General features: G+C 36.9%; 5 protein-coding genes across 8 annotated transcripts in view; 2 read left to right on the plus strand and 3 right to left on the minus strand.

The window, feature by feature from the left end:
* The first annotated feature begins 31660 nt into the window (after nt 1-31660).
* On the plus strand, nt 31661-40988 carry LOC111798449 (auxin response factor 19-like). The gene is made up of 14 exons (XM_023681601.1): nt 31661-32367; nt 33061-33179; nt 33590-33688; nt 33780-33836; nt 35280-35435; nt 35524-35608; nt 35722-35812; nt 35894-36058; nt 36144-36266; nt 37058-37133; nt 37230-37368; nt 37468-39197; nt 39273-39463; nt 40336-40988. Exons 1-14 carry the CDS (start codon nt 32310-32312, stop codon nt 40469-40471), a joined length of 3225 nt encoding a protein of 1074 aa, XP_023537369.1. The 5' UTR covers nt 31661-32309; the 3' UTR covers nt 40472-40988.
* Nucleotides 40989-41453: 465 nt separating this feature from the next.
* On the minus strand, nt 41454-44302 carry LOC111798236 (cytochrome P450 CYP73A100-like). The gene is made up of 2 exons (XM_023681263.1): nt 43423-44302; nt 41454-42337 (listed from the first exon to the last, which is right to left on the minus strand). Exons 1-2 carry the CDS (start codon nt 44268-44270, stop codon nt 41602-41604), a joined length of 1584 nt encoding a protein of 527 aa, XP_023537031.1. The 5' UTR covers nt 44271-44302; the 3' UTR covers nt 41454-41601.
* Nucleotides 44303-47209: 2907 nt separating this feature from the next.
* On the minus strand, nt 47210-51538 carry LOC111798702. The gene is made up of 2 exons (XM_023682007.1): nt 50614-51538; nt 47210-47615 (listed from the first exon to the last, which is right to left on the minus strand). Exons 1-2 carry the CDS (start codon nt 51150-51152, stop codon nt 47453-47455), a joined length of 702 nt encoding a protein of 233 aa, XP_023537775.1. The 5' UTR covers nt 51153-51538; the 3' UTR covers nt 47210-47452.
* Nucleotides 51539-55842: 4304 nt separating this feature from the next.
* On the plus strand, nt 55843-59372 carry LOC111797986 (pentatricopeptide repeat-containing protein At3g42630). The gene is made up of 2 exons (XM_023680911.1): nt 55843-56076; nt 57932-59372. Exons 1-2 carry the CDS (start codon nt 55951-55953, stop codon nt 59087-59089), a joined length of 1284 nt encoding a protein of 427 aa, XP_023536679.1. The 5' UTR covers nt 55843-55950; the 3' UTR covers nt 59090-59372.
* Nucleotides 59373-60106: 734 nt separating this feature from the next.
* Nucleotides 60107-72089, minus strand: part of LOC111799101 (26S proteasome regulatory subunit RPN13) — a 12413-nt gene continuing 430 nt past the window's right edge. Inside the window, exons 2-15 of one of the 4 annotated variants that reach the window (XM_023682503.1) lie at nt 72073-72089; nt 66946-67015; nt 66475-66567; nt 65232-65291; nt 64525-64563; nt 63924-63998; nt 63763-63829; nt 63198-63279; nt 62241-62305; nt 62121-62147; nt 61002-61096; nt 60854-60931; nt 60702-60756; nt 60107-60442 (exon numbers count right to left, since the gene is read on the minus strand). The exon at nt 72073-72089 is cut by the window's right edge and continues 63 nt beyond it. In XM_023682503.1, the coding sequence (XP_023538271.1) occupies nt 60318-60442; nt 60702-60756; nt 60854-60931; nt 61002-61096; nt 62121-62147; nt 62241-62305; nt 63198-63279; nt 63763-63829; nt 63924-63998; nt 64525-64563; nt 65232-65291; nt 66475-66537 (831 nt within the window). In that variant the 5' untranslated portion in view covers nt 66538-66567; nt 66946-67015; nt 72073-72089 and the 3' untranslated portion in view covers nt 60107-60317. The other 3 variants (XM_023682502.1, XM_023682501.1, XM_023682504.1) reach the window with 3 other exon arrangements.

Below are 72089 nucleotides of genomic sequence, written 5' to 3' on the forward strand. Positions count from 1 at the left end.
TCGGAGACTAACGAGCAATATCCATACGATAATAGTTACGTACAGACTTGAGATTAGGGTCTAAGAATTAGGATTCGTTTGTTTTCATTGGTTAGCTAGGATTAAGATTCTTTTATTTTGATAATTCCTAGGTTAACTTTGAGATCCAACATCGGTTGGAGAGGAAAACGTAACATTTTATAAGCGTGTGAAAACCTCCCCCTAATGGACGGAAGCGTTTTAAAACCTTGGAGGAACCCCAAAAGGAAAAGTCCAAAGAGCTTAACGGAACGACACGTCTTAAAATCTTGGAGAAAACCCGAAAGGAAAAGTTCAAAGAAGACAGTATTTGCTCGGTAACTAATGGACCAAAACTTCAACTTTTAAAATTTTAGGGACTAAATTGTAACTTTTCGGCTAAATTTAAAATTTAACATAAACTTATTTTCTTAAAAATGCACAATTTTAGAAAATAAAAATAAATAAAAATCCCCCAACATTTCTCTAATAATTTTGTTTTTTTTAATAACAATTATTAATATTTCCAAAACTTGGCCCAAAATTCATTCACTAAACAATTAAGGCCCAAATCTGTTTACAAATTGGCTTAAAGGCCCATTTTCTGAAGTATAAATTGGGCTTAAAGGTCCAAATATGTTTACAAATTGGGCTTAAAGGCCCATTTTCTGAAGTATAATTTAATTTTCATTTATTAATTACCTAAATTATATTTTAAATATAGGCCTTAAAATTTATATTTTTGAGTTTATTTACAAGTCAATATTAATAATTATTCTTAAAATAAATGATTTTAATAAAATTTAAATATAAATAATTAGTTTAATAATCAAATTAAAAAGTTAATTATAAATGTCATATTTTAAAAATTAAATATAACTAATTTATTTCACTCCTCCCAATTCCTTTATAAACCATTCGAAAACGACTAATAAACAAAAATATTTTTTTTATCAATAAAAAAAATAGGGAAAGGAAACGTTACAACTACACACAAAATACGAACAATTGAAAAAAAAGGTCGAAAAACGAAACGAGGGACTTTCTCTTTATAGGATCTGCTGAGGTATTACTTATAAAACGCTATTATTCATAACAATAATGCAGCAAATAACTCGTACTATACCCTAAAAATTCACATTTTCAATTCCGTAACCAAACGAGTCGCAACCATTATTATATATTATGATATCAATGAAATAAAATAATTTTATTAAAATACTAATAAATGTAGTTTTTTTTTTTCTATTAATTATGTATTAATTTATTATCCTCTTGGTTTCTTTTATTTAGATATCGGAACACTTTCTAGATCCATTCTAATTGTTCGAGTTTTATTTTTTATTTTTAATTCAATCTAAACGAATTTAATAATGAACCCAACTCAACCTAATAATAACTTTGATATGAACCAAAAGACATCAATCATACAATATACTTCAATGAAGATGTGAAGAAAATATTGTTGAAATTATCGAAAGATATTTCAATTCATGTCACATTGAAAAAGAATGAAGTTTCATGTTATAAATTTTGGGTGGATTACAATTTAGAATAATTTAGATTGTATTTCATTAATGAATTTTAAGACTTTTTATTTAATTACATAATGGTTAATTATGGTCATTAAGTATGAATGTTACGAGAGTTTATGCTCAAAGCGGACAATATCATACCTTGTGGAGAGTCGTGTTCATCTAACATGGTATCAGAGCCATGCCCTAAACTTAGTCGTGCCAATAGATTGGTAAATTCTCAAATGTCGAACAAAGGACTCCAAAAGTAAAGGAGTCGAGCCTCTTCGGACGTGCTTTGTTCGAGGGGAGGTGTATCCTCAAATATCTCCAGGTTTTATTTTGAGGCTATATAAAGGTGTATGTTGTATTTGTAAGTAGACCGGGAAAATATAGTAAAAGAAGCATTTGTGCTTTTTCTTTCGCCAATGACTAAGTTTCTTTGCAATTCTATGTAGTTTAGGTTGTATGTAGAATCATTCAAGCTCGACATGATCAATCTTGATTGTGGAGTGATTCAAATCTCAATCAAGTGTTCTTGCATTGAGATATTTGATCAACAAGAATCATTCAAGCTTGACATGATCGATCTTGCTTGTGAAGTGATTCGAATCTCAAACAATGTTCTTNTTTTTTTTTTTTTTTTTTTTTTTTTTTTTTTTTTTTTTTTTTTTTTTTTTTTTTTTTTTTTGGTTTAGTTTAGTTGTTCAGATCATCTATTTATTTATTTATTTATTTTTAAATATTTAATTAAATTTTACAAATATATATTTAATTAAAATTTGCAATTACATACACATTTCTTTGTACAAATCAAATAAAAAAAATTAAAAATTTTAGCATTGGAATCTATAATTAAATATTAATAACAAAAAAGTAAGCTTAAATTATCATATGGAATTATTTTAATAATCGAGTATGGTAGCTAAAAAAAATGTGTGCTACAAGCTAATATTAATTATTCATTTTAGCGTATTAATTTTTAATTATGAAATTGAATCATCGTGTGACACTCGAGTAAAAAAAAGGTACATGAATAAATCGTGACCACTTTGACCCGTTACATACCGTTGTCAGTCTCACAGTTTTAAAGCGTGTCTGCTAGAGAGAAGTTTCCACCCTGTTACGATAAATGATTCGTTCCCCTCTCTAACTGATATGAGGTCTCACAATCTACCCCTTAGGGGCCTAACACCTTCGCTGACACACCGCTCACTATTTAGTTCGGACTCTTATAAGGAATGTTTCGTTCCCTTCTCCCACCGATATGAGGTCGACTCTAAATTGTTAGGACTTAGGAGCTGTCTATCTCTATTTACTTTTGTACTCCAAAATTTTAGAATTTATATAATAACCTAAGTCCACATCTAGCAAATATTATCCACTTTGACCCGTTACGTATGGTTGTCAGCTTCACAATTTTAAAACGTGTCTGTTAAGGAAAGATTTTCCACCCTTAGTAAAAAAAATCAAAGAAAACTAAACACAAAATTTATTANTTTTTTTTTTTTTTTTTTTTTTTTTTTTTTTTTTTTGTCAATTTAAATTTTAGATTTAGCGATAAGGTTGACTCTAAATTATTAGGACTTAAGAGCGGTCTATCTCTATTTAAAAAATAAAAATTAGTAAATCGAATATTACACAAAAGAGTGACTAGGGGTGTACATGGTCCGGGTTATGGTGTGACCTTTAGTCCTAAACTAAACAAAATACTAGCATTGAACTCAGGTGTGAGTGTTCTTAGAGAGGCCGAGGTACCACTCTAGCAAACCTATTAATACAAAAAAGATTCTCAATATAAATTATATATTTTTATTTAGCTCGGGTCAACCCGAAGGTTTTATCCACGAACCCGAAATCAAATCGATTCAGTTTGGGTTCAGAAAAATGAACTCAACCCTACCCAAAATGCTAATTCAACCCAACCCAACCCAACCCTTATAGTTCAGGTTGGATTGGTCCCGGTTGTCAAGTTGAATGTATACCCGTAAAAAGTGAAAGAATAAATTAAAATCTATAAATATAAATAGCTAATTAATTTTAAAATGTAAAAGAACAAAATAATAATTTAAAGGAATATGCTTGATGGCCACGTGTCAGATCTTCCACAAGTCCACGTCAAGCCTATTTGGGAACATAAATTTGTACCTAAACGTCATATTCACCCTGACTTGGATTCCCAATACCTTTGTGGGTCTCATGAATTTATGACAAGACATCCAATCAGCATTCACAAACCACCTGACCAATGAGGTTTCGCCACGTTTATTGGTTAAAAAACATTTAAAAGACAGCATGGCTCCCACTTGGAAGACAGTTGAAACATCTTGCTTTGTTCTTTGCTTCCACTTTTTTAAGTCTTATTTGAAAATTTGGTTTTTAAATTCCATGAATTACCCAAAACCTTAATAATCCCATTTGGGGTTGTTTTTAAATATATATTAACGAGACCATTTTGGGTGGCGTTGCCTTTTATTGAAGGTTCTCGCTGTGAGATCCTACATCGATTGGAGATGAAAACAAAACATTATTTATAAGGGTGTGAAAACCTCTCTCTACATGTTTTAAAAATCCTGATAGTAAGCCCGAAAGGAAAAGCTCAAAGAGGATAGAGTTTGGGCTGTTACAAATGGTATCGGAGCCAGACACTAGGTAGTGTGTTAGCGAGGATGCTGAGACTCGAAGGGGAGTGGACACAGGGCGAGGGGGGTGGATTGTGACATCCTACATCGATTGAAGAGGGAAACATAATATTTTTTTTAAGGGTGTGGAAACCTCTCATCTCTCTATCAAACACGTTTTAAGAACCTTGGGGGAAGCCCGAAATGAAGTTATATACTAGAACTATACTGTATCTTCATATCAAATATATAAAAGAAAGATTTAGAAATCTTATTTTAGATTGAGACATTTCGTAATCTAACTTGATCGAGGCTGTATTGAATGGTTGGATGTAATCTATAACAAGAATTGTAAGAGAACTTGTTCGTGTCTAAATTTACTTCGAAAGCTCCAAAAGGTCATTTCTCTCTCAGAATAGTTCGTAAAACAAGATGAGAAGGCTGGACGTAGCCTATCAAATTTGTAGGTGAAGACTAAACACTTTAGTAACCGTCCAAGCCCACTGTTATCTTCTTTGTATTTTACCTTTCAGGCTTCCCTTTAAGGGTTTTAAAACGCGTTGAAGAGGGTCTAGTCTACTCCAACTAGTGTCTTGCATTGTTCGGTGACTGGTTCTGATACCATTTATAACAGCTCAAGCCCACCACTAACAGATATTGTCCGCTTTGACTCTTTATGTATCGTCATCAGCCTCACAATTTTAAAACACATCTTTTGTAACAGCTCAAGTCCACCGCTAACAGGACAATATCTCCCCTCTCCTTAACAGACGCGTTTCAAAATTATAAGACTGACAGCGATACATAACGGGTCAAAATGAACATCTGTTAAAAGTCGGTGATAAATTGAGTAATGAAATCAGAAATATAATGCATCAAATTGATGCAATCATAAGAATTTGATTGACAATTATATTGTTTATTTAATTTGTGTCACAATTGGACTTTATTAATCAAAGATAATAAATGAGTGAAAATGACAAGACTTCAACCCGCTGGCAGCTCATAAATTTGGTTGTCCCACTTGCCCCAAACTCTATCCTCAAACAATAATTCATTACTTAATCATGTTTTCTAATATATATTTCTAATCTTTACGCAACATATTGACTCGACTATTGAGCTAAGTCGAGCGTAGAAGTATATATGGATTGAGCTAGAAAAATCTTTTGGATGAACTCTAAATATTAGATTGATCGGGTTGCTCACGATTTAAATAGAGTTAATAGCTGAATTTAACTCAACCCTCTATTCTCGGGTTGGACTAGATTAGGTTGTTAGGTTGTCGGGTTATTATTATTTTTAATTATTTAAAATAATCATACTTCGTTGTTGCCACCCGTCCTTGAGTTAAAATTCGAGTCAATAAGGAAGGATTTACACCGGTAAATATTTGAATTATAAAGTTTTGAATTCTATTTTGATATGGAACTTATTACACGATCGAGAGTCAAGAAGTATCATGGGTGAGTATAAAAATACTCAAGTAGCCCCCTACAATCCACCCGCCTTCAGGGCCTAGGATCCTCATTGACACTCGTTTCTTTCTTCAATTGACGTGGAACCCCCTATCAAATCTACCTCCCTTCGGGGCCTAGCATCTTCGTTGACACTCGTTCCTTTTTTCAATTCACGTGGAACCCCCTATCAAATCCACCTCCCTTCGGGGCCCAGCAGTCTCGTTGACACTCGTTCCTTTCTTCAATTGACGTAGAACTCCCCATCAAATCCACCTCCCTTTGGGGCCCAGCATCCTTACTGGCACACCACCTCGTGTCTACCCCACATTCGGGGAACGACCTCCTTACTGGCACACCACCTGGTGTCTGGCTCTTATACCATTTATAACCTCGTGTCTACCCCCCATTCGGGGAACGGCCTCCTCACTGGCACACTACCTGGTGTCTGGCTCTGATACCATTTATAACGGCCCAGGCCCATCGGTAGCAGATATTGTTCTCTTAGGACTTTCCCTTTCGAGCTTTCCCTCAAGATTTTTAAAACGCGTCTGATAGGGAGAGGTTTCCACACACTTATAAAGGGTGTTCTGTTCTCCTCCTCAACCGATGTGGGATCTCACAATAGTTTTCACTCTTAAGAAGCTGACGAGTAGATAATGTGACCATGTCATATGGGATGCAAGGAAATGTCAGGTCGATCAGGTGCTAAATCCAAATTTGAATCCTGATCCAAATCTTGAGCATGGATCGTTATTTTGAGAGATACCTCCCTCAGTAAAATATGGTTTAAGGACGAACCAAGATGGAAAGGAGGAGACATGAATAAACTGAAACCACATTTTCGAATGAGTAAAATATGGTTCAGAGACGAATCAAGGCGAAAGTTGGTGGACATGTGACACTCGAGTAAAGAATGGGTACATGAATGAACTGAAAACACTTCTAAATGAGAGCAATTCTACGGATAAAATGACTAAGAAAAGTTTAAAGAAAATGAAAGTTATTATCTATACTAACAAGGTGTGAACCGTGATTACGAATGAGAAAAATCTTGAGAATAAAATGACTAAAAAAGCCTTGAAGGAAATGAAAGTTACTACCTATACAAAAATGTACTCCTTCCTTTTCGATATTGGGTAAGCTCGTGAAAATGTGAGAGAACAAAACATGTTGGAAAGAGTCTTATTGGTCTGTCAAGATAGTCTTTACTCTCGAGTAGTAGGTAACGTGATCATATCGTAGGAGAATATTGGGGCCATTAGGTATCGAATCCAAATTTCGAATCCCGAACATAGGTCATTACATGTATATTATTTAGTACACATGTTCATCCCAATAAGACTAGCACAACCACTATATTTTGAATCAACTAAAGTGATATTAAGTATCTATGGTGACAGCTAAAATTAGCTAGAGTTGACTTATAATTTTATTCATATTTATTATAATAATAATTGAAATTATTTTAATTACTCAAAAGATATTAATGGGGTATTTTAAGCATATAATAATTACCATCACATGCCATAATACAAAACTATAAGCAAAATATTCTCATAAATCTTTTGTTTATCATCACGTAATCATCATTAGTATCCATAAATTAAAGTAATATCCTTATAATTTCAATCCATGGATAATGTTGAATGATAAATAACTCATTCAAAATTATTATTAAAAATTAAATAATTAATTATGAGATTTTAGAGCATAAACTACGTGTCGTATATTAAAATCTAAGTAGCTAAGACCCGCACCCACTTTTCGACCAAGTAAGATTTCTTAAAAAATGTTCATCAATTTGAAATCCGTCAAACACGTAGATTCACATCTCTTACAACCAACACAGTCTTCTGTTCTTGGAGTGGAGCTGATATGGAATCAACCCAAGGGAAAGTATGGAACGTATTACTTTGATGATCAAGATCAAGAGTAAAGAAAACTCATTTCTAAACTCGTGATTCGAATCACTCCACAAGAGGTTTGATTAATACCACTTGAATGATTTTAGCATGCCAGTTCTAAACACAAGAATTTGCAAAAAAAAAATCTTAGCGGTCAACAAACTTAAAAAATAGAAATTCTATTCTTTTTAATTTCAGAATGTGACGTCTCTGATCAAAGAAAAGAAGCTTATGTGACACATAACTTCCAAATTAAATTGGCTAGTAAAGGAGGAATACCCATAACCTCCATGTTAAAATGGCTAGTCAATGGTGGAATATGGTAACATATGTAACGTTAACCCCATATTAAAAATTAATTATTAACAAATATTTAAATTATAATTAAATAGTGCAATGAATTAAATGTGCTTATTAGTCATTCTTGGACTAGTTCTATAGCTGAGTTCATTAAATGCATTTAATGTATCTCTTTCTTGAAGCTCAACTTTGCACAACATATAAGGGAGGGCTCCAATGTCTTTTAGAATTTTCTTTGATGACCTCATCATAGCTTGAATATGAGTGTACAAGGTTTGTTGTAGCTTCATGGCTCTCGTCCTTATAATTAGACGTTGAAGTATGGAAATTCCTTGGTCGTGGTTCATATCAGAAGCTATTTATTTAGCTTTACATCTGCTCCAAAGTATCATTTCTAATATTTGGGGCAAGTTCGGACACGTTGAGTACATCCTATACATGTATCGTAAATCTTTACTAAATTTTCGATCGAGTAAATTTATAATCAATGTTGAACATGTTCTAAATTATTCGTACAAGGTGATTTTAGTTTAATAATTTAGATTATGATCAAGAATATCTTTGCAACTTGAAAAGGTGAATCGTGCANATTCACATCTCTTACAACCAACACAGTCTTCTGTTCTTGGAGTGGAGCTGATATGGAATCAACCCAAGGGAAAGTATGGAACGTATTACTTTGATGATCAAGATCAAGAGTAAAGAAAACTCATTTCTAAACTCGTGATTCGAATCACTCCACAAGAGGTTTGATTAATACCACTTGAATGATTTTAGCATGCCAGTTCTAAACACAAGAATTTGCAAAAAAAAAATCTTAGCGGTCAACAAACTTAAAAAATAGAAATTCTATTCTTTTTAATTTCAGAATGTGACGTCTCTGATCAAAGAAAAGAAGCTTATGTGACACATAACTTCCAAATTAAATTGGCTAGTAAAGGAGGAATACCCATAACCTCCATGTTAAAATGGCTAGTCAATGGTGGAATATGGTAACATATGTAACGTTAACCCCATATTAAAAATTAATTATTAACAAATATTTAAATTATAATTAAATAGTGCAATGAATTAAATGTGCTTATTAGTCATTCTTGGACTAGTTCTATAGCTGAGTTCATTAAATGCATTTAATGTATCTCTTTCTTGAAGCTCAACTTTGCACAACATATAAGGGAGGGCTCCAATGTCTTTTAGAATTTTCTTTGATGACCTCATCATAGCTTGAATATGAGTGTACAAGGTTTGTTGTAGCTTCATGGCTCTCGTCCTTATAATTAGACGTTGAAGTATGGAAATTCCTTGGTCGTGGTTCATATCAGAAGCTATTTATTTAGCTTTACATCTGCTCCAAAGTATCATTTCTAATATTTGGGGCAAGTTCGGACACGTTGAGTACATCCTATACATGTATCGTAAATCTTTACTAAATTTTCGATCGAGTAAATTTATAATCAATGTTGAACATGTTCTAAATTATTCGTACAAGGTGATTTTAGTTTAATAATTTAGATTATGATCAAGAATATCTTTGCAACTTGAAAAGGTGAATCGTGCAATGTGATTGATCATTATTCCTCAATTTGCAAAGGTGAAGGTGAAGAGTATCTTTGCAAATTGAAGAATAATGAAGTACAACCAAAATCCCACCTTTGGGATACTCTTTACCTTTCCAAAAGATAATGATTTGAGGTATATATATGGAAATCTCGGTGGGATTGACCTAATTAATTGAAATTGACACCCGATCAATGAAGTTGAGCTCCTCGAACATCTGACTGTCGTGACAAAATAGTGAAAGTGTCAATTTTATGAAGTATATGTATGTGTCTTGGTGGGTTTATCCACCTTATCGACAGTGACATTTAGTAAGTGAAGCCGAATTACTCTGACACACGACCATCATGATAAAAGATGGGTAATTTTCATACAAAAAAATTCTTAAGATTGTACATGTCAATTATTACGTGCATGAGGTCTCACTAATGATTTTTCACTTACATAAATAAGATAAATACAATCCATTAGGTATTTAATACCTGTTGGGACAGAGTGTTGCAGTGTACCAGTCGTGTAATACGGTGCTTCATTGACGATCGACAAAAACAAGCTACAACAAGGCAAGAGAGAGAACGAATAGATCACGAGAAACGATAGTGAAAGACAAAACGAGGGAGAATAGTAAGAGATTAGGTGCAAATCCTGTTGCAATCCGTTCTGAAAATAATGTTGTGAATGTTAGGATGGTGGCACGACTGATGGAGATACAATGATAAGCGATCGAGGATGAGATGGAGACTCACTACAACAACGAGAATTGAGCCAAGGATACCTCTTACCGTCACAACTAGAGTTTCTTATTTTTTTTCTAAACGTGACGTATATTAATATATATCAAAATACTAAAAAAAAAATATAGAAATTTAATTTATTAAAATTATAAAAGTATACATATTTTATAATACATAAAAGTAAAATAATCTGATCCAAAATAAATAAATAAATAAATAAACATAAATGTTCTAGTGGAAATAGAATCTCTCAAGCACCCAACTTTTTTAATTAATAAAATTTCGATTCATAATTATTAATTAATTTATTACAAAAATTAACGAAAATTATGCATTTGCACGTGGCTTCGCGTGTCCATTACGTGGCATAGCCCCACCCAATCCCTTTGTATTTAATTTTTTTTTTAATTTTTTAAAGTTAAAATACTATTTTAATTTATGTCCATTTAAATTTATTCTATTTTACTTCGGAGAAATCGATATGTTGCTGTTACCCGTACTCGTTTCTGAGTTGGGTTTAAAACATTACTTGTATATCGACCAAAAATCGATTCTACCACATATGGATTCGGCACCTAATGGCCCTAACATTCCCCTGCATCCCCTATGACATAGTTACGTTACATACTTCTCGCTTCTTAAAAGTGAAGACCATCCTCACAGACCAACACGAGTCTTTCTAGTATAATTTGTCTTCACTCACATGCATCTCAAGAAAACTCGTAAGAAGTCACCCAACATAAAATTGCTTCTATAATTGAGCTACTGAAAACAAAGGTGCACCTCGATGGTCTAGGTAGTGGCTTTCAAGTCATCCTATCCTCATGTTCGCTCTCATTCAGATATTGTTTCAGTTCATTCTTGTATCACTCTGTTACTAGGATGTCATAGCTACGTCATGTTATATGTTGTGTTATGATATGATTATGTCATGTTGTGAAACTATATTCTAATATCAATGATGTATGATGCGAGGTTTTTTCTTATACAAGTTATGTCATCGTACTCTATTATAGTATTCCTTATAGTAAAAGTTTCAAACTTTTAAATAGTGTCGGCTATCCGAGGACGTATGAAAAACGCTATCAAAGATCGACGATAACGTTTTTCGCTAGGTAACGTATCTCTTACTTATGGTAGAATTTTACATGACTCGAACTTATGATTGCTCCGCCTTTGGTCTCCTCTGAATTTATCTTCGAGAATGCTTTTATTGTCATTTCAATTAGCTTAGTTGATCGAGCTTAACTCTTTACTTAAGAAAATACCGTTCGCTCCTCTAAGCTTAACTCTATTTTTAAGGTCATGTTGTTATCTCTTTTAAGCTTAACTCCATATTAAAATTCGTATTTTTGCTATTAGGGCATTGACCTAATTAAGTCACATGTCATTACCTTAGTCAATTTGCATATCGTGCAAGGAGGGACATTGCAACTATTAGGACACTACCTCTAGTCCGTGCGCATATTATATAATGAGTGATCTTCCAACTATTAGATCCCTACCTTTGGTCAACTCCGATATTAATTCAAGTGACCTTACAACTATTAGGGCACTTCCCTAGTCAATTCACAAACCACGCAAGAAGTAACCTTAAAACTATTAGGGCACTGGCCTAGTTAATTTGTGTATCGTGCAATAAGTGACATTTGCAACTACTTGTGTACTACCCTTGTCAATTCACAATTTGTACTTCATGCTATAGTGTGTCTGCTGGAAAAGTTTTCACACGGTGTTTTGTTCTCCTCCTCAACCAATATGAGATTCTCACAATTCGGGGGCCAGGATCCTCGTTGGCACTCGTTCCTTTCTCTAATCAATGTGGGATCCCCACCAAATCCATCCCCCTTCGGGCCCAGCATCCTTACTGGCACACCACCTTGTGTCTACCCCACCTTCGGGAAACAGCCACCTCGGTGGCGCTGACACATTGCTCCATGTCTGGCTTTGATACCATTTGTAACGCCCCAGATCCACTGCTAGCAGATATTGTCCTCTTGGGCTTTTCTTACGGGCTTCCCCTCAAGGTTTTTAGAACGCGTCTATTAGGGAAAGTTTTATACACCCTTATAAAGGGTGTTTTGTTCTCCTCTACAACCAATGTGNAAAAAAAAAAAAAAAAAAAAAAAAAAAAAAAAAAAAAAAAAAGGACAAAGTGAACCAAGTGGACTCGTCCAATCGAATCAACTAAACTAGTTTGATCGAGCTGGTTGAATCGGTTTATATATAACCTCCTAATGCACATATCTACGTCTCGATCTCCAGGAATCTCACCCACAAGTGACAACTTTCTTTTTCGTTTCTATTTTATTTTCCCAATATTTAATGATTCTTTCACTAAAATCGCAGTACTCATCAAGATGAATCTAACCGAACAAAAATCAAGAAGAACCATTAACTATACAAGGAGAACTCGAGGAGAGCAGTTCTTCACATTTTTAGGTCTACGAGTTCAATCTTTGTTCACACTAGTTCTTATCCAATAATGACATCCATCCAAAATAAGTCAAATTATCTTAAACGTGTTACATAAATCATCCACGTTAGATACAATTTTAATTTCTTATAATATAAAGTTTTTTAAAAGGGAAAATTAATGTGCCCCTAGGTGTATAGAATAAGGTCCACAAAAGGCTTTCAATTAACACAAATCAAAGATAATGATGAAGCGTGTTCTAGGTGTCACATCAAGTTCATTGCATTAAGCTTTTGAAATTTGTCCCAAAAACTATATATTAAAACATAGCCCCTAACATTAAAGTCTTAATTATTTAATTTTATAGCCATTACCTATATCCATGTAATAAGTCAATAACCAAGCTTTGAAATTAAATAATAATAATAATAATAATAATAATAATAATGTAATGTCTCAGATCCACCGCTAGCAGATATTGTTCTCTTTGGACTTTCCCTTGAGGCACCGCTAGCAGATATTGTCTTTCCCTTGAGGCACCGCTCTTTGGACTTTCCATTGAGGCACCGCTAGCAGATATTGTCTTTCCCTTGAGGCACCGCTCTTTGGACTTTCCCTTGAGGCACCGCTAGCAGATATTGTCTTTCCCTTGAGGCACCGCTAGCAGATATTGTCCTCTTTGGCTTTCCCTTTCGGGCTTCCCCTTGAGGCTTTAAAAAGCCTCTTTGGACTTTCCCTTGAGGCACCGCTAGCAGATATTGTTCTCTTTGGGCTTCCCCTCAAGGCTTTAAAACGCGTCTGCTAGGGGAAGGTTTCCACACCCTTATAAATGGTGGTTTGTTCTCTTCCCCAACCAATGTGGGACATCACAATCCACCCCCCTTCGGGGCCCAACGTTCTCACTGGCACTCTTTCCTTCCTCCGATTGATGTGGGACCGCCTCCAAATCCACCCCCCTTTGGGGCCCAGCGTCCTTACTAGCACACCGCCTCGTGTCTACCCCTCTTCGGGGAAGAGCGAGAAGGCTAGCACATTGTCCGATGTCTGGCCCTGATACCATTTGTAACGACCCAAATCCACCGCTAGCAGATATTGTCCTCTTTGGACTTTCCCTTTGGGCTTCCCCTCAAGGCTTTAAAACGCGTCTACTTGGAGAAGGTTTCCACACCTTTATAAATGGTAGTTTGTTCTCCTCCCCAACCAACCCATGTGTGATATCACAAATAATAATAATAATAATTTATTACACCAGACCTAATGGTTTTCTATGCCCTAATAATTATTTATGAACCAAAGTATGACACGTGGGCTTAGAGTTTGTTTTAAACATTAATTTATATATTGACTGATACCGTGACACGTTATGATATATTATGTTGAGACTTTGGATGTCACGATTTGAATTTCGAGGCTTCGAGAAAACTAGATCGAGACTAACGAACTATACAATGAAGACATGTATGCTCGGACTTCTGAAAGTGTTCTGTCCTAGGTCATAGTCTAGCCAAACCGACTCTAGTGGTACAATTTTATTATGTTATGGCTACTTACACTCTATAGGAGATCACACGTTCAATCGCTTGGAGTTAATGTACGATAATCATGTATACTGTCACAAATTTTTCATCCTCCTTTTCCACATCATTATGTACAAAGGAGTAGTAAACAGTCCATACATGATTCGTGATACAGTTTTGTATACCTACATTGAGTGTGACTAAACAAAAGCTTAACCGATCATATAAGCTTTGAACATGCATATCAAAGTGATAGCTACGAGGATTACTAGCCTAAAATCCATGTGGTTACTTACATGATTGTCACGTATTGTCCCAAGTTCCATTACTCGCTAGAAAAATCAAGAAAAATTCTGAAAATTCTCTAGAAGAACCTAATTCCGACAAAATTAGGATTAACATTGAAATCAAGATGGAAAACTAACAAACCGAGGTCAAAATTATAATTCGAACGAGATAGCAATAATAATCAATTTTAGCTCAAATCGTTTGTAGAGGTCATTCGACACGTGCCATTTCTTTTTTCGAGGCAGGAAGCCACCCTTATGATGAGTCGTGTGTAGGGAAGTACTACACATCCAATTTGTCCAAGACTGGAGGCCGCCCTTATGATGATTAGAGATAGGTCTCTAAATCATGACTGCATGTGTTTGCATTTGCAACGCCCCACTGTGGGACCACTTACTGAGTATTCTTTGAAATACTCAAGCCGTATGCTACATCATTTTTCAGCGTATTTATTCGGAGGACGGCGGCATCACGAGTAGAGACTGTGGCACGGCATACAGTAGACTCATATTTAAATTCTTAGTCGTAAGTTAGAATAGTTTGTTTTGCATTTTATTGTTTTAAATTATTTTGTATTTATTTTTATTTTCTCTAAATTTCAGTATATCATATTTAAACATGTAAGACCATGGTTGTGTTTAAAGAGAAGAAGTCGTTTGAAGCATTTTTCGAAGTTTAAGTTATAAATGATGTTCATGTAAGAGTTACATTTCCGCATTAGAGATGAACATTTAGGGTCGTTACAAAATTATAGTTCGAACCGAATAGCAACAATAATCAATTTTAGATCAAATCGTTTGTACAAAATTATAGGTCCGTACTTAGTTTCCCTTTGTACCTACCTTTTCAGTTAATTCAATAGTTGTCCTTTCATTGTCCCGAACATTAGATTATCCATAAGGGGTTTCTACTCCTGTAATAGCAATGTTGGGTTTTCGGTTTAGTACATTCATCGATAATTCTTTGATTGTTCGAGACCCATATTCTATTAATAACTTTCGGAATCGAAAAACGCTTAACCTTTGAACTCAAATGGTTAGGTAAGTTTGGATAAAACCACATTTTAAAGTTGAATTAAAAAGCAAAAGAAACAAAAAGGGAAAGGAATGGTTTAGTAGTTTAGTGTTATATAGTAAAGGATGGTTGGTGGCTTAGGGAATTGGGATTCCGGTAAACCGGCCGGAATCTCGGCTGCTAACGTGCACGCTCTCATTTTATTATTATTTTATTTTATTTTTTATTTTTACTATTATTATATCACTCCTAAGTAATGTTCCATCATCGTGAAATTTAATATTTATTTTTTCAGAAATAAATAAAATTTTAATGGATAATTTATATTTTTTTAATATAATTTCAATATAATATAATGTTCGCTAAATTAATAAAAGTGCCCTTAAACTCGTTGTCGGTCTCAAAAATACCCATAAATTATATTAATTTTAGATGAAAATCGTTAATATTTTATTTCAAAAATATTTAAAAGTATCTGTACTGTTAGTATCACGTCTTAAAAATATTCACGAACTTTCAAAAGTAACATTACAAACGTTTTGGAGATAGTTTATGACGTGTCGAGAGACAGTTTTCGTTCATATATTAACGATGAGAACTTTTTGAACTTTTTTTTTATACGGTAAAATGATGTTAATGTTGCTTTTAAAATTTCATTGGTATTTTTTAAACATAGTATTGTCAGTGAGGGCAGTTTCGAACTTTTCAAAAAATTTGAAGGTATTAACGAAACTTTTTAAAACTTAAGGGTATTTTTGAAACAAAATACTTAAACGGAAAATATTTCCGTTCAAGATATTATTAAAACTTTCCGAGTATTCTTAAAACAAAGTACAAAATTTACCAATATTTTCATAAATTTAGTATAAATATTCAATATAATATCTAAAAATTCAAATTCAATATCCTCGTTTATTAAAAAATTAAATTTATACTCTAACCTACAAAAACGAGCCACTCAAAATGATTAAACAATAATAATGACGATATAATTTTTTTTTTTTAGAAATAATAATAACTACAGCAATAACGAAAAAATAAATGTAACGACCCAAATTCACCGCTAGCATATATTGTCCTCTTTGGGCTGCTCGAAACTTTCTCGTTCGGGCTTTCGCTCTCAAGACTTTAAAACGTGTTTGCTAGGGAAAAGTTTTCACTCTTATAAAGGGTGTTTCGTATCTCAATATAATGGACGATTTGACATTAATGTTAATATTAGGAAGTATATATATATACATATATATATATATATATATATAATATTTATTTTTAGCATAAGATTTTATTTAATATTCCAAAGATTCCTCATTTGGTTGATTGCTTGATCTAAGTATTAAAATAGTGATCATACCATATCTTTTCTTAAATGATGGAGAAGTGACTATATAATATAATATAAAATGTTAAATTAATAGAACATATGTTATTTTCTTATTAATTATTTAATTTAACTTTTTTTATTTAAATATATTTTAAACATTAAAACTAAAAGTAGACATGTTTTATAAATTTAAAGAGGTGAATATATTACTTTTAGCGATTAAATTACAAATTTACCCTCGGATTTGTACGTTTTATGTATGTATGTAGTTTCTTACTTTAAATTCTATGTTCGGTAGACTGCAAAAATTTAAAAATTGATTACCGAGTTCTAAAATCTTCAATTTTTGTATGCAACAATCCAAACTCACTACTAGTAGATATTGTTTGTTTTTGCCCGTTATGGATCACACCAGTTTCACGGTTTTAAAACACATATTAGGGAGAGGTTTCCACACCCTAAGGAATGATTCGTTCTCCTCTCCAGTCGATGTGAGAACTCATAATCCACTCCTCTTGTGGGCCAAGCGTTCTCGCTGACCATTGCTTGGTGTCTGGTTCTGATAATATTTGCAACAACCTAAGCCCACCGCTAGTAGATGACCCTTTACGTATCGCTGTCGGCCTCACGATTTTCAAATGCGTCTGTTAGGAAGAGGTTTTCATACACTTATAAGGAATGCTTCATTCCCCACTTCAACCGATAAGCGATCTCACAACATCGCTCTCATCCAAATGTAGTCTCCGTTCATTCATGAACCCTTCTTTTATTTGAGTGTCACAGATGTGCTTAATTATCTATGGTACCAACCTGTTGTTTCCTACTCACTATGTCACAATTATGTATGTGCCTCTTGATGTTATGATAATACTATGATGAGAATCTAAATGGTCACCAACTGATCTAATAACGCGTCGTTTATAGCTAGCTTAGATAGGTATCTAAATGGTCACCAACTGATCTAATAACGCGTCGTTTATAGCTAGCTTAGATAGGTATCTTAGCATGTTTGATAGAGAGCTAAATCAACGGCCCGTGAGTATTAAGTAACAAGAGCCCATGATTTTATTATTTTGAAGTAACATGGCCCTACGAATGGAACTACTTATTGAATATTTTTATGCTCACTCGTGTAACTCTTTCATTTCATATCGCACCTGAGTTTACATGTCTCAGAGTGAAGGTGTTACAAAGCAACGAGGGTAAAAAGGTCAAAGGTCAGATTTCCTACTCACACATATCGTTAACTCGTTAAAAAAATCGCATTGTTGCAATAATATTTTATCTAAGTGTCTTGTCAACAATTCACTCGTCTATAATTTAAATTTATGTGATTAAATTGATTTTTTTTTAATAGGACTGAATATACACCATGTTCAATCTAACGCTTAGAAATATTAATTTTTATAATAAAAGCAATATAAGAAAATACTTGATTGAAAAAAAAAAGATCAGATTTTGAGGAAAGCACCTAATGAGAATTGGTTGGGGAGAAGAACAAAACACCCTTTTACTAGCAGACGAGTTTTAAAACCTTGAGAGGAAGCTCGAAAAGGAAGACCTAAAGAGGATAATATCTACTAGCGGTGGGCCTGGACTGTTACAAATGGTATCAAAGCTAGACACCGGACAATGTGTCAGCGAGGAGGCTCTTCCCCGAAGGGGGTAGACACGAGGCGGTGTGCCAGTAAGGAAGCTGGGCCCCAAAGGGGGGTAGATTCAATAGGTGAGGAGGCTCTTCCCTGAAGGGAGTAGACACGAGGCGGTGTGCCAGTAAGGAAGCTGGGTCTCGAAGGGGGTGGATTCTGTAGGCAAGGAGACTCTTCCTGAAGAGGATAGACACGAGGCGGTGTGCTAGTAAGGAAGCTGGGCCCCGAAGGGGGATGGATTCGGTAGGCAAACCCTAAACCTGAATGGGGTAGACATGAGGTAGTGTGCCAGTAAGGAAGCTAGACCCCAAAGGGGGAGGAATTCGGTAGGCGAGTAGGCTCTTCCCCGAAGGGGGTAGACACGAGACGGTGTGCTAGTAAGGAAGCTGGGTCCCGAAGGGAGGTGAATTCAATAGGAGTCCCACATCTCTTGAAAAAAGGAATAAGTGTCAGCGAGGATGCTCGGCCCCGAAGGCCGTTACAAAAATCATTATATTCAAAACTTTAGATTCACTCATTATTATTATTATATGATATGATTTAGTGATGAATATTCATCACGCCTAATAAAAAGTTGAAATAAAAAAAAAAAAGAACACCAATCTCTTAGCCAAAAGTAATATATTTAGTTAGTGGAATCATATTTTGTTCTTTTAAATTTGTATGAACCAAAAGCACTTAGCCATCCCTTCTTAATCATATGAACTTTGACAAAATCATTTCTTTTTTTTTTTTTTTTTTTTTTTTTTTTTTCAAAAAGAGATTTTCAATATAAAGTCTTTGCCATGTTCTCTCAACTAAAAAAGCTATATTTTCTTTTTATTTTTTATATATAAATAAAATTAAAAGAGAACGTTTAAAAATATAGTTTTAAGTGTTCGACTCTCTAGTGTTTGGTTCGAGTCTTGAGATGCATTTATTGTATCGATGGTACTAGAGAATTATCTGATCTGGGTTCCATGGCCTTCTCGTCGTTTGTTTATGAGACTCTTGCCTTTACCAAGAAACGTGTGAAACATAGGTTGAGTATCTAAAAATACCCAGTAAGAGACCTCACTGTTCGGGTCGAGAAATGCAATGATATGGAACATGGTTCATGGTGAGACCTACTTTTTGTGATTATTTATTGGGCTCTACTCTCTTTTTCAGGTAGGGTTCGATGCATAGTACTTTTCTACACACGACTCACACACAAGATACAACCTACCAGGCAGCCTTGTATACGTAACCCTAGGCTTTACTACAGGCTAGAACATGCTCGTATTGTCGAATTAATGAAAGAAAAAGAACACGTATCACATCTTGGTGTACGGGTCTATGCAAAACATTCTAAAGAAATATTACAAGATACAACCAACATGAGGTCTTGTATTTTCAAATCATGGTACATGGTTACGATATACATTATACTTCCATTATTTTCATGACATAACTTTTCTATGAGACGTGCATACATGTACATGTCATATCTTTCGTTATTATCATACATGACTCGTAAACATACCATACCATAACATCAGAAAACGTCATGTAAATAGACTACTTGATATGTGTCATTCATGTAACATTTAATTCATCTAACCTAGTCGTGCGGTGTTCCAACCGTAAGTCCACTTATTTAGTTGACCTAAGCCAAAGTTACTGAATACTCTAAGTGTTAGTCTAATCTCGCTCTAGAAGTCCACTCCACCTTTGGAGTCCCATATCATCATATTTCGGTCCTCACTACAAAAGTTAATCTACCTAATTTCGTTAAGATATTTTAATACCATTCCAGCCCCACAACGCAGAGGAACGTCGAAGTCAATTAGGTGTCGAGTCTGAATTTCAAATTGTGGGCCTGAAACGTTATTAAAAAAATTCTCAATCCCCGACCCTGAATGGAGATCGTCACTTTCATGTATCTCATCTTCTCCAGAGAAGCGAAACTCGAACATCTAGAGTAGATGGTCCAACTAATAACGTTTTCTTTTTTCATTACTTCTACGATCATGTCTCGGGAGATGGGTCGAGTAAACTCCTCCAGACCTAGCAAACATAAATCCACTGTTTTAAAACTATATTTTCAATTATACACTAGCACGTATCATCAAAACTCTTCCTTATCCACGTAAAGATAAATTATACAAATTCAGATCGAAACAAGATTAAATACATGAACTCGAACAAAAAGTTAGGGGCTATAACTTTATACTATATGATATGATGATGCCTTTAATTAATTACACTATTTGCTTTCAAGTTGATCAAAGATCCTATCTTTCACAAGTCGGCTGTCCGTACACTTCCCATGTGAGTTTTGCCAGCGTGGACAGCCCTTGTGAAGGGCACTCAATACCCTCCACTACCCTCTCTTTTTTTAACCTTTTGACTATATTACCCTCCTACACCTCCTATTATTACGTTTTTGCCCCAACTTTTCCACGACCAATCTTATTTATTTCGCTTTCTAGATGACTTTTAAAAAAAATATATATTTACTTATAAAGTAAAATTACTTTTTCTTAAAATGCTCTTTAAAAAATTATTAATTAAGAATATTTTAAATAACTCGAGTAATATGATGGGACTTATTTCGTAAAAACATCATGGCATAGTCTTAGGCTCCGCTTTATGATCCAAGCAGAATTCGATGTGTAGTACTTTCCTACACATGGCCTATGCACGCACACATGGATTCACCAAACGGGTTTGTATACGTACCCATTGGGTTTGGCTCGTCAGGCGAACGCACACTCATGCTATCAAACACCACGTAGGGAAAGGATCCGAACAATATCATGAGGAACATAAATATCGTAAAGTACACATTCGTACTAATAATAACGGGAAAATATTCCGATGCATATGACACAAAAATGCATGAGGTCCCGAAAGCTTAAAATCATGACATAATGTTATGATGCAAATCAAACCTCCATCATACATGATTAGTACGCATGCGTACATACGATGTTGTGGTGTACACGCTAGTCGAAGGCCAAGTCTTAGGAGTACGTATGTAACGACCCAGATCCACCGCTACAGATATTGTTCTCTTTGGGCTTTCCCTTTCGGGCTTCCCCTCAAGGCCTTAAAACGGGTCTGCTAGGGGAAGGTTTCCACATCCAAGTTTGTTCTCCTCCCCANCCCCCCCCTTCGGGGCCCAGCGTCCTCGCTAGCACTCTTTCCTTCCTCCAATCGATGTGGAACCACCCCCAAATCCACCCCCCCTTTGGGGCCCAGCGTCCTTACTAGCACTCCGCCTCGTGTTTACCCCCCTTCGGGGAACAGCGAGAAGGCTGGCATACCGTCTCATGTCAACCCCCTTTCGGAGAAAAGCGAGAAGGCTGGCACATCGTCCAGTGTCTGGCTCTAATACCATTTGTAACGACCCAGATCCACCGCTAGCAGATATTGTCCTCTTTGGGCTTTCCCTTTCGGGCTTCCCCTCAAGGCTTTAAAACGCGTCTGCTAGGGGAAGGTTTCCACACCCTTATAAATGGTGGTTTGTTCTCCTCCCCAACCAATGTGGGACATCACAACGTATACGAGCTCGTTTGAGGATCCATGTATGCATTCGTAGTCGTGTGTAGAGATATACTACACACCTAATTCTGTCTAAACTGGAAGTAGAAATCAAGACCATGGTACGATGTTTTTGTGAAACGATAGATCATAAACATGATTGCATGTGATTGCATTTTCTGACCTCGGTGATGGGTCCATTGCTGAATATTTATTAAAATACTCCAGCCACGTGCTACTCTTATTTTTTAGGTAAGCACTTCTACACATATGACAACGTTGCAGTGACGGACCACAGGACCGAGGCTAGTTTTAATAATAAAATAATAAAATTAACACAAAAAAAACATGAATGAATAGAATTTAAAGCAATAATAGAAGAATCAAGACATTCACAATGGAGAGAGCACTAAATAATTGTGTATGGTTCATTGTTTGGTCATTTTCCCAAGAACAACATTGGGACTCATCAAAATACAAGCTATGAATTGGAGAATGGATTTTAAAATACATATATTGTCACATCATTAATTACTTATTTATTTATTTATTATTATTGTCTTATATATTCAATTATATATTTATTAGAGATGTCCGTCCATTTAATTGGTAGAGGACGAAGAAGGGAGCGGAGAGAAATTCCTCCTCCCCGTTAGTTAAACGGGGTTACAGATAAAGATTACTTTTCGGTTTCTGATCTTATCCCAACTCTTTCTTAATTATCGTCCTACCTAATTTTAATAAATAAATAATATATTTTTAAAAAATATCGAAAACTATGTTGTAATATTGAAATTTTAATTTTAAAAAATTATATAAACATAATATTATATTTTTCTTTATATATTTTAGTAGAAATTATCGGTTTAAAATTATTTAAAAGGTGAAAATCTCATAAAGAAAAAAAATTCATCTCGAGAAATCTCCACTCTGATTCATAAGTAGAAATTTTAGTGGAAATGAGAAATGAAATAAGGTTCCCCATGTCCCTCCCGACCATGTGGTTCATTCATTTAATATCAAATTTAATTGACGGATAAATTTTAAACCCTCAAAATTATATATATATAGGAAGAAAGAGTTTGAGGTCGGGTCGGACGACATACATCTTGGCTGGTTTCATCACCACTAGAGATTACCGGAGTGGGTGAACCCTCATAGATATCAGGCGCCCAAGAGGTCGGTATTTGTTTGGTTCTTTCTCCTGAACCTGATTTTACGAGGTAAATAGGCTTTAAACAAATAGACTCATCATGAGTCTCTCTCTTTATACCTCGTTCATCAGGTTAGAAGTCAGTAGGGTTACGTCGAATTAATCTCGAGTCTTTTATATATATATATATATATATATAATGAAATTACATATGATAAGAATGGGATTTTTTTAAAAAAATATTTGATAAAAATTTTAAAAAATGTATTTTATTTTATTTTATTTATTTATTTTTTTTTTGCCTTCTTTATGAGATAAGAAATATGAGGTCCCGCTCAACATAGGTGGGATATGTTTATTTGTGGATGTGGCTTCCTATCAACTTTAAAAAACAATGGGATTTGAAATAAAATAATTTCAATTTTTAATGGCGTTTTAGTTTACGAAAATCTCGACCGACAACCATAACCAATAACTCTTCTCGAACATAACTTACTGTGGACTGATCCAATGCTTATAACATTTATCATACCGTGTTCTAGAAAGAAAAGTGAGAATCACTTGTATTTTCGTCTTTCTGTGACGACCAACTTTTTCTCGTAAAATAAGACAATTATAATGTCAATTTATTAATCGAACGTCACATACAAAATAAAAGAAATTATTCAAAAACGCTAATACAAAATGGCTAATAGCTTAACATTATCGGATATCGGAGATAGAGGCTAAAATTTACAGTTTCAAAATAACAGCTGTAATGTTACGGAAGAATTTATTCTATAATTATTCCGGAAAGTTTTGAGATTAAAAGAAAATAAATGTCACGACTCAATCCCACCGCTAGCAGATATTGTTTTCTTTGGGCTTTTCCTCGAGACCTTAATACGCGTCTACTGGAGAAAGGTTTCCACACTCGTATAAATGGTGTTTCATTCTATCCCACTTCACCCATTTTCAGGGCTCAGCGTCCTCGCTGGCATTCATCCTTTCTCCTATCGATGTGGGACCCCCGCTAAATCCACTTCCTTTGGGGCCAGCGTCCTTACTGGCACATCGCCTTATGTCTACCGCCTTCGAGAAACAACCTCCTCGCTGGCACATCGTCTTAGCTCTAATACCAACTGTAATGGCCAAAGCCTACCACTAGCGGATATTGTTCTCTTTCAGCTTCTCCTCAAGGCTTTAAAACACGTATGTAACTAAAATAGAACAAACCCGATACCCGAAACATCTCATACCAAAATTTGACGTAAACCGATTAAAAAAAATAAAAAAGGNATATATATATATATATATATATATATATATATATATATATATATATATATATATGCACCGACATAATCAAAATTGGCGCCGAATGCATAATATTTATGGGTAAAATCATCCCAAGTTGTCTCTTCTTTTAACATTATTTTAAAGACAGCAAGGATCTAATTTATTAAATACAATGATTTATTGATTGATTGATGTATATTCAATTTATTGCTTAATTTAATGGGTAAATAAAATGGCCCATATTTTAAATTAAATACTTTAATATATATATATATATTATATCTTAACCTTCAAATAAGTGAAAATTCTATTTAAATTCCCAAGAATTTTTATATTCCTTTTATTATTATTTTTTGTTCTTACTTTAAATATTAATTTTCCATAATAATAATTTGAATCTCAACATCAATTGATGATGTTTAATAGATTTTTATTATGAATTATCTTATAAATAACTATTAATTGGTTTCAAAGTATTTAAATTTCTATGTTTTTTTATTTGATAATGGTATAAAATCGATTTTAGAGGCTCAGGAAGAAAGGTTATTTACAGTAACTTATCATGAATCTTCGGTAATAGTTCATGAGTCCTCATCTCATGGAAAACCCTTTTCGCTCTACTTAGCCGTATTTCACAGTAGGGGTTAATCATTGTGGATTAAGCAAGCAGGAGAGAAAACCTAGAGCACGGGACAAAGATAATGTTGAAGTCGGAAGAGTCGCCACAGTGGGCGAAGAAGCCAATTTTGGCGAGAAGGGAGACGGCGACTTGGTTGGTGAAAAGGCCAGTGCAGTGCTTAGATTCCAAAGGTAAATCTCTACAAAAGGTCAATAGGTTTAGGTTAGGGTTTCTGTGAAGGAGGAAGAAAGATTAGGAAGAAAATGAAAGAGACTATGTTGGTTGAGGGAAAATCGATTGTGTTGGAAAAGGTGAGGTTGTATGTACAGAGTATGGCGAAGGGTGATTTGGAGGTCAAAAGGGTGAAGCCGAGGGGTAATCAATCGGCTCTGCATGTGGCAGCCATGGAGATTGCCCCTGCGGCGTTAAAGCCAGCAGGGGTGGTGGAGAAGAAGATGAGTAGGGGATTCATAAGTCATTGAAAAGAAAGGATCGGGGCTGCTAAACCGTAAGAGCTCTGATACCATGAGAATGTTTGCTTAATCCACCGCACCTAAATGGTATGAAAGTTATCTATTTATAATCAAATAAATTACAAGCATATGGGAAGAGGATACCTATAAGAAAGCAAATATCTAGNACTTTAATATATATATATATATTATATCTTAACCTTCAAATAAGTGAAAATTCTATTTAAATTCCCAAGAATTTTTATATTCCTTTTATTATTATTTTTTGTTCTTACTTTAAATATTAATTTTCCATAATAATAATTTGAATCTCAACATCAATTGATGATGTTTAATAGATTTTTATTATGAATTATCTTATAAATAACTATTAATTGGTTTCAAAGTATTTAAATTTCTATGTTTTTTTATTTGATAATGGTATAAAATCGATTTTAGAGGCTCAGGAAGAAAGGTTATTTACAGTAACTTATCATGAATCTTCGGTAATAGTTCATGAGTCCTCATCTCATGGAAAACCCTTTTCGCTCTACTTAGCCGTATTTCACAGTAGGGGTTAATCATTGTGGATTAAGCAAGCAGGAGAGAAAACCTAGAGCACGGGACAAAGATAATGTTGAAGTCGGAAGAGTCGCCACAGTGGGCGAAGAAGCCAATTTTGGCGAGAAGGGAGACGGCGACTTGGTTGGTGAAAAGGCCAGTGCAGTGCTTAGATTCCAAAGGTAAATCTCTACAAAAGGTCAATAGGTTTAGGTTAGGGTTTCTGTGAAGGAGGAAGAAAGATTAGGAAGAAAATGAAAGAGACTATGTTGGTTGAGGGAAAATCGATTGTGTTGGAAAAGGTGAGGTTGTATGTACAGAGTATGGCGAAGGGTGATTTGGAGGTCAAAAGGGTGAAGCCGAGGGGTAATCAATCGGCTCTGCATGTGGCAGCCATGGAGATTGCCCCTGCGGCGTTAAAGCCAGCAGGGGTGGTGGAGAAGAAGATGAGTAGGGGATTCATAAGTCATTGAAAAGAAAGGATCGGGGCTGCTAAACCGTAAGAGCTCTGATACCATGAGAATGTTTGCTTAATCCACCGCACCTAAATGGTATGAAAGTTATCTATTTATAATCAAATAAATTACAAGCATATGGGAAGAGGATACCTATAAGAAAGCAAATATCTAGATATTTGCCTTATAATAAAATATTAAATATGATATATATGATAAACTATAATTTAGCATTAAATATTCTTAACCGTTAAATGAAATGTATTAAGCAAAACCCTAAGCGGTGTGGCTGAGCTAGAGTGGGCTCAATTGTAACGACCCTGTTTTTTTTTTATTGAAATAGAGTCACTACCATATGCATGACGTGATCTTTTTATGCAGAAAACATATGAAAACGAGAATAAACCATGTATCCAAACATTAGAAAACGATGCATTAATCTAACCTAAGGGTGACGAGATAAATAAAATGCAACTACCTTACACAAGTTCCATGTGCTTCAATGGGACCTTACGTTTACCTGAAATGTAAGAGTAGCATATGACTTGAGTATTTTCGGTAAGTGACCCCACTATTGAGGTTGGGAATGCAATCACATGCAACATGGAGGGACCTATCATTCAAAACAACATTTCATTCTCTTATGCAGCTTTTCAGTCAGGCCTAAGTTGGATGTATAGTATTTCTCTACACACGACCCACACGTGTGAACATGAACCCACCATGCGGGTTCTCACACCACTTGACCTGCTGGTCGAGCTAGCACTCGGTGACATACTATTGTCGGACACCCAGAGGGAATAGTGATCGTTGTAGCATCATGGTAAACATGATGGTCATAATTAATCTTATAGTGTATGCGTCCGTACTTATCATAATGAGAAAGTATCCTGATGCACGTGAAATATACAATTATGCATGAGGTCCCCATACTTTTCATGTCATAATAAACCTTGTCATTATGTGAAAATAATTCGTGTACATCATTTCATACATAATATACGATGTATTAAAGCATATCACACATATGACGAATGTAGGGGTCATTGGGCACATGCCATCATACATAAAACAATTCTTCAAACCAAACTGATTTGGAGTCACTTACTTGATTTGCCTTGGCTGAAGTTGATCAATAGTCCTAAAGTTGGTTTGGAACGCTCCTTGTCGATTATTTCAACCCATATTACCACGAGATCTTAGTCTCGCACATATAACTTACTTAAAAGTGTCCATTACTTCCAATTTATAGCTCAAAATATCTTAAATTGAGGAATTCGGGGATTAAACTGACCTCAAATGCCTCAAGGTCAAAATCATCTCTAGGACAGTCGAAAATAGGAAACGGTACCAAATACCCTTTACCGAGCTAAATAAGCTATCAAGTCCGATGATGCAGAGCCACAATGCGAGCCAACAAGCGAGTCGGGGGAGGAAGCACACGTTGTGCATGTGCAGTGGCTTGGTTGTGCGCGGGTTAACGAACCAGGTTGGGTCACGAGCGAACTTAGGCGCGCGAGTCGTATCTGCGTCCAAACGAAATGGTCAATTGGGATGGTCGAGGCTTCTCGTAGGATGTACACTGGGCTCCTAAGCTGCGGACTTGGCGCGCTAGAGTTGGGCTGCTCCAAATCTAGACTCACTCTAGACCCATGGATCTCTTCTTCCTTGCCTGACTCCCTCCTCTTCTTACCTAATTTTCTCTTTCCCCTAGGTTTCTTCCCGCTCGTCTTTTCGACGTTCCTCCACTTGAGATCCGACCACCATGATCCTCTCCCTACCTATCTCCCTCACTAGTGACGTCGAAGGCACTTGTATGCACCTACAATAGTGAATTTCAACATCACAAATTCTTCATAAAACCAAAGTTCATCCCGACAGCGAGAGCATAGTGAAAACAACGTAAACCACACCAGACTTACCAATTTGTGTGCTTAGAATCACCGACCGCTTTCCAGACTGTGTGACTTGTCCTTTGTCGAGCGCTGGATTTGACCCAAAACTTCACCGACCGCCACACTCCAAGGAAGAAATCGTTCACCGTCTTTTTGTAGGACTTGTTCTTTCTATACTCAATCACCCTCAAATGGAAGGAAATGTTTGAATGGTTGAAGTGTTGAGAAACCGAACTTTTGTAGGGACATTGGTAGTTTTCAGAGATCTCACTGCCTTACCGAAAATCTCGCAATTTCTAACGATGAATTTTTATTTTTATTTTTTTGTGTCATTACATTCATTAACAACCGACATTAATAAACCTGCGATCTTGACTATAACGTCTTTAACAAAATAATAACGGTTCAAAACATGTTTGAAAATGATTTTAAAATTATTAAAATCACTCCTATCATATTCAAATCACTCAAACACATATTTTTAATTATTCAAATCAATTTTAATCATACGAAGATCACATTTTATTCAATTTAAATGATTAAAAAATAATTGATTTGGATCATTTCAAAATCATCTGTACCGAAAAAAAAAAAAAAAAAAAAATTTATTTTTACGAACAATTTTTCTTTTTATAATCTACCATTTATAAGATCACAACTCAATTTTACTCGTTACAAAATATTTTAAAAAATACGTTCTTAGCAGAACCGTGTCAAGACCATGATGATACCACACGATTGAAAATATACGACCGTACAAATATATTCCGAACAAAAAAAAAAAAGTAATTTATTAATTAACAATTTTGTTCATTAAAAGTCAACCATAATTTCCAAATATAAAATTAATAAAAACAGAGCATTAAAGTCAAATTAATGGTTATTCCAACTTTCATGTTAACATTTCTAATTATGGCATCTTCTTTTCCCAAAGCTTGGATATTCTTTAAATTAATTTTTTTAATAAAAAAAAATTCTAAATAAATATTTACTCTAATTAAACACTTTCACCTAATATCAGATAAATTAATCTAAATAAATGAATTAATTAGAGTTTTTTTTTTTATTTTTTATTTTTTACTGTCATATGTGGCAGTAAATTTCTTATTTTACATTCTAATATTATATATATTTTATTTTTATTTTTGTTGATTTGTTTACGACATTTAATACGAATCTTATATGACTGCATATATAATTATGTATTCTAATGTTTCATTTATTCATTTATTGAGTTACGTATCAAAATCAAATTGTCTAGAGAATAAAATAAATAAATAATGTTCAAGTTTATCTTTCTAACTTTTAGAGAGAGAAAAAAGGAATATTCCGCAGTAACTATTTCTAGATTCTCTAGAACTTTAAAGTAAAAGTAACTTTTCAAAACTATATAAACTTAAATTACTATTTATCACTTATTTTATAAGTTAAAATTTATTAAGATAAAAACAATATAAAGTGAATAAGAAACCACCAGGAAAAAAATAGGGTCATATTTACTATGATGTTACGACGATCGCTATTCCCTTCAAATGTCCGTTAGCGAGGGTTAGCCCAACCAGTAGGTTTAGGGAGTGTGCGAACCTACATGGTGGGTCGTGTGTAGAGAAGTTCTACACATCCAATTTAGCCCGAACTGAAAAGCCGCCTAAGAGAATGAAATGATGTTTTTACCGAGTAGGGGTACACTAGTTAAGTTTTTTTTTTTTTTTTTTTTTAATTATTTTTTAATTATCTAAAAAAATTCTCATGATGCACAGTACATTTTATATTAAACCCTAAAATCTCATAAATTTCAAATATCAAATATTTACAAGTCACAGTCCATCAGTAACATAAGGTATAAACCTAAATATTCTCCATCTTTTTAAAAGTAAAGTAGGGTAGTGTAGGGTTAGGCAGGTTGTAACCCTATTTTCGAGTTTGCTTGGTCAACGTGACCAAAAAGAAATGTAAACATGCAAATTGAATTAAATTTTTCTGTTTTAAAAAAATTCAACCTCACTCAAACAGAACAAAATATAACCCGAGTCTACCTTTATAGTTTGGGTTGAATAGTCCGAACTAATCCAATCATCGAAGCACATGAAGACTCCTATTATCGAATGATCTCTTAAAAGAAAAATATTCCAACTTTTTGGGTTGAATTTGAAGAATTCAAGGCCAAAAAGTACCGAATCAAAATAGATCATTCAACCCGTATTTATTTGAGATGATATAACTAAGCCATAGTCAAAGAATAAATAAAAAAAAAAAAAATAAAAAATACGACGAAATAAAATCAAAAGAAGAAAACGGATGATAAAAGGTAGGAAAGACGGGGTTAGTGATTAATAACCTGGAGATAGTGTGATGTCGCACCTTGGTTGGGGAGGATAACAAAATATAAGGGTATGAAAACCTTCCCGTAGATGTATTTTAAAGCCCTTAGGGAAAGCCTAAAAAAAAACCCAAGGAGGACGATGTCTGCCAGTGAATTTGAGTTGTTACAAATGGTATCAGAGCCAAACACCGGACTATGTGCCAACGAGGAGGCTGTTCCCCAAAGGGGGTAGACACGAGACAATGTCCTAGTAAGGACGTTGGGCTCTGAAGGGAGGTGTGGATTGTGATGTCCAACATTGGTTGTGGAGGAGAACAAAACACCTCTTATAAGGCTATGGAAACCTTCCCCTATTAGACATGTTTTAAAGCCTTGAGGGGAAGTGGGAAAGAGAAAGCCGAAAGAGGACAATATCTACTAAAGGTGGATCTAGGCCGTTACAAATGATATCAGAGCCAGATTATGTGCGAGCAAGAAAAAGCCCAAAGAGAACAATATTTGCGGTGGATCTAGGTCGTTACAAATGGTATAAGAGGTTGTTCCCCAAACGGGGTAGACACGAGACGGTGTGCTAGTAAGGACGCTGGGCCCCGAAGGGGGGGTGGATTGTGATGTCCCACATTGGTTGGGGAAGAGAACAAAACACCTTTGAGGGTAAACCCGAAAGATAAAGCCCAAAAAGGATAATATCAAGGAAGGAAAGAGTACCAACGGACGCTGACTATGGAGGTGGGTGGATTGTGATGTTCCACATTGGTTGGAGAGGAGAACAAAACACCCTTAAGGTTATGCTCGAAAGAGAAAGCAAAAAAAAAAAACAATATCTACTAGTGGATGAGGCGGTTGCAGACGGTGATAGTCAAGAAAATGGGCAAAAATTAGCACATGATGCTGTCTTATTAATTTTTATTTTTATTTTAAAATTTTTTCCTAGTGGGCTGGTTGATTATGATGGAAGGGCATTTTGGGAATTAAGCAAACAGTTCTTGAACAAAAGATTAACCATGATTAAGGTGTGAATCTTACAAAAAAAAAAAAAAAAAAAAAAAAAAAAAAAAAAAAAAANAAAAAAAAAAAAAAAAAAAAAAAAAAAAAAAAAAAAAAAGATTGCCATTTTCAAGGACCCAGAAGGAAAGCAAGCTGAAGAATAGAGACATAAACAAAGAAAAAAAGCAGTTGAGAGAGAAAGTGTTGATTTAATTTGGAGGAGAGAGAAAACGAAAAAGTGTGTTTTTTGCTCTCTCTCTATCTCTCTCTCTCTCTCTGGTTTGACATTGGGAAGGAGAAAGCAAGCTCTGTGGTGTTTCATTGTAGGGGAAGATAGGGAACACTGCTTCAGCATTTGGTCTCTCTGTTACTAAGCACATACCATAACCAAATCCTTCCTTTTCTTCTTTGTCTCCTCTTTGTTTTTTCAGATTTCATTTTCCGGCTACTTTGCCGGAATCCATTGCCGGAGAGTTTTACTGTTCTTGACCTCTTTCTGTGAAAATTTGAGGCACTTTCCTCTTTCTTTTGTTTCTCTTTGGGCTTTGTGTTTTGGTGTTTTTTTCGGGAGCTGATCCGGTTGGTTGCAGAGTGTGTGTGTGATTAAAGCTGACTTTCTCCACAACTTTTTGGTTCTTCGATCTGTTGTGTTTTTCTTTACGCTACTGGAGATTTCCTTTTCGTTGGAGAATATGAACCAGTGAGATTTTGCGGTTTGGTTTTGGTTTTTTTTTTTTTAACAACTATTCAATCGCTTGAGGAGCCCTAAGTACGGCGGAGAACAATGAAGACGCCGGCGAACGGTGTCGCCTCCTCCGCCGCCGCGCCTAATTCCTGCGAAGGTACTCTCTATCTCTATCTCTCTCAAACAAACAAAATCACACAGTGAAATTCGTAAATCCTAATCTTCCTCCTCCGTTCAATTTCGAGCTTAATCTCTTCGATTTCAGAGCGATTATGAGCTTTTTCGTTTTCCAAAACTTCCGTAAGTTCATTTTTCAATTGAACTCTCGGAAACTTGCTCGTTACGATTAGATGAACCTGAGAGATTTTGATTTTGATTTTTTTTTTCCGAATCCTTCAAGAAGTTCCGTAAATTGTTCATCGAGCTTAATTTCAGTCGAACTCTCGCCAAAATTACTCGATACAGTTCGTATAATCAGAGATTGGCATTTTATTTTTGGAAACCTTCCTGAACTCGAACTTAATTTAGATCGAAGTCTAAAGAAATTTACTCGTTACAGTCCGAAAATCCATAGAGATCAGCGATTTCTCTTCAGAAACCTTCAAGAACTGCCCTAGATCCTCTCTCCACCTTAATTCCAATCAAACTCTAACAAATCTACAAACTACAATTCTAGAAACGATTAAACCACCAATTTCTTACGAAATCCTCCAAAAACCTCAACAATTCCATTAATTCCCCCTCGTTTTTCCCTAGAACAAACAGAATAACTAAAAAACCAAAATAATCGATTCTGTATCTGACATACCGTAAAACAGTGAATGCGCGACTGACAGATGGTGAATTGCAGGTGGATTGGAGAAGAAGATCATAAATCCGGAGTTATGGCAAGCGTGCGCCGGTCCACTGGTGAACCTACCGCCGGCCGGTTACCACGTAGTGTATTTCCCTCAGGGCCACAGCGAACAGGTCGGCCGCTGCGGCGGCGCCGCCTCTCTCTTTTCCCCCTTTTTCTTTCACACTCCGCCATTATTTTGCTATTATGCGCCGTTTTTGTATGTTACTTTTATTACTTTTTTTTTTTTAATTTTTAATTTTATTATTTTATTATTATATCCTTCATTTAACCATTGGAATTTTTACCTTCAATTTTACACATGGGATTAATTAATGCCCTATGTCCTTCCTTAGCTTCATTTATTAAAATTATTTTTGTCTTTTTTTTTTTTTTTCCAGTTCTATTTTTAAAAATTATTTTTCTTTTATATTAAAAAAATATTTTTTAGCTTAATTTTTTTTATTATTTAAATATTTCTGTATTTTACATTAATTTCTTGAGTAAATATTTGGCAACTAATTGGTGAAATTTGTAATTTCAGGTTGCAGCATCTTTAAAGAAAGATGTGGATGCTCAAATCCCAAACTATCCTAATCTTCCTTCTAAGTTACTATGTCTGCTTCATAATGTAACATTACATGTATGGATGCAGCCACTGTCTTGGTTTCTGGTGCGTTTAAATTTGTGGGTTTGTTTCTGTTTTGTTGAACTTTGTTCTTTGATATTTGTAGGCTGACCCAGAAACTGATGAAGTATATGCTCAAATGACACTACAACCAGTTCCTTCTGTAAGCACCTAACTCTGTTTTCTTGCAAGATTTTCATTCTGTCAATTTTCATGTTTTTGATGGCTTCATGGGGTGCTCTGTTGGTGAGGATTAGGTCCCGAGTTCGAACCTCTGCTACTAGAGATCGAGGGCGAGCAGGTCGCCTTAGGGATTAGTGGGGTGGAGCATTTGATACTTTAGTTATCTACAAACAGGGAGAAAGTACATGATGTTTAGAATCGTCATGGGTTGGCCTAGTGTTCAATAAAGGTCAGGAGCGGAGGAGCGGGAGAGAATGGAGTCAAGTCATAGTTACCCACCCTCCTACCTCCTACCTTGAATTTAATGCCCTATGAGTTGCCAGGGCAACAAAATATGGTAGTGTGAGATCCCACATTCGTTTGGGAGGTTGGGAGGAGAACGAAGCATTCTTTATAAAGGTGTAAAAATCTCTCCCTAGTAGATACGTTTTAAAAACCTTGAGAGGAAGCCTGAAAGAGAAAGCCCCTAGTGGTGAGCTTGGGCTGTTACAAATGGTATCAGAGCCCGGGCTTGGATCATCACAAATGGTATCAGAGCCGAACACTAGATGATGTGCCAATAAGGAGGTTGATCCCTGAAGGGGGTGAGACAATGTTCTATCAAGGATACTGGGTCTCGAAGTGGGGTGGATTGGGGGGCCCACATAGGTTGGGGAGGAGAACGAAGGGGGTGAGGTAGTGTGCTAGCAAAGATGCTAGGTCTCGAAGGGGATGGATTCGGGGGTCTCACATAAGTTGGGGAGGAGAACGAAGGGGGTGAGGCAGTATGCTAGCAAGGACATTGGGCCACAAAGGGGTGGATTGGAGGCTTTTACAAATGGTATCAGAGCCAGGGCTTGGGGCGTCACAAATGGTATTAGAGTCGAACATTAGATGATGTGCCAGTGAGGAGGTTGAGCCTCGAAGGGGGTGAGACAATGTTCTAGCAAGGACACTGGGTCTCGAAGTGGGGTGGATTGGGGGGCCCCACATAGGTTGGGGAGGAGAACAAAGGGGGTGAGGTAGTGTGCTAGCAAAGACGGTGGGCCTCGAAGGGGTGGATTGTGGGGGGTCTCAAATAAGTTGGGGAGGAGAACGAAGGGGGTGAGGCAGTATGCTAGCAAGGACGCTGGGCCACGAAGGTGGTGGATTGGGGGGTCCCACATAAGTTGGGGAGGAAAACAAAGCATTCTTTATAAGGGTGTGTAACTCTCTCCCTAGCAGACGTGTTTTAAAAACCTTGAAGGGAAGTCCAAGGAGGACAATATTTGTTAGCGGTGGACTTGGGCCGTTATAGGTAGGGTCAAGCAGTTATCTCATTAAAATAATCGAGGTATGCACAAATAGGCTTGGACATTCACGGATATGAAGTAAAAGCAAAAAAAGAAGTAAATAGTACTGAATTGGTAATACAAACTCACTTTCTTGACGTCTTACTTTGCAGTTTGACAAGGATGCATTGTTGAGATCTGATCTAGCTCTCAAGTCTAATAAGCCTCAACCAGAGTTCTTCTGTAAAACATTGACTGCAAGTGACACAAGCACTCATGGGGGGTTCTCCGTGCCACGCCGTGCTGCTGACAAGATCTTCCCCCCTCTTGTGAGCAACCTTTTTGCTTATTTTTGCCATGTTATTCATCTTCTTTTATGTCAATCTCAAAGTGTAATACTGTTTATGCCCTTGCTAGGATTTCTCAATGCAACCACCTGCACAAGAGCTTGTTGCTAAGGATCTACATGATACTGTATGGACTTTCCGTCACATATACCGAGGTACATAACGTTGACTAATCATTTCGAAGCATGTGTTCGAGCTTATATCTTGTACGGAAACGTCCTCGAATCGTTCTCTAAGCATTGGTTTGCCTCCTTTTTCATCATTACAGGTCAACCGAAACGACATTTGCTGACAACCGGATGGAGCTTATTTGTTAGTGGCAAGAGACTTCTAGCTGGTGATTCAGTTTTGTTCATAAGGTAATGACATGTCTTGGTGTTACTTGTCGGAAAAAAGTCCATGTCTATGATCATTAACTTACATAGTTTGGTCTTGAACAGAGATGAAAAACAACAGCTTCTATTGGGCATTAGGCGAGCGAATAGGCAACCGACAAACTTGTCGTCATCGGTTTTGTCGAGTGATAGTATGCACATTGGTATTCTTGCAGCTGCCGCCCATGCTGCTGCAAACAACAGCCCTTTTACTGTCTTTTACAACCCAAGGTTTGTGTCAGTTGCATCTTTTATTGGTGTTTCCTTATGAATTAAAGTAGTCTGAGTATTCAAATGCACTTTCCTTGTAATGCAGGGCAAGTCCTTCAGAATTTGTCATTCCTCTAGCCAAATACTACAAGGCGGTGTCTGCGAACCAAATATCGCTCGGTATGCGCTTCCGAATGATGTTCGAGACTGAAGAGTCTGGAACGAGAAGGTAGATGTAATGGATTTTCCGGTTTTAGATGAAACATTATACTGAAAAAGAGAATAAACAAACTTATTGAGATGATGAATGTAACAGCCGAAACCCACCGCTAGCTGATATTGTTCTCTTTGGGTTTTTTTTTTCGGGCTTTCTCTCAAGATTATAAAACGCGTCTGCTAGGGAGAGGTTTTCACACCCTTCTAAAGAATGCTTTGTTCCCTTCTCTAACCGATGTGGGATCTCACAATCCACCCCCATTTGAGGCTCAGCGTCCTCGCTGGCACTCGTATCCTTCTCCAATCGACGTGGGACCCCCCAATCCACTCCCCTTTATGGCCTAGCATCTTTGCTGACACACTGCCTGGTGTCCACCCCCTTTGGGGTTCAACCTCCTCACTGGTACATCGCCCAGTGTCTGGCCTTGATACCATTCGTAACAGTCCAAGCTCACCGCTAGTAGATATTGTCCTCTTTGGACTTTCCCTTTCGAGCTTCCCAAACGCGTCTACTAGGGAGAGGTTCCACACCTTTATAAAGAATAGAACGTTTCGTTCCCCTCTTCAACCGACATGGAATCTCACAGCAACATTGATGATATACACTGATTTGTATCTGTTTGTGATCATTTGCCAAAAAACTAAAAAACTTTTGAGAAATAAATTTTTCTGTATGAATCAAGAAATGTTTTTGCTTTTAATTGCATCCAAAGCAGAAGTGGATTTATGTTATAGGCTCAATACTCCTCTTTGGTTTATCATAATATGTTTCAGTTCCTGCATTGAAAATCATCTTCTCTGCAGGTATATGGGCACTATCACAGGTATAAGTGATCTTGATCCTGTCAGATGGAAGGGCTCACAATGGCGTAATCTACAGGTTTGATATCCACTTTGTTCCCCATCTTTGCATCCTTAAAAAATGATTACCTACACAGTTTGGGGCATTTTTAATGCATAGTGTATCCTTGATTAGGTCGGGTGGGACGAGTCGACAGGAGGAGAACGACGAAACCGAGTCTCGATATGGGAGATCGAACCGGTTATTGCTCCCTTTTTCATTTGCCCACCTCCTTTCTTTAGATCAAAACGTCCAAGACAACCAGGAATGCCAGGTACATTACTTAGTACATCATTACAAAGCTGTTTAAAAGGGATATTAGTGCCCTTCATGAACTAGATGATCCATATCTGACCCATATTTTCACTTGCAGATGATGAGTCCTCTGATTTGGATAGCATATTTAAAAGAACAATGTTTGGTGATGATTTCTGCATGAAAGATCCGCAGGGATATCCCGGCCTAAACTTAGTTCAATGGATGAATATGCAAAACCCTTCACTCTCTAATATGCAGCCAAATTATATGCATTCATTTTCTGGATCTATGCTTCCGAACCTCGGCGGAGTCGATATTTCTCGACAACTTGGCATGTCGAATGCACAAAATCCTCAATCGAATAACATACAGTTCAATGCACAAAGGCTACTTCCTCAAGCTCAACAGTTAGATCAGCTACCTAAGATACCATCGACTATGAACTCAATGGCATCCGTTGTGCAGCCACCACAACAGTTCGATGATATCTCTCAGCAGACACGGCAGAATGTCGTCACGAGCCAGATTCAGTCTCAAATAATGCAGCAGCCTCATGCTAATGGGATCTTACAGCAGCAAACCTCTTTGCAAAACCAGCAGCTTCAAAGAAGCCTCCCTCAGAACATGCTAATGCAGCAGCATCAGCAAATTTTGGGGCAGAATCAACAGCAGAATATGAACCAGCCACCGATCCCGGATCAGTCGAATCATCCGTTGCAAATGTCTGATAATCAGATTCAAATGCAGATGTTGCAAAAGTTTCAGCAACAGCAGCAATCACTTTTGGCTCAGCAGTCTGTTCTTCAGCCTGCTCAACTTGCCCAACTCCCGGAACAGCAGAGCTTTTCAATATCCATGTCGACTAACCAAACGATGGATGTACCTCACTCTGCCCCAGCTGCAGGCCCTCCTCCATCAGCACAGCAGGCACCAAAGAGCCATAGCTCAAATCAGCATTTGCAGCCAAAATTTCCGCAGTTACAGCAACAGCCTCATGATATGTCTAGGCCAATGGGACATAACAATCAGTTCTCTGCAGCTACTAGTAGTGTAATAACAGGAGCAGCAGGGGCAGGTCAATCTGGAATCACTGATGACATACCATCATGCTCCACATCTCCTTCCACAAACAACTCTCCAAGTTTGGTTCAACCTGTAACGAACGGACGCCTACATCGAACCACCGGATTAGTCGACGATGTTGCTCAATCTGCTGCTACAATATTCAGTACCAACACCTTGGATAGCATATCACCAAATGCCAACTTGGTTAAAAACATACCACACAAGGCTGCTGTTAAACCTTCACTGAATATCTCCAAGAATCAAAGCCATGGAGTTTTGACACAACAAACCTTCTTGACCGGTGCTGTTCCACAGACTGAGTTCTTGGACACGTCGTCGTCGACAACGTCGGCTTGTCTTTCTCAGAATGATGCTCAGCTGCAGCAGAATAATATAATGTCTTTCAACTCACAGCCTATGTTGTTTAGAGATGGTTCACAGGATTTGGAGCCACCAACGGATCTTCATAACATTCCTTATGGGACTAATGTTGATGGACAATTGGTAGCACATTTAAATTCAGATCCTTTGATGAACAAAGGCATTGGAGGGTTGGGGAAGGATTTCTCCAATAATTTCTCTTCTGGAGACATGCTTGCCACATATGACGCACAGAAAGATCCTCAACAGGAAATCTCTTCTTCTATAGTTTCACAATCATTTGGTATTCCAGACATGACATTCAACTCCATGGATTCAACTATAAACGACAGTTCCTTCTTAAATAGAAACCAATGGGCCCCTCCACCTCCTTTTCAACGTATGCGAACCTATACCAAGGTACATATAAAATGCCGATGTCATTTCCTTTTTGATTCTCCATGTTGTCTAACTTGCTTGTTTTGATTATTGAAGGTGTACAAACGTGGAGCTGTTGGGAGATCTATTGATATTACTCGCTACTCGGGCTACGATGAGCTTAAACAAGATCTTGCCCGTCGGTTCGGTATCGAGGGGCAATTGGAAGACAGGCAAAAGATAGGCTGGAAACTTGTTTATGTGGATCATGAAAACGATGTTTTACTCGTAGGCGACGACCCTTGGGAGTAAGTCTTTTATTTGCATCTTTCATTATAAATGTCTGTGTAACAGCCCAAGGCCACCGCTAGTAGATATTGTCCTTTTTGGGTTTTCCCTTTTGGGCTTCCCCTCAAGGTTTTTAAAACGCGTTTGCTAGGGAGAGATTTCCACACCCTTATATTTATTTCGTTCTCCTCCTCAACCAATGTGGGATCTCATATCAGTGCTAGCTACTTGCTTACAGCTCCTAAAGAGTCATCTCATGAACAAATAGAATGAGGAAATTTGTAACCACCCAAGCCCACTGTTAGCAAATATTGTCCTCTTTAGGCTTTCCCTTCCGGGCTTCCCTTCAAGGTTTTTAAAACACGTCTGCTAGGGAGAGGTTTCCACACCCTTATAAAAGAACGTTTCGTTCTCCTCCTCAACCGATGTGGGATCTCACATCAGTGCTAGCTACTTGCTTACAGCTTCTAAAGAGTCATCTCATGAACAAATAGAGGAAATCTGTAACAGCCCAAGCCCACCGTTAGTAGATATTGTCCTCTTTAACCTTTCTTTTTTCCGCTTCCTCTCAAGATTTTTAAAATGCATCTACTAGGGAGAGGTTTCCACACCCTTATAGAAAATGTCTAGTTCTCCTCCCCAACCGAGGTGGGATCTCACAGTCTGCATTTCATAGTGTTAGGAATCACGACTCTCCACAATGGTATAATACTGTCCACTTTTAGCATAAGCTCTCGTGTTTTGCTTTTAGTTTCCCCAAAATGTCTCATACCAATAGAGATGTATTCCTTACTTATAAACTCACGATCATCCCCCTTAATTTGCCACTGATAGACTCCTTCCGAGCTTATTCTTACAAGCTCATAATCATTATCCTTGTTCAAACTTTCAGGGACTTTGTGAACTGCGTACGAAGCATCAAGATCCTCTCCCCACAAGAAGTCCAACAAATGAGCTTGGATGGAGATTTTGGCAACGGTGGCCTACCTAACCAAGCCTGCAGTAGCTCAGATGGTGGAAACGCTTAAACACACAGCCTAAATGCTGACATTCCCTTCTATTGGTAACTGATTCTTATAACTCTTAGCTCAAAGTTCATAGCTTCATATATCACTACGGCTACGATTCCCTGTTAGCAATGGAGGAGATATTATAGGCAACCAACACTCACTCAGCAATAGCTTAGTCATTGTCTGGTTAAATTTTCTTGAAACTCTTAGCCTAAGACAACTTTAGAAGCATAGTTGAGAAGAAGTTGAAGTGGAGAGAAAAGTGAAGGTTCATCTGGGTTGGAGTTGTCTTGTCGTGGAAGGTGGTATATTATTCACCGATGTGATATTATATAGTTTATGATAGCGTTGCCATTGTTGTAACAAGAGCTGATCTTGTTTGCCACGCCGTAATGTTGTTGTATTATTGTGATGTAGTTTAGCTAGCAAAAGTATGAAACTTCGTATCCTTAGATTTTGCTTGTAAATTAGAAAAGATGTGCAGGTTTTCTTTCCTAGTCTAATGAGAAATGGCTTATATGCAATTTTTTTTCTACGAGGATCATGTCTTGAGCTTCGATCATTTGATTTGTTTTTTAAGAGGTCTTCTAATTTTGTGAGATCCCACGTCGGTTGGAGAGGGAAGTGATGCATTTCTTATAGAAGTGTAGAAACGTCTCTCTAATAGATGCATTTTAAAATCGTGAGGCTAATGGCGATACGTACTAGGCCAAAGTGGACAATATTTACTAGTGGTGGGTTTGGGCTGTTACAAATGGTATCAGAGTCAGACACCAAGTGGTGTGCCAGTGAAAATGTTGGGAAGATCCCACATCGGTGGAGAAGGGAACGAAACATTCTTTATAAAGGTGTGGAAACCTCTCCTGTGCATTCCTTATAAAGGTGAGGGAACGAAACATTTCTTATAAAGGTATAGAAACATTTCCCTAGTAGACGTGCATTCCTTCCAAAGGTAAAGAGAACGAAACAGTTCTTATAAAGTTAACCAAACAATGTTGCATTTAGAAAAGGGTTGCATTATGCTCGAGTTATACAAAACTCGAAAGAGTGAGATGTAGGTGTAAATGGACAATGATACTTCTCGAGGAACAACTTTTTTGTTCTATTTATTTATTTATTATTATTATTTTGTGGTCGGTTCGACCCGACTAAACACTTATAGGTTCGAATGCCACGGTCGACGGGTTTGCAATATACAAACTAAATGGCCCTCCTTTTTCTTGCACATCAATCTTCTCCATCCCATTTGGAGGCTTCATTTCAAAATTGGTTACCAACTTAGCAATGAACATTCCCAAGATTGGCATTGCCACAACGATCCCGGGGCAACTTCTCCTTCCGACGCCAAATGGTACGAGTCGAAAGTCGACGTTACCTCCTACTGTAACTTCTGTGCTACTTTCTTCTTGAAGGAACCTCTCTGGCCTGAACTCTTCTGGATTTTTCCACCATGCCGGGTTATTGCCCAACCACCATGCATTCACCATCACCTTAGACTCCTTTGGAATTGTGTAGCCTCCAAGCTTGGCTTCTTTTAAGTTCATATGTGGTACTAATAATGGTACCGGTATGCGTAGTCTCAATGTCTCTTTCACTACGGCTTGTAGATAGGGTAACTCATGTAAGTTCGATGGTGTGACTTTCATTTCTTTTAAGACTGTTGAGAGTTCGTCTCGAATTTTTTGCTGAACGGTTGGATGGTTCACCAACTCGACTATTAACCACTCCATTGATCTAAGTGTTGTCTGTATTGCTGCAACGTTGATGTTTTCTATGATGTATAGAACATTTTCTTCACTAATTTCTCCTTTTAGTTGAGCGTTTATAATATGATCTATGGCGCAACTTGTTTTGTGCTCGTCTCCGTTAGCTTCCATAATTTTTCTGTCAAAATGAAAAAAAAAAATTTGTTGATTGAACTAGTTCTAGTGATCACATATTGTAACGGCTTATAAAGGGTGTTTCGTTCTCCTCCCTAACTAATGTGGGATATCACAATCCACCCCCCTTCAGGGCCCAACGTCCTTGCTGACACTCATTCTTTTCTTCGATCGATGTGGGACACCCACCAAATCCACTCTCTTCGGGGCCCAACGTCCTCGCTGACACTCGTTCCTTTCTCCGATCGATGTGGGACTCCCACCAAATCCACCCCCCTTCGGGGCCCAACGTCCTTACTAGCACATCGCCTCATGTCTACCCCAGAGGGAGAGGTTTCCACGCCCTTATAAAGGGTGTTTCGTTATCCTCCCCTCTACCCTCGAGGGTGAGGTTTCCACGCCCTTATAAAGGGTGTTTCGTTATCCTCCCCTCTACCCCTGAGGGAGAGGTTTCCACACTGGCACATTGCCTCGTGTCTACCCCCGAGGGAGGGAGAGGTTTCCACACCCTTATAAAGGGTATTTCGTTATCCTCCCCTCTACCCTCGAGGGAGAGGTTTCCACACCCTTATAAAGGGTATTTCGTTCTCCTCCCCTCTACTCCCGAGGGAGAGGTTTCCACACCTTTATAAAGGGTGTTTCGTTCTCCTCCCAACCAATGTGAGATATCTCAATCCACCCCTTTTCAGGGCCCAGTGTCCTTGCTGACACTCATTCCTTTCTCTAATCAATGTGGGACCCCACCAAATCCACCCTCTTCAGGGCCCAATGTCCTTACTAGCACACCACCTCCTGTCTATCCCCTTCGGGGAACAACCTCCTCGCTGGCACATCGTTCGGTGTCTAGCTCTGATACCATTTGTAACGGCTTAGGCACATCGCTAGCAAATATTGTCCTCTTTGGCTTCCTCTTTCGGGCTTCCCCTCAAGATTTTTTAAATGCATCTGCTAGAGAGAGTTTCCACACCCTTATAAAAGATGTTTTGTTCTCCTCCCCAAACAATGTGGGATATCACACCTATTTTTCATTAGTGTTGTGTTATGCATTACTTTAGGATTAAAAAGTTCAAAGATGACAATACTACGTACCTTCTTTTCTCAACATAGTTAACGTTGAAAAATGCCAACCTCTCATTTCTCAACTCCTTGCACTTGTTCAAGTAACCCCTCAAAAAGGGTTTGAGGAAAGGAATGAAATCTCCATAATTATATTCCGAACTTTGTGCCAATCGCATTCTTTCCGAGTTCAATCGAGTCACCTCAATGTATAAAGGATCGTCTTGAGATTCAAACTTCGAATCAAACATCATTCGATACATGATATTGTACATCATCAATTGCAACGGCTTTCTTATGACTAACCCTTCGAATCTCACCTTCGAGTTATTCTTAAGATCACGAACAACCAAATCCATTTCTTCCTCCCACGTACCACTATAGGTATGCACAACATTGTTCGTAAAAAGTGGTTGTGTCATGATTCTACGCATTTTACGCCAATGCTCACCATAAATCGTAAACACCATATCTTGTCCATTACTAGTGAAAACGTCGAAGACGACATTCCGAGGACGAGAGCCAAACTCCGCACCTTGAGCATGAAGAACTTGTCTAGCAAGCTCAACATCAGACACCACGACTAGATTCTTGTAGCCGAGTTTGAGTCGGAACACCGAGCCATATTTTTGCGCTAACGACGCAAGAACACGATGGTTGAGGTCGTTCCCGACTTGGAGCCAGTTCCCGAAGATAGGGATAGGGAGAGGACCAGGAGGAGTGTTGGAGGAATTGGAGAAGAGTATGATAGCAAAGACAAAAGCAATGGAAAGAGTGATTAGAAGGATGTTTAAGGAGATGAACAAGAACTTGGTGAGCAACCCCAAAAGTAGTAGAGAAACTAAGCTAAGGAATGCTAACTTTGTTGTTGAATGCGCCATGGTAATAGAGAAAGAGATGAAGATGGTTTAGTTGAGAGATGGGTTCATATAGATATGGTGGAAGGGGTTGATGATGAGCTCCGCCGTGATAAACATGAGTGGTTCATGTTAATTATTGATAGCAAAAAGAGAGAGTAGTGCCAAAGAATGAACAAAACAACCCCACTTTCCTTATTTGATTTACCCAAGATTGAAGCAACAAAGCCACGAGAAAGATCGTCCAAAAGATCGTCGGGTAATAGAGGTGTTCGTATGACTCGAACGATTCGGATTATGCACTTCAAATTGTTGGATGATGAAAGTCTCACATCGACTACTTTAGGGAATGATCATGAGTTTATAATCAAAGAGTACTATCTCCATTGGTGTGAGGTCTTTTGGGGAAGCCCAAAACAAAGACATGAGAGCTTATGCTCAAAGCAGAACAATATCATACCATTGTGGAGAGTCGTGTTTGACTAACACAAATTGTGGGTTGGGTTTGATTTTTCTCGGTTTTGGTTGAATTGGGTTTTTTGAAAAATAGAAAAATTTGAGGGTTGGGTTGGGTTTGGTTTTTTTCGGTTTTGGTTGAATTGGGTTTTTTGAAAAATCGAAAAATTTGAGGGTTGGGTTTGGTTTTTTTCGGTTTTGGTTGAATTGGGTTTTTTGAAAAATCGAAAAATTTGATTCGATTTGATCGGGTTAAAATAGGGTTCACAGGCCAACTTATCTCTGCCTTTTAAGATTGTTATGAGAATTAAGAATATTTGACGTTTATAACGGGTGATAGTTGGTGGGTATGATAAGGATCAATCAACACAAGGGAAAGCTCTGATATCAAATGATGAAATGAGTTGTCTTAATCATGCCACAAAGATTTCAGGATGGATGACAAGATTCATACATGTTGCTTTAGTTCGAAGATTTTTTGTATTAAAATGAAAGTTGCATATTATGCTTCTTGGGCTTGTTCCTGTGTTTAGATTTGCATGTTAGAGTCATTCAAGTAGTCTTGATTAAGCTATATTGTGGAATGATTCGAATCATGAGTTTAAAAACAAGTTTTCTTTACTCTTGATCTTGATCGTCAAGGTAATCCGTTCCAAGACTTTCCTTTAGATTTATTCTTAATCGTTCTAAAGATCTTATTCTTCGACAAAGTTGTTAAATCAAATCCAAGAGTTTCATAACAAAAGGTCATCTTAGGACTCGAACTTTGTATCAAACATCAATTATTACATGATATTATAGCAAATGTTTTTTTTATTAATTGAACTTATTTGAGTTGGATTGAGTTCAAATAATTGAAATTTTTTATTGTAAGTTCTCCCTTCGGGGCCCAGCGTGTTATTACTGGCACACCGCCTCTTGTCTACCCCCTTCGGGGAACAACCTCCTTACTGGCACATTGCCTCGTGTCTGGCTCTGATACCATTTGTAATGGCCCAAGCACACCGCTAGCAAATATTGTCCTCTTTGGGCTCTCTTACGGGCTTCCCCTCAAGACTTTAAAACACGTCTACGATAGAAAAGTTTCCACACCTTTATATTTATGTTTTACAAACTAACATTTTATTTTTATTAAAAAAATTGAATAAACCACTCGAACAACCTTAATCAACCCAATTTAAAAAATTTATGAATCGATTAGGTTCATTATTTATTATACAACCCGAACAATCAAACCCAAGTACACCCGTACAATCATATATATGTAATCTCTTTTTAATAAATGTAATGAAATTTAGTATAGTATATGATCAAATAAATTAAAATACACTCACATGCATTTGTAGGTGGTAACAACATGCATAGCTTGCCGACTCGATTGGACTTAGTATCTCTAAACAAAGAAATGATATCATTATAACGTTTAAGTTACTCAACACTTTAAAAAAGCTTATTTTCTTTTTGTTTCCAAAAAATTTTAATTGTTAAAATTTTTTGTTCGCCATAAGACCGATGATTACAAGTTATGTGTTGGGTGTTCGGGAAATCTTACCAGTAAAATATTTGTATACTTTTTAGGGGGTTCTTATGACCTGATAATCCGACCAATTTAGACTATCTAATTCAAACTATAAAAGTTGGGTTGGGTTAAATTTTCGAAAAATTGAAAATTTAAGTTATGTGATGTCCCATATTGGTTGGGAAGGAGAACAAAACACGTTTATAAGAGTGTGGAAACCTCCCCTAAGAAGGGAAAACCCGAAAAGGATAATATCTGGTAGCAGTGGATCTAGGTCGTTACAGGTCGGTTTGTGGGTTGACATTTTTTTAAGATTATTACAAAGATTAAGAATATTTAATGTTTATTACTAATGTCAGTAATGCATTGACTTGTGAATTTTGACGTGTGAATGTTTGATATGTGAGTTTTATAAGATTTTAGTTACTCTCATTTTTTTTTTTCCAGGTAAAAGTAAAGCACTTGTGTACAAATGACGACGTCGTGATAATAGCTATAAAACCAGTGTTAAGAGTAGTAGCTGATACAGTGTATATACATACATATCTACATCGTGTAAATACATACATTGTGATATCCCACATTGGTTGGGGAGGAGAAGAAGAACAAACCACCATTTATAAGAGTGTGAAAACTTTCCCCTAGTAGACGCGTTTTAAAGCCTTGAGGGGAAGCCCGAAAGGGAAAGCCCAAGGAGGACAATATCCACTAACGGTGGATCCAGGCTTTTACATACATATTCAAAGTCATATCATCCATATATTACACCATTACGATCTAACTAGCAACCATGATTAAAATGATTATTTTAAAACAATTTAAAAGATTAACCACAAATGAACCTTTTTGAGGCTCGAGCCCAAGAGCTAAAGTAAAAAACCGCCAAACTCATGAATCGTCGTTTCAAATAATAAAAGTTGGGACAATATAATAGAGCCCGACCATATAGTATAATATAATATAAGATATCTAGTATAATATTATAAGGTTGAATATCAAATATTATGGGTATTGTAAGCTAATAAAGTTTTTATCACATCATATCATTATCATATTATATGACCCATAATTCATACATTTTATATAACACTTGCATCATACAAACCATCTTATTTGTAAGCCTTTTCTACAAGGGCTTTGCTACCCACTACTACTTTATTTGTACTCTTTGCTTATCATTCCATCAATCACCTATTTATAATTTGTTTCTGTGTGCTTTTGCTTTTACCTACTAAGCTGCAACTACGCCCGAGGCCAAGGCGAGCGGACCAGTCACCGAGCAAGGCGATGATGCCGAGTAGTCTTTCATGGCCTCCGCTCCGCATTTGTCCCTGCAATCGTCGCCTCTTATGTGTTTGTCACGGCACTCGACGCTGCAAAACGCTTTTTCGCCTCTGCAGAAATGAAGACGGCAAAGTCATTCTCATGGTAAAAAGAAGATTCCAAGTTCATGAGAATCTTGGATGGAAGCCAACCATATTGCTAAAGTTTCATATTCATTCACATGTCATCTCATATCAACCACATGAAGTACATGACAAGAAACCCTGAAAATATCTTGGTTAAAACGCTTGTGTGGTGAAAATTTGATCGACAAAAGAAACAGTTATTTAGGATTCAGATCTTTCGATCGACAAAAGTAACGGTTATTCAGGATTTAGATCTTCCGATCGACAAAAGAAACAAGTATTCAGTATTCAGATAATTCCGCTCGACAAAAGAAACAGTTATTCAGGATTCAGATATTTTGATCAACAAAAGAAACATCTATTCATGATTCAGAGCTTTCGATCAACAAAAGAAACAACTATTCAGGATTCAGATCTTTCGATCAACAAAAGAAACAGTTATTCAGGATTCAGATCTTTCGATCGACAAAAGAAACATGTATTCAAAATTCAGATCTTTCCACTCGACAAAAGAAACAACTATTCAAGATTAAGATCTTTCGATCAACAAAAGAAACAGCTATTCAAGATTCAGATCTTTCTACTTAACAAAAGAAAGAGTTATTCAGGATTCAAATCTTTCGATCAACAAAAGAAACAGCTTCAGGATTCAGATATTTCGATCGATAAAAGAAACAGCTATTCAGTATTCAGATCTTTCCACACGAATCATCGTTATCATTAGAACAACAATAAGATGAGGAAGATTTTCTCTACATAGCAAGCATGAAATTCTATGATTATTGAAGGGCATAGAAGTCCAAACATCAAACAAACCCATGTAAGCGATGATACTCGAGGAGGTATCTTCGAAGTATTAGCCAAGAAAGAGTCGAGCCAACATTATCGCCCCACGATTAAGTCATATACTATTCAAAGATTAGTATAATGTCCAGACAAAGGAATAATAGCTGTCTGATGTTGTGCACTTGTAGCTAACTTAAAATGAACACTTAAGTCCTCATTAAGAAAGGAAAGAAACAGCCAAACTTTTAGAGTTGAAGCAAAGAAGAGATTAAACCAAGAATTGCATCTCAGAGGTGATACCACTTATTTGTGTATACGGTATTCGTAACTGTAACAGCTCAAGCCTATCGTTAGTAGATATTGTCCACTTTGGCCCGTTACGTATTGCCGTCAGCCTCACGGTCTTAAAACGCGTCTACTAGGGAGAGGTTTCCACATTCTTACAAGGAATGCTTCGTTCCCCTCTCCAATAGATGTGAGATCTCACAATCCACCCCCCTCGGGCACACCATTCCGGTGTCTAGCTCTGATACCATATGTAACTGTCCAAGCCCACCACTAGCAAATATTGTCCGTTTTGACCCGTTACATATCGTCGTTAGCCTCACGGTTTTAAAATGTGTCTACTAGGGAGAGGTTTCCACACCCTTATAAGGAATGCTTCGTTTCCCGCTCCAACTAATGTGAGATCTCACAGTAACCGAACACATTCCTCCTTGGCTTGAAAGAAATATTTTCAGTTGCTTCTTAACTATTTAATGGCAGCTTTAGTTACTCTCATCTCTTGCAACCATCAAACTGCAAGTTCTTTAGTTCTTACAAGAACAGAACACGATTTTAAAATAACCATTTTAACACCGACACGAGTGTAGCTTTATTGATCAAAACTTTAACTTATCTTCCAAAAGATAGACCCCACCCCCACCCCGCCCGAGTCGTTGTACTTCAAAAAAAGGACCATTTTAACCCCCAACGACTTAACTATACGAGAAGACGGTAAGTTCTTTATCATATAAGCTACAACATCTTTATGAAACACCTGAATTGTAATGCAGACATAAGTTCTAAGGGAGACAATAACCAAACTCAATCATATCAATCTAGGAACAAACACAATCATGTTGACAAATACCAGAAACAGGGCCCCACTCCAAGGCCACATCAAATCTAAAATAATTATGTAATTCAACAAATCGTTGCACTAGAAAAGAAACTATCCAAAAGGATGGAAACCTATCGTAAAGCCCCAAAATCTACACGCCCCAAGCGTACCGCTAGCAGATATTGTCCTCTTTGGGGCTTTCCCTTTCGGGCTTCTCTTCAAGGTTTTTAAAATGCATCTGCTAAGGAGAGGTTTTCACACCCTTATAAAGAATGTTTCGTTATCCTCCCCAACCGATATGGGATCTCACATCGGTGCTAGCTACTTGCTTACCCCTCCTAAAGAGTCATCTCATGAACTAAAAGAATGAGGAAATCTGTAATAGCCCAAGCTCATGGTGGCAAATATTGTCCTCTTTGGATTTTCCCTTCCGAGCTTCCCCTCGAGGTTTTTAAAACGAGTCTACTAAGGAAAGGTTTCCATACCCTTAAAAAGAATGTTTCGTTCTCCTCCCCAACCGATGTGGGATCTCACAATCCACCCCCTTTGGGGCCCAGCATCCTTGCTAGCACACTGCCTCTTGTCCACCCCCTTTTCAGGCTCAACCTCCTCGCTGGCACATCGTCTGATGTCTGACTTTGATACCATTTGTAATTGCTCAAGCCCACCGCTATCGGATATTGTCCTCTTTGGACTTACCCTCAAGGTTTTTAAAACGCGTCTACAAGGGGAGAGGTTTCCATACCCTTATAAAGAATGTTCCGTTCTCCTCTCCAACCGGTGAGGATCTCACAAAATCAATGAATCGCTCATCCAAAACTTCACTAAGAAAACAAAATCATTCATTCAACCTATATCATAAATGAATCAACCAAGAGAAAATCATCACAATCAGACAACACCAAAGAAACAAAAACATTCAACAACACAAGATTCCAAGTTACCATGATTCAACAACTTACAGAGAATATAAAACCTTTCATGTTTCAATGTTCTTCCATAGATTTAACTAAAAATTGACTCATTGTTTCACGAATCAGGCAACCAACAGAGACCAAGAACAAAGGAGAAAAGGAGGGCAGAGGTGATATTTACCTGTACATGAAGATATCAAGCCCATGAAGCTGCTTGCAACAGAGATAGCAAGAGCTCAAAAATTCAGCAGCACAAAACCCTCTCTCTGCTACACCAAAACTCATGGGGGAAGTGGAAAAAACCCCAGATCTCACCACACTCGAAGAGCGGCCAGTGATGAATTCAAGCTCACCATTAAAGTAAACCCGCTTATCAAACATTTGATTACCAAAATGTGAAGTTATGCAAGTATAACTTTCAGAAAGTTCATCAACGACCTCAGATTCCTTTTCTAGGTTAAACCCACCTCTAAAATTCGCCGCAGGTTTAGCCGAAGAAACGATCGGAATCGAGCATGACCTAGGAGAAGCCGCTTTCGAATACACAAAAGCTTCATGAACCTTGTCCGAATCGGTCATGGCGGCTACTATGCCTAATCCAACAACACCCTTCTCAAAATCGCGAGGGGATTTCGTTCTATCAGATGAGAATGAACCGGACAAGGCGGTGAATAGCGAAAGGCTGATGGTGGGTTTACGTTTTCCGATGAAATTCTCCATTTCTAACACGAAATTTGGAGTGAACGCTCTGTTTTTTGCACTAAAATCGGGTGGATTCAAGAGAAAAGGCTACGGAGGAAGAGAATTGAATCCGTTGAAGTGTAAATGACATTCGGAATCGAGTGAATTGGAAGAATTAGCGCAGAGATTGTCAGAAAGAGAAAAAAACCCGAAAAACCCTCTTGAAATTAAAGCTTGATGAGTGCAAAACAAGCACCACAAGCCACTTTCTTCAACCCCACTAAATTGAAACTTGGAAGAATTGTTCTTAAAACCCAAAAAACGCTTCCAAGAGAGAGAGGAGAGAGAGAAGAGAGAGAAAGTTTGAGCTCCCTCTGGTCTCTTCTGAAGCCTATGGCAGAGGAGGCAGAGGAATTTAAACAGTTGAACAAAATAATTTATTCTCTTCAAACAGTTCGCAATAATTTGTGGATTGTCACTTTCTTTTTCTTCCCATTTGTGTTCTTCTTTCATCAAAAATGTTACCTTTTGCCTATTCTACTTGGTTTTGATGCTTAAAGTGTTTCTAAAATTTTGTTGTTCGATCCGACGTCCAACGCCCTTTAGTATATTTTGAAGTTGGATCGAGATGGAATATAGAGATGAATGATTAATACAATTTATATAATTATCCGTGAAGATGCGGTGTACCAACGGCTAGACGGTAAGACCCCGTGCACCTTAACTATAGCTTTACAGTGACAACCTTGATCGAATGTGTAGGATAGGTGGGAGGTGGTGACACACAACGACCAATCCTGAAAGACCACTCTTTCGTCTAAGGATGCCTAACCGCCGCACCGAGGTTTCTTTCGGGGGGCGGGACACTGCAAGGTGGGTAGTTTATCTGGGGTGGATGCCTCCTAATGAGTAACAGAGGTGTACGAAAGGTAGGCTCAAGCTACGATTCGGCTCGTGAGCGTAATGGTATAAGCCTGCCTGACTATGAGACCAACTGGTCGACACAGAGACGAAAGTCGGCCATAGTGATCCGGGAGTTCCGTGAGTAATTAGCCTTTGAATATAATTCAACTAGTTCGGGTATTATATAGTTGATATAAAGATTAGATATTTAACTCGAAAAACAATGTATCCTGCGAGCTTAGGTTGGAAATGAGTTTTGAGTTAAAGCGTAATATTAGGGCTTCTTCGGTTATTTTAATAATTGAATATTAGGGTTTCAATATGTTTAGCCACAGAGTCAGGTGAGGACGTGGAAGCCTTCTCGTCCCAGCGACCTATTTCAATTCTCATTCTCGCAAAATTTCTCTGGTAAGAATTGGAATGGAAATTCGTGGAAATTTAATTTTCTACGCGAAAAAAAAAAAAAAAATCAATTTTTTTGGGAATTTTAAGAAATATTTTCTATTTTTTAATATAATTTGTATTAAAAAATGTAAATCGATCTTAATAAATTTAATAATATTTTATAAACAAAAATATAATATAATATTAAAAGACGATAATAATAAATTTAATAATATTTTATAAACAAAAATATAATATAATATTAAAAGACTATATTAATAAATTTAATAATATTTTATAAACAAAAATATAATATAATATTCAACCTATTTTTTAAAAACTCAATTTTCAAATAAATAAATATATATATGTGTGTATGCAAGGACGAAAAATATAATCCTCGTCTCCTATCCCATTTTAATTAACGAGAAAAAATCTCTCCCTAATCTCTTTCTCATTTTTCGTGCTCGGGGCAGCTCCCCACGTGTTAAATGAACACCGCTAACTATGTACAACTTACTAACTTGGAAATGTGTTTAGTCATACGAAATACACGGTGAGGCAGGAAGTTTATAAAAAATGAAGCGGAGATACCTATCGGAGAATTACGGGAGTTAGATTCTCGGTGAAAAATATAATCTTTCAAATTCTCGTATTTTATTTTTTTGCAAAGATGATCCTAACTTTTAGGTATTTAGTTTGATGCCCAAAAGTATGTGGAAATTTGAGGTTCTACCCTAAAGTATAATTCTTTTGATTGGTGGTTCATAAAGTTGTTGTTAATTATTATTCTTATAAAAATAATAATAATTGCACTTGGGCCCTCCATTTTTTTGTTTTTTATATTTATGGCATGATTGCCACTTAAACAAACATTTTCACCATTATTATTAATGCCATATTTGGCCACATGGGTTTTGTGCAACTTCTTTTGATCAGGATTCCGGCCAACCACGGCGGTGCGAGTATCTCTCCGCCGGATTTCACCGGTTACTACCCGTACCCCTCTTCTTCTCTCTCTTCACTTTGGCCTTCTTTCATCTTTCTCCCTCACCCTCGTTTGGTTTTCAACCGGTAGCCCAACCACCTGCCTGATGCTGCCCGATGTCCGACCGCCGCGGTTGAGATGCCGGAGTTGCTGCACAGTAAGCGTAATTGGTAGAAGTGTACACGAGTTTGGACTAACCCAATATTTCGGGTTGGTTAGATCAGTGATGTAAACAACCTGAATAGAATTCACAATTCATCCCTCTATTCTTGAGTTTGGTTGAATTTTACTGTAATTAAAAAAATTACTTATCTATAATACATGTTATATTAATAACTAAAATGTTACGAACCGTAAATATCAAATATTAACGAGTCGTAAAAACATCATTAAATTCAATTCGAAACGTCAAATATTCTTAATTTTCATAATAATCTTAGAAGTACGGTAGGTAGGGTTGGGTTGGTCTGGTTGACCTGACCAAAAAAATGTTAACCTGCGAATTGACTCAAATTTTCGATTTTTCAAAAATTCAACGTAATCCAACTGGAAAAAAAAATGTAACTCAATCGAACCTTTATAGTTTGGGTTGCATAGTCCCGATTGGTCGGGTTCTTGGGTCATTTGAACAGTTCTAGTAATTGGGTCGTAAACGTGGTTCTCTCTCCTATCTCTCGTTCCATCAGTGACTACAAGCCCTCACTAATGCATTTTTCGGTGGTACATGCAAGAGATTGGATTCGTGGTTTGGTTTGATTTGAGCCTACCTATAAAATTTTAGAATACATGTCAAAGTACCTATTACGTTTAGGGTTGGATCAACGAAATCAAAATTGAGCTCAAACTAACTAGCAAGCTTTTGAGTAAACGTTATGACCTCGAAATCACTTTTTTGGTCGATTAACCCGAGTAACCGTAACATAGAGCTCACAACTCAACCCAACTCTCACTATCCTTGTGAACGTTTGATATTTGAGTTTTACAAGACGAACAACTCGATGATGACTCAACTCCATCCAACCAACCAAAAAATAAAAGAGTCAGGTTAGATCGAATTAAACTGTGAACCCTATTCGAGTCATCCACGTCACTAACCCAACCAAGTCGAAATTTTAAACTCGACCGCCCATAATTTTCAAAGCCAAAATGGAATTGTTTTTAAAATTTTAATTAATTAATTAAAAAAAATAAGCTTTTGGGAAACAACTCGTTCCCAACAACCCAAAAGCCCAAAGGAGAGGGAAATAAAAAAATAATAATTAAAGTTTGTGGTCAATATCAATAAATTATTAAATAAATATATAAAATCTATGGAATTTATTATTTTAAATTTTTTTTAAAAATAATTTAAAAATAAATGATTGGCAGTGAATGGAAGAATAAAATAAAATAAAATAAAATAAAATAAAGAGTTTGTGGTGAATAATTCACATTTGCTTTGTTATCTTTAAATTATTAAATAAATAAATAAATAAAAGACGTATCATATAAAGAGAGAAATCTTTTGGATTTGGATTTTTTTTTTTTTTTTTTAATTTTTTTATTGTGGTCTTATAAATTACCAATTAAATTATGCCACGTGTCATCCGAACGATCCCGTCTTTGAATAAAGGAGTGGTGGTGAGCGTGACAACAAGACGTGAGTTGTAAGATCCTGCAAATCACTGATCCTTTACAATGCAAGTAGTAAGAGTTCGTGTGGGTTGTTGTGCGCACTTAAAGAGGAGAAGTAGGTTTCGGATGGGCGCACGAGCGCCTTAATGAGGTGTGTCGCCTCAAGAAAATATGGGTTGTTAGTGTCATAATCACACTTTTCTAATGACGGGACAACGTTGGTGTGTGACAGGTGTTCTCACCTCACGAGCAAGTCAATTGTGCAAAACTTGGGCTTTATGGACAATCTCAATGTTGGATTTATAAAACGTGAGAGAGAAAATGAGTTGAATTTCGCCGGTTGCATTAAAACATATAGGCAAGAGAGTTTACGAACTCTTTGTTGGTGGAGGTTTGACAATTACTTAGTCTTCATGGTATGATCGAGGATGGCTTGAGTATGCGGCCTTAAGCGACATTGCTGCGGACAAGCATACCCGAGGCACTTAGTACATGTAGGAGGCTGGTTGTGCACTCGTCTCCAAAGTCCACACTCCTTTCTTCTGCACCCACATTATCTGTGAGATCCCGAGAGGGGAGCGAAACATTCTTTAAAAGGGCGTGGAAACCTCTCTCTATCAAAGTGGATAACATATGCTAGCGATAGACTTGAACTGTTACATCATGTCTTGATAATTGAATTTGCAAGGATTAAATTTTTTTTTAAAATTTTTTATTAACTCATTTCAAATATTTATAATTTAATTTTAGTTAAATTCATAAATATATCCTTAAATTTTGTATTTTATCTTAAAAATATTTTAATCTTTTTTGAAAATTTCAATAATATTCATAAAACTTCAAAAATCGTTATGAATATTCATGAGATGGATTTTTCGTCGGAGATGTGAGCGGTGGTTCGTCTGAATTCCGACGATCTTTACGGCCATCTGAACCGAGAATCGTTTCATGATGGAATTGAACTCTCTTGTTGCAGCGGTAGCAAATCCGCACTGCTTTCCGACAAATTTGAAACAGAAACGCCCAATTTTGTTCCAGCAGAGACGCCCCGCAGGTCGAGCGTCGGCTCGTAAGGTACGCCTCAATCACGGAAGTAATTTAGCAGTTTGAATTCAGATTCTGATGATTAATTTTCAGTTTCTTCCGCTTTTATCGTCATTTGTTGGTTTGTGGTTAGATAAAATTTGGGGGGAAATGGAAAATTGTGATAAATACGCGGATGTTATATTATCATGTTATCCAGAACTCGAATGATAATTTGTGTGTATGAACTGCTGTGATGATTGATTGTTAATTTAGATTAAGCCTAAGTTCTGAAGAATCGGTTCTGAATGTGTTGTCTTGAAACTTGGAGATGATTAATTGTATGAACTGTTAAGTAGTCTCATCAGGGACTTTGATGTTACTAGGGATTGTTCTTGTAAATAAAATTGAATGCAAAAGGTCCTCTTTGAAGTGGCTTGCTCATGATAAGATGAGGGTTTGAGGCTGTGGGTGGATGCCAGGTTAAATCTCCTTTAGGACCATGTTAGGCTAGTGGCTTGGACCTTCGTTCCAATGTTGAGTTAGAGTGAATCTAATCCTTTGATTTATTCTTGACGTTTCAAGATTGATGATAACTCTCTGCAAGAACTTAGCAGGGCATAGTTTAGGCATTATCAATACTTGAAATTAAAATCACGTTCTTTCATTTTCAAGTAAGATTTAGATCAGTTTGGGTTTAGTTCTTGATCATGTTTAGAGGTAAGAGCCCTAGCCCTTGGAAAGACCTCACTAATTGGCTTTCGTTGTTATCTGATAATTATTTGAAGTTGGGGATCGGTCAAGTCACAGATCTTTTTCTGGAAGAACAATGTGTGGGGACTGTGTTCCTTGTGGAGTTTGTCTAGAATGTACTTGTTGATATTACTCTTCAGTGACCTATGGCTATGGCTATGGCTATAGCTATGGCTTTTACGGGGGAAATTATTGCATGAAATACATTATTCAAGAGAGATGAGATTTATGCAACTGCTAGCCGATATTGTCCTCTTTGAGCTTTCCCTTGAAGTTTTTAAAACCCGTCTGCTAGGGAGAGGTTTCCACACCCTTATAAAGAATGTTTTGTTCTCCTCCCCAACCAATGTGGGATCTCACAATCCATCCCCTTCGGGGCCCAGCATCCTTGCTGGCACACCGCCTCGTGTCCACCCCCCTTCGGGACTCAGTCTCCTCGCTGGCATGTTGCCCAGTGTCTGGCTCTGATACCATTTGGAACGGCCCAAGCCTACTGCTAGCAGATATTGTCCTCTTTGGGCTTTCCTTTTTGGGTTTCTTCTCAAGGTTGTTAAAACTCGTCTGCTAGGGAGAGGTTTCCACACCCTTATAAAGAATGTTTTGTTCTCCTCCCCAACCAATGTGGGATCTCACAATCCATCCCCTTCGGGGCCCAGCATCCTTGCTGGCACACCGCCTCGTGTCCACCCCCCTTCGGGACTCAGTCTCCTCGCTGGCATGTTGCCCAGTGTCTGGCTCTGATACCATTTGGAACGGCCCAAGCCTACTGCTAGCAGATATTGTCCTCTTTGGGCTTTCCTTTTTGGGTTTCTTCTCAAGGTTGTTAAAACTCGTCTGCTAGGGAGAGGTTTCCACACCCTTATAAAGAATGTTCCGTTCTCCTCTCCAACTGACATGGGATCTCACAATTTATGAGTGGACAGATAACGCATTCGATTCAAGGAAAATACTCTGAGATGAAGGCATATTAACAAAAGGACTTACATATCACAATTATTTCTTGGGGAAATCCGTACAGCTAATGGAGATCTGTACAATTTGGAGCTTTAAAGTAACAAAACAGAAATAGAGTGATTTATCAACTGATGAACATGTTATAGATATTCACACTTCCCTAATTTTGTTTATTTTATACGCAATGTACTTAGGATAGATACTCCGGCAGAACAAAGAAAAAGGAAGCTTTGCTGGCGATGATTTTTCTATCAACCATTCCCAAGTGATTGAGAAATTGAGCCAAAGAAGAACGCCTGTTTTAGCTCAAGAGATTTTCTTGGAGCTGAAACCTGAAGAATTTCCATTAAACAACTCGACGTTGTCTTCTCTTATGGTACGCTACATAGATGGTGGTCTTCTCCTCCAAGCAGAAGCAATTTGGGAAGAAATGTTAAACAGTTGTTTCGTGCCTTCCGTTTTAGTAATTTCAAAGTTACTTAACACATACGGAAAGATGAGACGCTTCGATGATATAATTAAAGTTCTGGATCAGGTAAAGATAAGGTATTTACACTTACTCCCTGAGGCATACTCATTAGCCATATCATGTTTTGGGAAGCATGGTCAATTAGAATTGATGGAAAACACTTTGAGGGAAATGGTTTCCAGTGGTGTTCCAGTTGATTCCCGTACAGGAAATTCCTTTATTGTATACTACAGCATTTTTGGTTCTTTGATGGAGATGGAAACCGCCTATGGCCGCCTTAAAAGGTCTCGATTTCTAATCGAGAAGGAAGGCATCCTGGCAATGGCGTTCGCCTACATAAGGGAAAGAAAATTTTACAGATTAGGGGAATTTCTTAGGGATGTTGGTCTTAGAAGGAAAAACGTGGGGAATCTGTTATGGAATCTTCTACTTTTATCTTATGCTGCAAATTTCAAAATGAAAAGCTTGCAGCGTGAGTTTCTGGCAATGGTTGAAGCTGGATTTAATCCGGATATTACAACGTTTAATATTAGAGCTGTGGCATTTTCAAGAATGGATTTGTTATGGGATCTTCATCTTAGCCTTGAACATATGAAACACATGAAGATCGAACCCGATCTCGTGTCGTACGGTTGTGTTGTTGATGCATATGTAGATAGAAGACTTGGAAGGAATTTGGAATTCGTTTTGAGCAAAATGAATCCAGATCAACCACCAATATCATTAACTGATCCGTTTGTTTTTGAGGCATTGGGTAAAGGAGATTTCCACATGAGCTCTGAGGCGTTCATGCAGTTCCAGAAGCAGAAGAAATGGACTTACAGAGAGTTGATATCATTGTATCTGAAAAAGCAACACAGAAGAGATCAAGTCTTTTGGAATTACTAGCCCGAACCGATATTCATTAACAACTCTCTTTGCCTGGCAACGGCTAGACAAGTAGCAGGGTCAAGGTAGCATTCCTCTCGAGTAGTTAGTCTATTTCCATCAGCTGGCCGGTGGGAGTGAGAAGTTTGGGATATGTAACATAAGCTCCTTGATGGAGTCATTTACTCTCCAAATTTGAGTAATTTCAACCTGCCATGACGGTGGTGTATAGGTTTTCTTTTAAGATAATATGGTAGATTGATTTTGAGTAAGTTCAAACATTTAGTAATGGAAGTTTCAAAACGACAAAGTAATAACAAAACATGTTAGACATAAATTTAAAAGTTTGAAGAGCTCGTTACAATTGTATTGCGAACAAATAAAAAGAAAAATAATGTAAGCATCCTTACATTTTTCTACAATATTCCACGAAAGTTATAATTTTTTAATAGTACCAAATAGAAAAATTAAGCTTAAAGGTTAAAAATTATATTTCATAACAATATATTTTAATTTGGTAAAATTGGTTTCAATAATAATATTTATTGTACCAAAACTTTATTTTATCCCAAAAAAAACCTAAAACTTTATTAAAATTTATAACAAATAATTAGATTTTTTTTTTGAAAATTTAAGTAATACAAAATAAAAAATTTAAAACCCTGGGCTAAAATGCCCCTACGAAATGGTAAAAACCTATCAAAGATGAAAGTATGTAAAAAAGGTTTGGAACAGGCATGCAACCGTAGACAACACGTCCTAGACAAGCAAGATCGGGATATCTGTCATGCAGCCATAGACAACACGTCTTAGACAAGTATGACCATGACATCCTCCACCACTCAATTGGTTGATGTCTCTGTCAACCGACTCGAACAAGCAAGACTAAAACATTTGTCATGCGACCATAGGCAACATGCTTTAAATAAGCATGACCGTGACATCTCTATTTATTTAACTTTATACTTCGATCATAAATAAGAAAAATATGACATAAAAGTTCAATTTGAAGGAAAAAAAATGATAAACACAAAACTATAGAGATTAACAATATGAAACTAAGATTATTGTCACGTATCATATATAAGATTCCAATTTTGTGTTCTTCAAAAGGAGATCTAAGTTCCTCTGTGTTAAGTGTATATAAGAAAGTACAGGAAATTGTCAAAACAACCTTTTTTCTGTGCCAATAATAAACAATGAGAATGGTAAACCATAAGCAAACACAGAATCCCAATATCTTCCTACTCTATGATTCATCCATGAGGTTAGATTCAGATCTTACATCCTTCTCATCTTGCCCAGCCTCAGAACTTGACATTTTCGAAACAGAATCCTCGAGTGCCTCGAGAAAAGACAACACCGTAAATTTATCTGCAAGAAATTAGAGAATCTTTTAAGTATCACAATTTTTTAGAACAGCAAGAAAAGGACCTTCACAACCGATATATNGCGCCCCCCCCCCCCGCGACCAACTCAACCCAACAACAAGGTCCTGTTCGATAACCATTTGGTTTTGAAAAATTGTGTTCGTTTTTCCAACATTACCATGAGTTTCATTTTTTCTTTAGAAAACACTTAACATGACATTTATTGAAAAAACTTGAGGCCTTTCGAAGCACAATCTACTTACATTTGCTCGGGTCGATCCCAAACTGAGACAAATCTATCTGTCCAGTCCGAAGAACCTACAAAAACATCAACACCAAAAAATGGGGTAAAGATAATCAAATTTGATCGTCAATTTATACATTTGAAACGAAAATCTAGAGTTTAGATTCGTACGTAAGTAAATGAATCTACTTGTTGACGGAAAGGTGGGCTTTGTAACAGTTCCAATATATCCTCAGGAGACCATGGACCCTGCAATCAGAATATAGTTGAATAATGAATAAAAGTATAACAAAGGATCAAATAACAAAGTGGTGTATACCTCTGGTAAATACGATGCTAAACTCTGTTCCAACGGCAATGTTTCCAACAATGGCATTATCAGATCAGGCTTCAATAAATCTCCTAATCCAAAACCTACGTCCATCATCAAGGAAGCTCAACATAAAACCAGGGAAACGGAGTACACAGGAAAAGTAGAGAGTTAAGGCAACTTTCTAACGTAGAGCTAAGGTTCTCTAGTGGAAGTTGAATGTCATAGATGCATTCAGGAGACTTGGCGGAAACAAGGAGAAGAATTTTCTAAGGTGTGGGTAGGAATAATAATACAAAAATTGAGTTTTTATGGCTACTTTTAACGGCCCAAGCCTACTTCTAACAGAAAATGTCCTCTTTGGACTTTCCCTTTCGGGCTTCCCCTCAAGGTTTTTAAAACGCATCTGCTGGGAGAGGTTTCCACACCCTTATAAAGAATGCTTCGTTCGCCTCCCCAACCGATGTGGGATCTCGCAATCCACCCCCTTTGGGCCCAGCGTCCTCCATGGCACTCGTCCCTTCTCCAATCGATGTGGGACCACCAATCCACCCCCCTTTGAGGCTCAGCCTCCTCGTTGGCACATCGCCCGGTGTTTGACTCTAACACCATTTGTAACCGCCCAAGCCCATCGCTAGCAGATATTGTCCTCTTTGGACTTTCCCTTTCGGGCTTCCCCTCAAGGTTTTTAAAACGCGTTTGCTAGAGAGAAGTTTCCACACCCTTATAAAGAATGCTTTGTTCGCCTCCCCAACCGATGTGGGATCTCACAGCTACATTGTGGTCATCATTATTTATTATTTTTTCCTTCCTAAGGAGCATGAATTTGAACCTACACCCTTTAGGAGAGGTTGAGATGCCTTAAAACCACAAACACTTTTGTAGTTTTGAGTCTTTTAACCATTATATGATTTTATACCCAAAGGATAGGATTCCCCTATAATCTGGTAGCCTTGTGTCTTGAAAAATCTATTTATTAATGAGATAGTTTTCGGATCTAGACAAAAAAATTGGTTGAATATCTATAATATATATATATCTGCCAAGGGGAAGAATGCTTCAAGATAAGTACTACCACGTAAACATGAAACAAGAAATGTCAGAGAAATTTTAAATGCAACTTATTACCCGCATCTGGATCAACATCGATGTCTGCAGAGTTCAAAACCAGCACAAAATTATTAGAGTTCGGAGTGATCAAAAGGAAAAAAGGGCATCAGAACATGTTTTGAGGGTAGAATCGTGTACCAGAAGACTCAATGTTACTTAAAATTCTTTGCAGGTCTTCCAACTTCACTGGCCGTAGTGAGGAGCTTCAATGTCATGACATTAAAATTGATTGTCAAAAGTTTTAGCTAATGAGNAAAAAAAAAAACCAACAAAAAGACGAGAAAATATTCCAATGAAGTATACAGTAGGGGAACTTCATATAACACATCCCAAAATTCTAATCAAACGTAGCCCTACATTCTCAAGGCTCAAAATATAGGGTTTAATTTCCTCCAACTAATCAAGAAATACTGTTTCTAATACTTTTTTTTTTTATTTTTTATGAAAAGTCGACTTTTCATACTGGAAAAATGCAAGAATATAAAGGTATAAAAAAATCAGCCCCACAAAAGAAAACACACTTAGACTAAAAAGGATCTCCAATCTAACAAAATGAGACTTGAGGAATAATTACAAAACTCCTCAACATCAAAGCCCAAAGAGAACATTTAACCTAACAAAGTCCATATAATGAATGCGCTTCATAATACTTCTTCCTAAAGTGCTTAAAGAAAAAGTATTCTACTAAAAAACACAACTCTTAACAGTCAAACGCAGTCTTCTTCCACAAAAGAGATCTTTCCACCCAGTAATCATTAGAAATTACATTTCAATTGAATCCCTAAATATCAGAGATCAGATGACCCTTTTCCCATAATTAGAAATCTATCTCTATCAAATTTTTTTAAAAAAAATGAATTTTTTGATCATTCAAATAGGTTTGGCATTACCACCCAACCTATTTGAAGAATCAAAAGGATCATTAAAGAAAAGTGGGTCTTTGCTATACTTCAAAGGGATATTTTTTTTCAACTATGTCATGCTTGAAAAGTGCAGCCAGGGATAGCACCACCCAAATAAAAACCCATTTGAAGCCTCGAAAGGGTTTAAAAAAGAATTAATCAAACCAAAAACAGAGGCAGATCAATTTTATACCTTGATGGGATATTTTCTTCGACTGTGCCTTCTGAAACTTGCAGAGGAGTGGAAGCAACAGATTGTTCTTCCTCGAGAAACTCTGAGCAACATAAACAAAGATGGAAGTAAAGGGGTGGGCAACATATGCAGCTCGTCTGGGATCTTGTGCAGTCAAAACCAAACAATTCAATCCAGCACACATGCTATTGAATTTCCATTATGGATGAACTTCATTCTAAAGAAACTATTACGCCATATTTTAATGTCAGCATTAGTATTTGACTCTCTATATGCAATGAGGACGCCAGTCAGTGAGACAATTTCCGAAATATACTTATGTGGTTTTTTTATCCGCTTTTCAGGTTTATTTTGGTTCGTATACCTTAACAATAATCGTAAAAAGATAAAGACACTTTGGACCCAGTAAATTAAGTGGTAGAACATTCAGTATATGTGTGAATGTATGCATGCCACAGAAAACCACAAATACAAGCCTGCACTCGACCCAGTATAACTGGTTAACAATTTATTATGCAAGCTTTAATCAGCAGATAGTCAAACAACTACAATAATTAGGACGTACCCAGTGGCCGATTAATGTAGTCATTAACGGAGATGCACAACTGCTGGTCATCTTCAGCTTTGGGCTCCTAGTTACAGTTTATCTAACGTTGGTTAGAATTGCAAAAATAGTAGAATATAAGTCAATTCTCTCAAAGGATAAAAAGTAATTACAGATCTGACCTGCATCCAAAAGAAGAATTTCCTGTCATCTGTTTTAAACTTCAATAAGTAAACTCTTCCTGACGCTTGATTAACCTGAAGCAGAGAAAAACTACAAGTTTAACCTTGGAGCCAAATAAGATTGAAAATTTTGATTGGTCATTGTGTTCTTTAGAAATCTCAATGCTAACAAACAAGTGGATTCAAAGATACCCCACCTAGTTCAATCAGTGCATGTGTGTTTGTTTATAACAAGGAAAATATTGATCGCCTCTCTGCTCAATGCTTGCAACCATAGAAGTGGGAGACTAGTTGTTTGAACTTTTCAGCATAAATGTTAGGGACAAAGTTCATTATAGGAGTGTTCTCGGAGGTCTTTGAGGAGACTAGAGGGATGGAAGAGATTTTAATATATCCCTCTGTGTATCTAACTGCAGACAAGGATGGTAATTTTCTTTGTTCACAGTTATTGCTTGATTGGAAGCCACTCTTACTGCCCCTTTTCCCCCTTTATATAGATCTTTCTATTTCTTCACTACAAGTACTTCTTTAAGAAAATAAAAAAATAAAGAAGAGAGAGAGAGAGAGAGAGAGAGAGAGAGAGAGAGAGAGTATTACACACCTTCTCAAAAACTGCTTCATCAGGAAAAACAATCTGGTCCTTTGATACCTTGTATTAAGGAAAATAAAAAAATATCTAGCTAGCAAACTGGTAACAACAGAAAAAAGTCATAGCTGAGGAATAGAGAAGAGTGCAATACAATGATAGAATGAATATGATCTTATTACTTTGCGCCAGCCTTATGTTTGGAAAGAAGAATACACTGTCCATTGACACATCAACTTTAATAAATATACTAATAAAGAGTGATGATGCTGTCAACGGTAAACAAAAACCATCTGTGCAACAGAATGTAACAACCAGTCCATGACAAAACACACACAAAAAAAAATTAATATATTAAAAGTTAAATTAAACTCGGAAATCATTTCCACTGCTTGCAGAAAGAGTCACAGCCGAATATCTACTTACATTAATAAGAGTTCGTTCCTAATAAGGGGCCAGTTAGTTCATTGTCTTTCTATAACATTCAACTATGATATATAAAAAATCATAATATTTCATCGTGAAGTATGAAGCTTTTCAGATTGTCTTTTATCTTTTGTCCTTTTCTCTAGTGGGGGTAAGCCTTCAAAAGTCAAGTGAATCAAATATTAGGATGAAAACCACACATTCTTAATTTAATAATCAACGGAAATAGTCTACAGAAAGGTATATGCATTAACCAAACACGAAGAATTGACAATTGACACAAGTGATCAGGATACATCTTCAATGACATTTTGCGTTCGGTCAAGCCACTGAAAGTGCAGCAATCCCTCCTCGCCCTGACATAGAAAAGATAACACAGGGTTCAAAGAGAGAAATTAGTTTTAACTGGTGGAGGTTTAGGTTCAACTAGAAGGCGTAACTTAACAGATCGACTATTGTATAACAAAGGGGAAAAGCTATTCTTACAAGTATGCTTCTACCTCCCCTTCCCTATTCTTTTTTCTCTTTAGAGAGAAAACCATCTTTCTTTAAATATAGGGGGCGGAATGTCAACAAAAACAAAGGACAAACCAACGGAAGGAAACAAAAAGAAAACAATTACCTAAAAAATAAGGATCCCAATTGACAGTCACATAAATTACAAGAAAAAAGGTTCTGAATTCTGAAATTAAAGAGATGCATTAAGATGCACCAAACCCGTCTTCTTACAATGCATCTAAACTTGAAAAAGTTTGTCAACTTCCCAACCATATAAACCACAAACTATAAAAACGTAGGCTTGCCACAATAAGCAATATTCAATAAAAACAAATGTCCTTAATCTAAAAATGGCAGACTCGAGGTGATTTCCTCTATCAAATAACAAAGAATTGATACCTCAACCAAACATAAACCAAAAGTCTATTACAAACAACCTTGGTAGCAAAAGACGTGGATCAAATCATAGAAAGTCTTAGGACTTGATCCTCCCAAAGAGACGAGGAGCCATGAAAATTGCCAAATTTTGTTTGAAATTTTTTACTTAGATATTCGTGAGTGTTCAGACCAACTTGCCCACATCTTGACTATTCTTATGGGATAACCACTAGACCCTACTACATTTGGTTGCCAAGTTAATTGTCATGACATTAAATCTTAAGTTGGTAGCCGCCACAGCTTGAACCTATTTCCTATATACCTTTATTATTTACCTGACCCTCTATGACCACCAAGTTAACCCACGTTTGAAAAGGTGACCAGTAAATAAGTGCTCTGGACAATGCTGGAATGAAAAGAGGTGCACAGTTCAAGATTAAAGATGTCCAACAGACCCAGCAGCCTTTGCATGAACAAGCAGTGGGAAAAGAGGTGATTATGCATATTCTATGTCATCAAGATAGAGAGCAGCAACTTAGGAAAATTTTTGAATGAGGATCTCTCTTTTGAGTAATATACATTTTGCTAATGCCGCTACGTGGATATTCCACAATTAACACATAACAAAAAGATTTACGTAAACATGTAAAAATTCAAACTCACCCTTCCAATACGAACAAGTCCTTTACGTGTATCAGGCATAACCCTTTTTCCTTCAAAACACATTTTTCCAGCACGAAATTCCAAAAGTATTTCCTGCCACAAGAATCAGTTAGTTTGGAACAAATAAAATGTTGGCTCAAAATAAAGAATATGACAATATAAATATATATAATTCTAATAGACTGCATCCAGAATCATTGTATTATATTTCCAAGAGAAAGGGTATTAATCCAAGCTATGATGTGAGCAATTTTCTTTTTTCCTTCCATTCTTTCGTCCTTCCTTTATTCCTTTCTTTCTTTCTTTCTTGTTCTACTTCTTTTTATGGAGACACTTCTTATTGAAAGAGAAGGTATAAAGTTACTCTAGCCAATTGGAGTTTAAAAAAACATGCAAGTTTGAATTAATTAAAAAGGGGGAATAATTTTTTTAAAAAAAGGAAAGGAAAAGAGAATACCAACACTTACTAACCCCTAAACTTGTTCCAAAAATCCTATTGTTCCTTCCAATATTCAATCCTCACGTCACAACAATGCCTTAACTGCATTCAACAAAGCACCTTCAGTTTCCCTTTAAACCATTTTTTAATAAGAAACAGTGAAGGCATATATTCCAAAGAAAGGCTAGTACAGCCTAGGGGTTAAGGGCAGAGAGAACCCCCTCGCAAAAACTACATCATAAGAGCCGCCAGTCATATGTGATCCTCAACAAACTATAATTACAAATAATTTTCTGTGTAGTGTAATCCACCAAGAGGACGTATTTTGTACATGAGTACGAAGAAAATCATAACAAAAGAGCTTATCTTCAAAGGTTCTAGCATTTCTTCCTTTCCACAAGTGCCATAATAGTGATCTGAAGGCACAGCTACCGACCACCTTTGTTTTCCTTTGCAAATTCCAAGCATTTAGGCCTTCCATGAGCCAATCATCCACTTTTTGAGCGAGGTCAAAGGATATTCCCAGCAGCCCAACTAGGTAATTCCATGACCGATACGCAAAATCACAATGAAGGAAAAGATGATCAATAGACTCACCATCCTTTAACCATAAGGGACTAAACTCTACACTTCCTTTGTAGTCAGTCATCTGTATTTAGACTTCTAAAAGCCAAGGACCAAAGAAAGATCATAATTTTCTTTGAACTTTTGTGTCTCCAAATCAAGCTAGTCAAGGCTGTATTGTCCATAGAAGAATTACGGAAGAGATTTTGAAAGGCCAGTTTGCTTGAGAACTTTCCCAATCCCTCCATGGTCCAAAGAATTCAATCAACATCATTCCCCAATCACATTTTTGTATCAGGACTACCCACCTGTTTAATTCTCTATCGGGGAAACCTCTCCTAAAGCCTAGGTTCCAAGCTTGATTCTCCCTGTCCCAACAATCAAAGATTTCTTTTTTATTTGACATTGCATAGAGGTCGGGAATACTGACCCTCAAAGGAACTTGGTCAATCCACGCATCTTCCCAAAAATTAAATCTATCTCCACGCAAGAATTTAGAAATAGTAACATGAGCTGCCTCATGCCAAACCCATGACAAGCCTCTATCACATGATATACTAAACATCTTCGTAACAGTCTTTCTATCCCTAATTGTTAACCGGACTTCCTTCATAAGGGCCATGTTTGAAGCTTAAGGGGTATTAAATAAATAATCAACTATATCAGTAGTGGACAAGTATTCCATCCTAACATCTACCAACTCAGATATAACCAAAAATACTCAATGGGCTTTCTTCCAATTTCATGTCGTAAAGATCTCTCTTTCCACAAAATTCCATTGGAAGAGTAAACCCATCTCAAGCCTCCTCGACAATAATATCTTTCCCCAGTACAAGGTCCCCCACTATTACTTGTTCAAATTTGAGAGAAGAAAAAAAACTCATATGGCCTTTCAACGTCCAACTTATTCAGTAAAACTCATATGGCCCTCGTTTTCCCACTTTCACATGCCTAGCAAGGTAGCTAATTCTATAGAGAAACTTTTCAGAGATTGCTTTTGTAGTGAAGCAAAGTTAAATAGCATTGCCCATTTGGATAATTAGCAAAGACCAAGAATCCTATCCCCCTTGGATTATGATGGGGTGGGCATCAGTAACATCGACAAAGGAATTTTTCTTCTTGCTCAAAAAATTTGGATACTTTACCCTTGAAAAAGATTGTATATACCACCTTGGCAATAGGAGAAGTGATAAGGATCACGGTGTTCCAAATGTTCCAACTGAACTTATTACACTATTCAAGCCCAAGAAGATTCAACAAGCATTCATTCTTCATCTACAAAATTGGATAGGCTCGGTTCAACCATTATTTCATGTGTTACCAGCTGATTCGATTGAGAAAGGACAATTTGGAGCTTCGGAAGTGCATATTTGCATGGTTGAAGTAGCGGATGAAGTTGTTATAAATTGCACTTGATTGATAAGTTGTTAGAAAACTTTAATTATTATTTTTAATTTCACAATTTCTTGTAGTGGGCAAAAGGGTGGGGGAAGTTACTTATCAAAGTGACTCTTTTTTTGTGGAGATTTAAAAGGGAGTGGGAGTAAATTATGGCTACTAACTTCTTTAGTGGCCATTTGAAGAGTTGAAAGTTACTTTTGTGGAGAGACTATAAATACCTACAAATTACTATGTAAAAGGCAGATTTTGATGAATGAAATTTAGCTCTCAAGTCAAGACTTTCACCCTTAGAAATTTGAGCATCATTTTTGTCATTTCTAAGTTTCAAGCAATTCTTGTGGTAGATTGCATTTGAGTCATTCAATCAAATCTTGATCAAGTTTGATTGTGGAGTGACTCAATTTAGAACAAGATTCCAAATCTTGCTTCTAAACCTTTGATCTTAAGAGGTAATCTAATTCTAGACTTATCTCTTGATTGATCCGAATTTTGTATAAGGAGATGTTAATTTCTTTGAAAGCTTTTGTTGGAGCAAGAACCTTGGATTGTAAAAAATAAAAAAAATAAAAAAAATAAAAAAGCATCAAACTCCTTTCTTGTTTCTTTACAATTAAAAAAGAAAATGACCCAAATGACCAAATGGGAAAAAGGGAAAAGTTTGTAAAGGTTTTGAAAAATGCCTCTGCTTCTTCATTTACTCTGTCACGGTCTTTCTTTCTTTCTTATTCTGACCAGAAGAGGACGACTGAGCTCTCATGACTTCTCTGCAAATCTCGTTTTCAAAATCCACAAAAATAAATTCATTCAAAAACCCTTCCCTTTCTCCTCCTCCTCCTCCTCTCCTCTCTCTCAATAAAATAAAGCTCCTTAACCATTCTCTCTCTCTCTATCTGTGCTGAGTGAGAACGCCATCCACTCCCATTTTCAGTTCTGCAACCCAAATCCTCAGTCCAGTAATTCAAGCTTTTGTTGAAGCAAGAACTCTTGAATCAAAGAAATTAACACCTCCTTATACAAAATTCAGATCAATAAGAGATAAGACTAGAATTAGATTACCTCTTAAGATCAAAGATCTAGAAACAAGATTTGAAACCTTGTTTCAAAACTTGTTTTAAATTGAGTCACTCCACAATCGAACTTGATCAAGACTTGATTGAATGGCTCACATGCAATCTACCACAAGAATTGCTTGAAACACAGAAAGGGCAAAAATGATGCTCAAATTTCTAAGGGTGAAAGTCTCAACTAGAGAGCTAAATTTCATTCATCAAAAATCTGTCTTTTACATAGTCATTTGTGTGTATTTATAGAGTCTCTCCACAAAAGAAAATTTCAACTCTTCAAATGCCCACGAAAGAAGTTAGCGGTCATAATTTACTCCCACTCCCTTTTGAATCTCCACAAAAAAAAGAGTCACTTTGACAAGTAACTTCCCCCACCTTTTGCCCGCTGCAAGAAATTATGAAATTAAAAATAGTAAATAAAGCTTTCTAACTTATCAATCAAGTGCAATTTATAGTAACTTCATCTGCTACTTCAACCGTGCAAATATTCACTTCCGAAGCTCCAAATTGTCCTTCCTCAATCGAATCAGCTTGTAACACATGAAATAATGGTTGAACCGAACCTATCCAACTTCGTAGATCAAGAATGAACGCTTGTTGAATCTTCTTGGCCTTGGATCGTGTAATAGGTCCAATTGGAACATTTGAAACACCGTGATCCTTATCAAGAAGGCAGCAAATTTCAATTGTATATGGGTCCTAAGCTTTGTCTTGAACCCTCTCTTCTCAATTTTTTCCTCTTTACTCTCGTACATTTCTAAAAAACATCTAGTTTGCAGCGTGTCTTGGTTTGGTTCTCAAGCTGAAACAATTTCTTACGACTTTCAATTTCATAGGCCCACATCCTTGATCGAGAAATTGAGAAATTAGCTTCTCTTTATTTGTTTCATCAGGTAGCTATTTCCCTTCCCCTTGTACAAAGACCCACATTTATGGTCCCTTGAGCCATGTGGATCCTCTTATTGCAAGTCTTTTCTTCTCCACTTAGCCTCCTCGTTTTACCCCCTCCTTGTCTCATTCTTTCTTCTCCTCCTAGTGGAAACTCAAAATCCCAAAAAAAATATGGTTTTTCACTTGGTTAGTTGCATTGGGAAAGGGTTAATAAACATTGATGTCTTGTTGATAGACTCCTCTCATACTTTACGCCTTTTTTATTTTATTTTTTTTTCTTTTTTTTGACTGAAACAGTTTTAGGACCAAATTGATGCCTTCTTTTTTAGTATGATTACAAGGATCTAAATCATTCTCTAAATTCATTTGTTGGTATACCTTTTTTCCACCCAATATGGAAGTGTCTTTGGAAGGGTTTCAATTTGGCCTAAGCAAATAGGCTAATCATTTTGGAGGCACAAAAGGAGGCTGTCTTTCAGCTCCATTTTAAAGAAATGGGTCATGATCTGTAGCGGGCTAATTCCTTTGCAATTTTATGGTTCGTCTGACTAGGAAGGTATGGGAGAATGTTTTTGGGGAGAGGTAGTTCATGGGAGGACGTACAAAATTTGGAAGGACCTAACGAATTCACAGCTATCCTTTGTTGTGATTGTTGTTCTCCCCATTTTGAGTGAGCCCTTCTTTTATGTGGGTTTTCTATTTTACTTTGTCTTTTTCATCCTCCTAACAAAACCCTAATGAAGAAGAGTAACTACAACAGAATATTATACCACAAGCTAAAACTTCACTATAAAAATACAACTTTATGATAATAGTGATAGTCCTTGAGCCGCCCAGAACATGCTTTCCCTAATGCCACCAAAATTCCTTGACAGGAATTACTTCACAGGGGTTTTCTTGCAAGTACATCGTTTATGGTGTTTAGTTTCTTGGGGACTCGAACTCCCACTGTTTTTTTCATTTTTTGCAGCATCTTTTCCATCAATTACCCCAATAAAGACATTTTCGAACAAAGCAGTTAATAGATAAAAATTAGCTACAATGATCAAACTGGAACATTTTGTATAAAACTCAAACATGCAGCGGGATAACATAGTACATAGATTCCCTGCTCAATCTCTCTCCACTTCCCTACCTCCCGCCCCTCCCAGCTATAGACTCGCAAAATGAATCAATGTATAGATAGCAATACGTACGTATACAGAACAATACAGCGGCTAAGAAGCCTACACAATTTACCTGCATTACCGGAACGG

Source organism: Cucurbita pepo, chromosome LG07, assembly GCF_002806865.2.
Source record: "Cucurbita pepo subsp. pepo cultivar mu-cu-16 chromosome LG07, ASM280686v2, whole genome shotgun sequence".
Classification (NCBI taxonomy): domain Eukaryota; kingdom Viridiplantae; phylum Streptophyta; class Magnoliopsida; order Cucurbitales; family Cucurbitaceae; genus Cucurbita; species Cucurbita pepo.

What these genes read in the sequence shown, in the direction of transcription:
- LOC111798702 (XM_023682007.1), bottom strand. Translation starts at nt 51,152, where the DNA reads ATGGAGAATTTCATCGGAAAACGTAAACCCACCATCAGCCTTTCGCTA. An exon ending in CTTGATATCTTCATGTACAG is followed by an intron (nt 47,616 to 50,613) that starts GTAAATATCACC and finishes TCATTTCTGCAG; the next exon opens with AGGCGAAAAAGCGTTTTGCA.
- LOC111797986 (XM_023680911.1), top strand. Translation starts at nt 55,951, where the DNA reads ATGATGGAATTGAACTCTCTTGTTGCAGCGGTAGCAAATCCGCACTGC. An exon ending in GTCGAGCGTCGGCTCGTAAG is followed by an intron (nt 56,077 to 57,931) that starts GTACGCCTCAAT and finishes TACTTAGGATAG; the next exon opens with ATACTCCGGCAGAACAAAGA.
- LOC111798449 (XM_023681601.1), top strand. Translation starts at nt 32,310, where the DNA reads ATGAAGACGCCGGCGAACGGTGTCGCCTCCTCCGCCGCCGCGCCTAAT. An exon ending in CTCAGGGCCACAGCGAACAG is followed by an intron (nt 33,180 to 33,589) that starts GTCGGCCGCTGC and finishes TTGTAATTTCAG; the next exon opens with GTTGCAGCATCTTTAAAGAA. An exon ending in AAGACAACCAGGAATGCCAG is followed by an intron (nt 37,369 to 37,467) that starts GTACATTACTTA and finishes TTTCACTTGCAG; the next exon opens with ATGATGAGTCCTCTGATTTG.
- LOC111798236 (XM_023681263.1), bottom strand. Translation starts at nt 44,270, where the DNA reads ATGGCGCATTCAACAACAAAGTTAGCATTCCTTAGCTTAGTTTCTCTA. An exon ending in AACTATGTTGAGAAAAGAAG is followed by an intron (nt 42,338 to 43,422) that starts GTACGTAGTATT and finishes TCATTTTGACAG; the next exon opens with AAAAATTATGGAAGCTAACG.